Raw genomic sequence first — 72,089 nt, 5'->3', positions numbered from 1 at the left:
CCAAGGATTTTTGCCTATTTTTCCAGAGGTAGTCTATGCTTATAGAAGTGCATAAATAAAAGGTCTCTCTTCCCCTACCTCCTTTCCTCTCTATTGTCTCAGTATGGTTGCATTTGTAGGAACCACATCCCAGTTAATCTGCAAATTTCACACACCCCATTCTGCCTTCCCTGGGACTGGATCTACAGTCTAGGGGTCTCCCATGATGTGTGTGGGGAGGGGTCCAGACAGAGGCCCAGATTGTCACGGGTCCTCCTGGGTCACTGCTGAAACGTCCCTCACCTTGCCCCAATGGGACCTCATGGTCTGCCAGGCTCAGTGGCTCTTTCTGCTGCCCCTTAGCCATGTTGTGAGGCTGCCCAAGGCCCCAGCTGCCTGACCTTCCCGTGGGCCTTCCCCACTCCCACCTAAGCCCCCTGCCCACCCTGGGTTCTCTAGGAAGAGTGGAGAGCAGGAACCCTCTCGGTGGGATCCTCAGCACCCACATCCACCCCTTTCCTCACCTTCCTCTTCCTTCCTCAGCCCCCAGGGAACTCTTTCAAGTTTGATGGAAGGAGACCTTCTAAACATTTTTCCTGAATTGGGAGTCCCTTGCATTCCCCTAACACATTTTATTTATTTTATGTTATATTTTATTTTATTTTATTTTATTTTTTATATTTTATTTTATTTTATTTTATTTTTGAGACAGGGTCTTGCTCTGTCACCTAGGCTGGAGTGCAGTGGTGTGATCTCAGCTCACTGCAACCTCCAGCTCCTGGGCTCAAGTGATCCTCCCACCTGAGCCTCTGAAGTAGCTGGAACTACAAGCATGAGCCACAATGCCTGGTTTATTTTTGTATTTTTTGGTAGACAGGGTTTCACCATTTTGGCCAGGCTGGTCTCAAACTCCTGGACTCAAAGCCATCTGCCCACCTCGGCCTCCCAAAGTGCTGGGATTACAGGCGTGAGCCACTACACTAGGCACCCACTAACACTTTTTTTTATGAAAACCAAAGCCAGAGGAGCCTTGCAGTTCTTTTCTGCCTTGTCACAGTCCTCTAAGCAGGAGATCTACTCATTTTCTGAGAGGAGCAGGGGAACAGAGCATGTTACCCATTCACTCCCGACACAGCCCTCAGAGCCCTGCATCCTCCAGGTCCCACCAGCTCACAGCCTGCGCCGCAGCCACACTGCTCTTTCACAGGCCCTTGTACTCACCGGGCTCCTCGTGCCACAGGGCCTTTGCTCATGCTGTTCCCACCATCTGCAAGACTCTTCTCCTCTTGTCTAGGAATTAACCCCTTTCAACCCAAGTGTCACGTTCTCAGGAGCCTTTCTGGGCCTATTTGTTCCTTTTAAAAATATTATACGGCACAGCTACCCCTCCTAGTAGCCATGGTCCCAGCTGACACTATTCATGTGCTTGCCTCCATCTAGGCTGAAGCTCCATTAACACAGACTCTCTGGCTTTGGTATCATTCTTGCCTAGCTGAGTACCTGCACTCAAATGAATGCTGAGCTGAATGAATGAATAGATTTAGGCACTCAATAAATAAATGCTGAATGAATGAATGAACGAATGTGCTCCACTGCCTCCTTTCTCCTTAGCTCTCTGTTCTTCTCTCTGTGAGCCCATCTGATTTAGATTTTATATCTATCATCTATCAATGAAATATATGTTTTCTCTTGGGCATTAAAATAATCTTCCACATTACATCTCTTTAAACCTGCCATCTTAGCCACTCAGGGAAGTAGCTATTCAGGGACTTCTTGCTAAACTTTTGACTTGTTATTTGGTTCATTTGTGGTTAGTGTAATTAGTCCCTTTCAAATCATTTTCATCTTTTCTTTTTACTAAACTTTTGTTTTAAATATGAACCAGGCATTTCCACCAGATATTTTGAATACTTTTTGACCTTACGTTAGCCTGCAGTCTTATGGTCATGGGAATGAGAGAGCTGAATTGCACGCAGTTTGCAGCTAAAGGAAACCACCTTTTGAGTTGAGTCTGGCAGATCTCACAATTAAACACAATGAATAGCCTGCTTTGTTCAACGACGGGCAGGCTTGTGAGTCACACTAGAGTAATTAACTGGCGAACTCACCCAGTTGATGAGCACCTTGTCAATGTGGTATCCACTTGCCAGAAATTTCTTTAGTCCTCCAACCAGATGATCCATAAATGTCAACACTCTTCAGAAACCAAAATTATATCACTGAACTGGGGTTGAGGAGACCTTTGGCGAACTTCTAGAAGTCCTGTTAGGCAGGATGTTTAGAGATGGTGGCTCCATCTATGGCTGCTCCTATTTCTATAGGAGACAGTTAGGAGCAGCAATTGGTTGGAAGACAGGGCTTAAAGTTGCTTTGGAGCGGAAAATGTCAAAATGTAATCTCATATAATGGGAAAACCAATTGATAAAGATCATGGCTGAAGACTGAACGTTCCCATTCCCGACCTCTTGACACCAACAAGTATTTGAGTTCTTGTTATCATTATTTACACCTAAAAACAAACTGCTAATTTTTCCTATTTTATTTTTCCTCCTGGAATAATAGTAACTTTTAATAATGGTGTTGCTACTTTAAGCCTTTGGAATTAAAACAATCTGCTTAACTCACTTTGCACCATGTCTAGTAGGAAAAAAAGGCTACTTAATAAATACATCTTGATCATGAGAATATACAGCGCTTGATAGATGGGATAGCCATATATAATGCCTTCATATATTTGGAACAAAACATCTTACTCTTGTGCTATTTAAGATTTAGTGCTTTCAAAAATAGTTGGTTTTGCTTTTGTTGTTGTTGTTGTTTTACTGTTTGTATTTTATTAATTTTTCTCTTTCTTCCCCTCCTCTCTCCTCACCTTCTCTCTCTTCCTCTCTTTGTCTCTTTCTTTCTCTCTCTCTCTCTCTGGTTGTCTTGGTCTAACAAAATATGCCTGGAAAAAACATTTAAAAGATCCTTTCCTCTTTAGAAATCAACTCATTAAAACCACCTGAGCCAAAAGGTAATATTTTTCAGTTTCAAAAAACAGCAGACAAAATGTACTAAGAAGTTTCCAGGGCTCCAAAGTACAAAAGATGTCCCATTCAACAGTTAGGCTGTCATTCTCTGAGACGTCTAGTAACATTTCAAGATACGTTTAGATTTGCAAATTCGTTTTCCAAGAGGATTCACCCAAGAACTGACCTTGCAACTCAGATAAATGGCCACAAGGTGGGGTGAGAGGTACAAGCAGGACCAACTGAAGCTGCTGCAAAGTTTCCATGAAATGTTGAAGTAATACATTTTATTTTTCCATGACACAGTTACCTATTAGACAATAGATCCTACATGGTCCTATTAGATTCTGTCTAAACAACCACACTGTATTCTGAAGATTTGCATAAAGGAAAATTAACATGAACCGTAGAAGTATGGCTATTTGTGCACCTACCTTCCCTGCCAGATGGGGAAATCCCTGGGGCAGGACTATCTCTTCTCATCCTTGTGTTCCTGATGGATTGATGGCACTATAGGAATGGAACCTACCTGCCCTAAAAGGTGCTTGGCAAATGCTCGTGGAATTGAGGTCTTGGTCACCAAGAGGAACCACAGTGTAGCCATCAAATCCTGACGTGATCACACTTTCCCCTCTAATTTCTCTCCTGGGTTCTTCTCTTTGGGGCCGTGTCTTTCCCGACTGACTAGTCAGGTGCTACCCCAGGCCTTGGCTGTGGGATCCCTGGTCGCCAGGAAGAGTGAAAACAATATGAACGTGGCAGTCAGAAGACCTGGAGTAGAGGCCTGCCTGGCGGGACTTTGGTTAAGTGGGTGCAGCTCAAGGACAGCGACTGTGCTGTGCCCCTTTGGCTTTCAATGTGAAAATCCCCCTACAATCAGACACACAGAAAAAAAATCACCATAATAAATACAAGAAGGCCATAGACTGAGACTGGCTGAATTACTATGACTGGTAAAGTGAGGGCATTGATTAAGACAGAATAGAATCCTGTCTGTTGGGACAGGGATGTGTGGGAAGACCCTGATGAAGCTGGGGACACTGAGCCCCTAAATTCTGATGAGTCTTTTCTGCCGGTGAAAGAGACCTCCCAACCATCAGCAAAAGTGGCCTCTGCAAGCCCCAGCATAAGCGCTGTCCCCAACCCGGGAGATGTGGCCTCCCTACCCAGCAGTGATAACAGCCTTTCTATATCCCTGTGAGGGGTTTCACCTTGCATGGCCGGAGGAAACGTGAATGGCCTCCCCTGAGGCAGTTGTCATGCAAGACAATGCTGATTCTCCTCAGAACCCGCCCCCATCACCCCTGTTTGCTTCTAGACCTATGACCAGACTCAAGTTCCAGCAGGTTCCTAAAGGTGAGAGTCGAAATGTGGCCTGTGAGGAGTGCACTACACTGCAAAGAACTACTTTATGTTTCCAATTTATACAGACAGAAACCCAGGGAGTGTGTGCAGGGAGGGATATCAAGGGTATGGGATAATGGCAGAAGGAACATCAAGTTGGATCCCGCCAACTCTATTGGTGTGGACCCACCAAACACAGATTCTGCGTGCAGTGTTGCACACAGGGAGAGAGAAAGGGCTCTAACAGTTTGCTTGGTTGATTGACTGAAATGTGGGTCAAAAAATGGCCCACCATGAGCAAACTGAAAATGCCCCATCTCCCTTGATTTAAGGTAGGGGAAGGGATTCATGGGTTTAGAAAGATTGGAATGTCGCAGTGGATTTTCCATTAAAGACCTGCTCACCTCCACTGGGAGGAGCCAGAAGACATACCTGTGGCAAATGCTTTGAAAAATAAACCGGTGACGACAGTCCTTGGAGTGTCCCTGAAGAGTGCTGGGACTGCTCTTCTCTGTAGATCAGAACTTACAGTGGCACCCCAGTCACACAATTTGAAGACCTCAAGGCAATGAGAGTAATTGGATCTCAGGATGGCAGAAGCCAAATGGCAACACTCAATCACCAAAGGCAAGGTGGACGTGGCCACCGCAACAGGCAGTGCCAGCAAAGCCGTAGAGTAGCCTGACTCATGCACATTATCAACTCGCACACACTATCAACTCGTGCACATTATCAACTCGCACATACTATCAACTTGTGCACACTATCAACTCGTGTGCACTATCAACTCATGCACAATATCAACTCGTGTACACTATCAACTTGCACACTATCAGCTCACACAATCAACTCGCACACTAGCAACTCATGCACACACTATCAACTCGCACACTATCAACTCGCACACTGTCAACTCGTGCACACACTATCAACGTGCACACTATCAACTAGCGCACACTATCAACTCGTGCACACTATCAACTCACAACCATCTCGTGCACACTATCAACTCACCCACTATCAACTGGCACACACTATCAACTCACACACACTATCAACTCACACACTATCAACTTGCACACACTATCAACTCACACACACTATCAACTCACACACACTATCAATGCACACACTATCAACTCGCACACACTATCAACTTGCACACTATCAACTCGCACACACTATCAATACGTACACTATCAACTCGTGCCCACTATCAACTCACACACACTATCAACTCACACACACTATCAATGCGCACACTATGAACTCGCACACACTATCAACTTGCACACTATCAACTCACACACACTATCAATATGTACACTATCAACTCGTGCCCACTATCAACTCGCACACACTATCAACTCGCACACACTATCAACTCGTACACACTATCAACTTATGCACACTATCGACTCACGCACACAATTGACTAGTGCATGCTATCAACTGGCACACTATTGACTCACACACACTATCAACTGTTACACATTCAACTCATGCACACTATCGACTCATGCACACTATCAACTCACGCACACTGTCTACTGGTGAACGCTATCACCTCGTGCACACTATCAACTTGCACACTGTCAACTGGCACACTATTGACTCATGCACACTATCGACTCATGCACACTAGCACACTATTGGCACTGGCTAGTTGTGGTGCTCCTAGAATTAAAATAGATAGGATGCCTACTAAATTCTGACTTGATATGCATAGGCAGAAAAGCTTCAGGTAAAGTGAACAAAAGTCTAACTTGAATTATAAAAAGAATCATAGCCCCTCAGTCAATTCCCAGATTTCAGCCAGTTTACAGACCCAGAACCTCTTGAATGAAAGGCAGGGTCCCCTCAAGGAACGACCCTGGTATACACCCAAAATGTCACTGTGGTTTCCCCACTCAGAGTATGGGCTCATGGAATTCAGGGCATCAGTGGAGTCTTAGCTTAGGTTCATCTCATAGTGGGGCCAGTGGTTCTTTGAACCTATGCTGTGCTTATTTCCCCACTTCCAGATACATCACTGGACCAGGCAGCAGCTGGCAGAATCACTACACTGGTTCCCTGACCTGTGGAATGAGGGCTTTTTTTTTGAGATGCCCAGGCTGGAGTGCAGTAGCGTGATCTCAGCTCACTGTAACCTCCACCTCCAGGGTTCAAGTGACTCTCCTGCCTCAGCCTCCCAAATAGCTGGGATTACAGGCACTCCCCACCATGCCCAGCTAAGTTTTTTATTTTTAGTAGAGATGGGGTTTCACCATGTTGGCCAGGCTGATCTTGAACTCCTGATCTCAGGTGATCCACCTGCCTCAGCCTCCCAAAATGTTGGAATTACAGGCGTGAGCCACTGCACATGGCCAGAATGAGGGCTTTTATGGTAATAAAGGCAAATAGAAGCCATTACAACTGTCCCTACCTAGGAAAATGGTAAACCAAAAGCAATACTACAATTATTGTCACCGTCAATTACTTGAAAGATGCAAATGTAGTGATTCCCACCATGTCTCCATTTAACTGCTCTAATTGGCCTGTGTAGAAGACAGATGGATCTTCTAGAATAACAGCAGGTTATCATAAGAACCAATGGTGGCTTCAATTGCAGCCACTGTACCACATGTGGTTTTACGGCTTGAGCAAATTAACGTATCCCTGGTGCATTGTATGCAGCTACTGATTTGGCAAATGCCCTTTCTTCCATCCCTGTCCATAAGGCCCACCAGTATCAGTTCGCTTTCAGCTGGCAAGGCCAGCAATGCACCCTTACTCTCCTACTTCAGGACATATCAACTCTCCAGCCCTATTTTATCATTTAGTTCACAGGAATCTTGATTACCTTTCCCTTCAACAAGATATCACGCTGGTCCATTACATGATGACATCATGCTGATTGAACCTAGTGAGTGAGAAGTAGCAACTACTCTAGACTTACTGGTAAGACATTTGCATGTCAGAGGGTAGGAAATAAATCTGACTAAAATCCAGGGGCCTTCTTTCTCAATGAAATTGCTAGGGGCGCAGTGATGTGGGACGTATCCCCTCTAAGGTGAAGGATAAGTTGTTGTATCGGGTCCCTCCTACAACCAAGAAAAAGGCACAATGCCTGGTAGGCAAATTTGGATTTTAGAGCCAACATATTCCACATTTGGGTGTGTTACTCCAACCCATTAACAAGTGACCCTAAAAGCTGCTGGTTTTGAGTGGGGTCCAGAACAAGAGAAGGCCCTGCAACAGGTCCAGGCTGCCATGAAAGCTGCTCTGCCACTTGTGCCATATGATCCAGCAGATAAAATGATGCTTGAAGTGTCGATGGCACACAGAGATGCTGTTTGGAGTCTTTGGCAGGCGCCTGTAAATGAATCTTATGGAAGCCTTTAGGATTTTGGAGCAAGGCCTTGACATCCATGGATAATTACCCTACTTTTGGGAAACAGCTCTTGGCCTGCTACTGGGCCTTAGTAAAAACCGAACACTTGACCATGAGCCACCAAGTTCCCATGCAATCTGGGCTCTCCATCATGAACTGGCTGATATTGGACCCAACAAGCCATAAAGTTAGGCATGCACAGCAGCACTCCACCATCAAATGGAAGGGGTATATACATGCCAGGGCCTGAGCAGCCCCTACAGACACAAGTAAGTCCATCACAGGGAAGAGACTTGCACCTGGTTTGCAGGTGGTTTTGCACAATACGCAGGCACCACCTGAAAGTGGGCAGTAATAGCAGCATGACAGCCCCTTTCTGGAACATTGCTGAAGTACAATAGTGAGGGCAATCTTCCCCATGGGCAGAAGTCTGGACAGTGCATATGGTTGTGCACTTTGGTTGGAAGGAGAAATAGCCAGACATGTGATTATATACTGATTCATGGGCTATAGCCAATGGTTTGGCTGGATGGTCAGGGAATTGGAAGGTACATGACTGGAAAATTGGTAACCAAGGCATCTGAGAAAGAGATGTGTAGACAGACCTCTCTTAATGGGCAAAAAAAAAAAAAAAAAAAAAATGTGAAAACACTTGTGCCTCATGTAGATGTTCACCAAAGCACCAAAGGGTGACCAAAGACTTTAATAATCAGGTGGATAAGATAACCCATTCTATGAATACAAGTCAGCCTCATTCCCCAGCCACTCCATCATCACCCAATGGGCTCATGAACAAAGGGACCATGGTGGCAGGGATGGAGGTTATGCATGGGCTTAGCAACATGGACTTCCACTCACCAGGGCTAACCTGGCTATGGTCACCTCTGAGTGCCCAGTCTGCCAGCAGTGGAGATCAGCATCAAGCTCCCAGTATGGCATGATTCCCTGGGGCTGATCAGCCAGCTGCCTGGTGGCACGTTGGTTACATTGGACCATTTTCATCATGGAAGGGCAGCATTTTGTTCTCACTGAAATTGACACTCTAGATATGGATTTTCCTTCCCTGCACATAATGCTTCTGCCACAGCTACCATCCATGAACTTTCAGAATGCTTTATCCACTGTCATGGTATTCTACACAACATTTCTTCTATTCAAGGAACTCACCACACATCGAAAGAGATAGAACAAAGGGCCCATGCCCCAAGAATTCACTGTCTGACCATGTTCCCCACCAACCTGAAGCAGCTGGCTTAATAGAACAGTGGAATGGCCTTTTATAGACTCAGTTACTGGTAGGCGTTTTGAACCTATTCTGGTTCAGGAGTACGACTGGATAAAAAATAACAACAATAATAATTTTTTTAAAAAAAGACTCGGTTATAGCACCAGGTAGGAGGTAATACCTTGCAGAGCCTGGGCAAGGTTCTCCAGATGGCTGTATATGCATGGAACCAGCATCTAATATATGGTTCTATTTCTCCCACAGCCAGGATTCACAGGTCTAGGAATGAAGGGGTGGACATGATAGTGGCACCACTGACCATTAACCCTAGTGACCCACTAGCAAAGATTTTTGCTTCTCGTTCCCAAGGTTTATGCTCGCTGCTTGCCTAGAGGTCTTAGTTCCAGAAGGAGAAATGTTTCCACCAGCAGACACAAGTTCATTAAACTGGAAATTAAGACTGCCATTCAGCCACTTTGGACTCCTCGTGCCTCTGGGTCAGCAGGCTAAGAGAGGAGTAATGATGCTGGCTGGGGTGATTGATGTGAACAGCCAAGAGGAAATCAGACTGCTACTTCAACATGCACATAAGAAAGAGTATGTCTAGAATGCAAAAGGTCCCTTAGTGTGTCTCTTAGTATTAAGGTCAATGGAAATTACAGCAACCCAATTCAGGCAGGGCTATAAATGACCCAGATCCTTCACGAATGAATATTTGGGTCACTCCACCAGGTGAAGAATCATTACCAGGTGAAGTATTTGATGAAGGTTTAGGGAACACAAAATGGGCAGTAAAAGAAAGTAGTTATAAACACCAGCTATGACCACGTGACCAGTTACAGAAAGGACTATCATTTTCATGAGTATTCCTCCTTATCTTGTTCCCAATATGTTTGTGTGTATATATATATACACCTATATGAAGTAAATATCTTTATTTTCTTTCCTCTTATTCCCTTATCATGTAATGTCAGATGTATTGACTTTATATCAGTATTGAAGTATTGTTAATTTTACATCATATTATTGAAGTTACAGGATATCCAAAGAGTAAAGTTTACGCAAGAACTTTACCTCCTCTTATAGGGAAGGGATTAGTGAGTTTCAGTTGCAGGCAGGATAGTTATATCATTGTGGGATAAATTATGACCTTGTTATTGTCTTTATTTGGAGATTAGTTATGTTTTAAGGAACATATGGGTGTCAGGTTGATAAGAGGTGGATTTGTACTGGTTAATTTTATTTGTCAACTTGATTGTGTTAAGGAATGTCCAGAAAACTGATAAAGCCTTATTTCTGGGTGTGTCTGTGTTTTCAAAGCAGATGAGCATTTGAATCAGTGGACTGAGTGAAGAAGATCCGCCCTCACCAATGTCCAATTAATTGAGGGCCTGAATAGAAGAAAAAAGCCAGAGAAAGGCACATTTTCATTCTCTCCCCTTAAGCTGGGACGTCAGTGTTCTCCTGCCTTCTTCCTAACTGAAGCCTTTGGACTCAGTCTGAATTACTCCACTGACCTTCCTGGGTCTCTAATTTGCAGATTATATGTCATGGCAATTCTTAGCCTCCACAACTGCATGAGCCAATTCTCATAATAAACCTCATCTTATTGTTTTTGTTTCTCTGGAAAACCCTGACAAATATACATATATTTCTGTTATGAGTCTACAACTCTCTTGTTCTCCCCCTGAGTCTCCACCACTACCTAATAGAAGAAATTGTTAACATTCCAGTCCAGTTCAAGGGTGATTTGATCCAATAACAAAGAATCTTGCTATTCAAAGTGTGGCCTGAACCCAGCGGCACCAGCCTCAGCTGGGGGCTGGCCAATCTCAGGCCCCACTGCAGACCTACTGAATCCAAATCTGCATTTTGTAAGATCTCCGGATGGCCTTCATGCAACTGGAACTTTGAGAGGAACTGAGCCAGGCCCTCCAGGGCAGGGTTCATTCTCTGATAAAAATGCTAGGTCTCTCAGGCAGGGTCCTCCTCCTCTGCCTCTCCCTTTCATCCTGGGCCTCTCTGGCCGGTGGGGCTTCAGGGCTGAAGACTATCACTTACTTAGTGCGGTAGACCTACCAGAGGCCTGGCAAAACTCCCACTTAGCCTAGTTTGTGGTCCCTTGGCACAGGCTTTATGCTGCCCAGAAATAGAGCCTTCCTCTGGCAGGGCCCTCAGCCTGAGTTCCAGCTACTTTTGGGCCCTGCACAAGCCACGTCAGGACCTCAGGCATCCTGGTAAAATGATTCCTGAGAGCCTGCATCTGACTACTGGGGTTCTGACTGACTCATCTGTGACATCCCTTTGCCTGGTGTGGCACTGGCTTGGATATCAGCCTCTCCAGGCCCCTAAATTAGTCAGAGGGCAAGATCAACTACTTTTAAGTAGCCCTTAACTTATCCAAAATATCTTCTCCATGGCCAAAACCCAGAGAGGGGAAGTCAAGAGGCACACAGCAGAAAGCTTCCTCCTTGCTTTCCTGCTGTCCGTTTCAAACCCTCTCTATTAGTCTACTCTCAAGCTGCTAATAAAGACATACATGAGACTGGGTAATTTACAAAGAAAAGAAGTTGAATGGACTCACAGTTCTACCTGGCTGGGGAGCCTTCACAATCATGGCAGAAGGTGAATGAGGAGCAAAGTCACATCTTGCATGGCAGTAAGCAAGAGAGAGAGAGAGCTTATGCAGGGAAACTCCTCTTTATAAAACCATCAGATCTCACGAGACTTATTCACTATCACGAGAATAGCACAGGAAAGACCCACCCCCAGGATTCAATTACCTCCCACCTGGTCCCAAAGAAACGCAGCAGGCAGCACCCACACTCATGCTGACTCCGATTGTCATTGAATCGTCTTCTCTCCAATTGCTAGTGGAGCAAAAGAGAAATTTCCAAAAAGCTATAGTGAGGAAAACAGGCATAGAAAAATGGGTAAGCTTTGCACAGTGACGGTATCGGAGCCAATGAGGTTTATCCGAGGGGCGATTATTGCTAATTGAAAACTTTTCCCAATACCCTGCTGTGATGACTTGAAATATAGTTGGCATTGGCAATTTTTGACAGTCTCTATGGAGACTGAAGTTTGTTGGAATAAAAAAGAAAAATGGATAAAAGGTTTTTAAAACAGAAAGGGGAAAAAACAGGCCTAAGAGAGGGGTCTCCCCCAGATCTCAGGTTCTGTGAATTTTTACTCCAGTACTTTCTTTCTGCCATCTTATTTTTTATTTTTTATTTTTTATTTTTTATTTTTTAGAGACGGTCTCACCCTGTTGCCCAGGCTGGAGTACAGTGGTGCGCTCATAGCTCACTGCAGCTTTGAACTCTTGAGCTCAAATGGTCCTCCTGACTTAGCCTCCTGAATAGCTGGGACTACAGGCATGTGCCACCACACGCGCCTAATTTTTAATTTAATTTTTTTTTTTTTTTTTTGGTAGAACTTGGTCTCATTAAGTTGTCCAGTCTGATCTCAAGCTCCTGGCCTCAAGCGATCCTCCCGCCTCGGCTTCCCAAAGTGCTGGGATTACAGGTGTGAGTCACTACACCAGGCCCCTAGTCACATTTTAAATTGGGAGCAAGTAATTATATGGCCAATGGCTTTAACTGCCATTAAACAGTGGCTATTCTTGGTTCCTACCCCAAATTCCAGACTTATTTAGGCAGGGTCTGCTCAACACTGAAGTCCTGTTGTTGTTTTTCCCCAAACCTGCTCTTTCTGTGGTTTTCACCATCCCAGAAAAATAGTTTCTCCCTCTCTCTTTCAGCTTTCTTAAAATCACATCTGCTAACCCACTTCTCACCACCTCTCCTGCACCATCCTTGGTCCAAGCCAGCATCCTCAGGCACTAGCCTCCTAACTCTTCTCTGTTCTTCTGTTATTGCCCCTCCTGTTCTATTCTCAGGACACCAGCCAGTGTGATTCTTTTAAACATCATTTAGATGACGACACTCTCAAAACAGCTGGCTGGCTTTCCGTCTTACCCATCGTAAAAGCCAAAATCCTACAAGTTCCTGCATATTTCATCTCCAGTTCACCTTTGGAGCCTCATCCTCTCCTTGTGTGTCCTCACTCCTCCTGCTCCAGACACCTGGGCCTCCTTGGCTTTTTCCTGAAAAGGCTGGGCCCCCTCCTACCTCAGGGCCTTTGCACTTGCTGTCTCCTGTGACTGTAGGTTGACATCTTTCTGCCCCTATATCTGCAGGCTCACTCCCTTCCCTTCTTCAAGTCCCTGCCCGATGGCACCTGTTCACTATTTAAAACTGCAACCTGAAACCCTTCCAGATGTTTTACCTCTTTCCCAGCTTCCGTTTTGCTTTGTAACACGCATCACCATTTGACAGTGAATATTTATTGTTGGTCTCTCTCACTAGGATAGACACTCTCTGAGAGCAGGAAATGCTTTTCCATTTTGTAGGTCTTTTTTGTTCCCGGCACTTGGAAGGGATCCAGATCACTTGGAACCTGAGGGAGCAAATGGGGAAAGGTAACTACATGTTTGAGATTAGAAGAAGTCACAGAACACCAGCACCCACATGGCTCTTTTCCCTGCCTTCCTGCTGAGCTGCCAGTGTGCCCTCCCACCCAGTGCCTCCAGCCTGCAGTAGGCAGCAGGGAGGAGAGAGAAATGGGGGCTATGGCTTTGTCTTCCTCTGGACTCTTCAAATGTGCAAAGAAATAACTTAGCAAAGAGGATGTCAGGGAACAGAGGCTGGGAAGTTCAGGGTGTTTCTATTTTTGCAATCTCAGAGAGAAGCTGATGAATGAAATGGAGTGAATTCTCCTGGGAATACCTGAGGTTGGCCATCACCCAGCTGTCCTCCCAGCACAGGAAACAGGCCCTCAGCAGCCATGTGGCCCCAAGGGAAGCTGGGCCTACAGTGGGGGGTTAGGGGGTCTGACGGCTCTGGGGAGGCCTCCTGGCCTGCCAAAACCTCTTTTTTCTCCCCAAGCTCCCTTCTCATTCTGCTCCACTCCCCACCAGCTGCTGGGCCTGTCCTCAGTCTGCTTCTGGCCTGTTTTGTTTTGTTTTCTCAGCTATATGGTATAGACCGCTTTACAATAGGAACCTGACTCACATACTGCTAAGAACACCAGGAGTAGCTTTATTCAGCCTTTACATTCAAAGGGCCCCAAGATGCAGAGAAGATCCATCTACTCTTTATTATTTCAATAACTTTGGGGGTACAGGTGCTTTTTGGATGCGTGGACAAGTTCTTTAGTGGTGATTTCTGTGGTGGTTTCAGTTCACCTGTCCCCTGAGCAGTATACACTGTGCCCAATATGTAGTCTTTTCTCTCTCACTTCCCTCCCACCCTTCCTCCCAAGTATAATGGACTTTGGGGATCCATCCACTCTGGCTGTCACTCACTCATTCACTCAAGGTTGACTGTGGAGGTGAGTGCATTCCTCTTGGGTCACACAGTGCAGTTGTGGATATGCAGAAGCTGCTGCCAGGAGACCACAGGGGAGCAGCTGGGCTTTGGAGATGATCCAGCTGAGTGATCTTACCCAAGATGGGAGATGCCAATAACCAGGCAGACACAGAACCCCTGGGAAGGAAAGGCTCATTTGGCTGTGGAGAGGCTTTGGTTACAGAAGTCTGGGGAGGTCGTCTGCCCCATCGCGCTGTGATTTTTGCTCTTTTTAGGCTTTGAGGTGATCAAAGAAGCATCACATATGGTCTTAGCATTTCTTTGACTTTTTTTTTTTTGAGACGGAGTCTCACTCTGTTGCCCAGGCCGAAGTGCAATGGTGCTATCTGGGCTCACTGCAACCTCTGCCTCCCAGGTTCAAATAATTCTCCTGCCTCAGCCTCCCGAATAGCTGGGATTACAGGCGTACACCACCACACCCAGCTAATTTTTGTATTTTTAGTAGAGACAGGGTTTTGCCATGTTGGCCAGGCTGATCTTGAACTCCTGACCTCCAGTCATCCACCCGCCTTGGCCTCCCAAAATGCTGGAATTACAAGCATGATCCACCACGCCCCGCCATGGTCTTAGCATTTCTTTGTCTCTACTTTATGTTTTGTTCACATTTGAGGTCAGTCAATAAGTTGTATAATAACTAGTGTAGCTGACATTTCCAAAGAGATTTACGGTGCCAGATCCTGGGCTTTGTGCTGCACACGTGTAGTCCAAATCACTTGTGAGGCAGGCACTCGAATTGCCCCCATTTAGCAGGTGAAGAAACTGATTGTCAGAACAGTCAAGAAACAGGCCCGCGGGCACGTGGGGCAGATGCAGCCCCTGAAGTCCCTGCCCTGCCGCCTCCGCACTCTCATTTCTTCCTGGGCACCAGGCGTCTTCTAATCCTCCTGAAACACTCCAAGGAAGATAAACATACACTCCAGCCCTGAGCAGCCCCTGGGTCTATCTGCAATGCACAATGACCTGAAATAGAGAAAGCGAGGCATTTCCAGCCCCAGAGTGCATCTGCTTCCAGTAACGAGATTTTTATCTTCAGTAGAATCACTGGGTGAGGCGAGAGCAATAGAAATGTCTGCAAGGAACGTAAGCTCTTTATCAATAGTTTTCTTTCAGAATAAAGGGAGAACAAATGGCTTGTATTTGTCGAATTTTTTAATTCCAATGAAGAAAACAAGGGAAAAATCAGCAAAGTATGAAGTATACTTTAATAAACCTAAGGATAACCCTGGCCACCTCCCTCATCAGGCGGCACTCAGTCACGGGGAGAGGATGGTGAATATGGAGACCGCAAGTGGGGGCCTCTGCCAGGGTCTCCTCTGACTGCAGTTGGCTGTGCCCAGGCCATGCCAAGGGCCTGCCTGAATTTCCTGTCCTTGTGACTACATCTGGATTTTAGTCAAGGAGACAGCAGGTGCAAGAGGAAAACCCAACACAGGGGGACTAAGGAGATTCGGGAGAGGAATTGCTCATTGCCCCCTGGTGACACCAGCTGCTGCTGCTTGCAGGGTGAGGAGAGGGGAAAGTCGGGCCTCCTGGGACAGTTTGTTCCACAGCTTGGTAGTAGGAGAGTCTTAATTGCCAGCTTTGATTTTAGCTCAAAGAACAATTCAAGGAAGCTGACTCTCAGAGCTCACAACTGTCCCTTTTCCTTTCCCAGCTGGCTTTGCTGGGATGAAAATCTATGAGTCTTGGTTGCATAACACACATAACTGACAGCAGGACGGCAGCCTTCATGGGTTCCTGGGCTTGCCTGTCCACTTCTCTGCCCTCCCTGTGGGGCCTAGAAGTTCCAAAATGGCCTGAACCTCCATGCCCTTCATCTTCTAATCTCCAGGGTCTAAGCCCAGCCCAGAGGTGTCCCAATGAGTGGGTGTTTAATGAAGTAATGGATTAACACTGAAGTCCAGATTGTAACACAAGGAAACGTGGAACACATGAAGAGAGGCTGTCCCTGCCTGCCAGCTTCAGAGAGAGATGGAGCTGGAGAAAGAGCTGTGGATGGCCCTGAATGGAGGGAACCTTAGGGAGAAATGGAACGGCAAGTGTCTTCTACCTCTCAGTCTTGTCCAGGGCAGGTCCTACAAAGGAGGGTGTCCACCTACAGGGCATGACGTGATCAAGGACCCTTCACAGAATAGCCTGTGTTTCCAACGGCCTGTGTCACCTCAGCAGACTCCCATGGTTCAAAGTATAAAAAGAAAGCTCCCCGTTCCAACGACGAAGGCCCCATTGTCATCAGGGGTCCAGAGCTAGCTTCAGGAGCTTATTTGGGCTTCACAGGAAAAAGAGTTTCTGGGGCAGCTACATTTAAAGAAAAACTAACCTCCATACTTAAAAATGATAGGACTGCATCCTAAGGGCTTGCGATGGAGAGAAAAAGTTTTGAAAGGACCTAATAAATACAGGATATCACATGTTGATGGCCAGGTGGCATGGAATCTTCAGCATCCTTGCTTAACCAAGGGGCGCTCTGCAGCCATGCATTCAGGACAAATCTTAAAAGTTGTCATCAGTCATGAAGTCCCCCTGCATGGGAGGGGCTGAGAAAGCTGAGGCAAATACAGGCAGCACAAGCTATTGGGTAAGCATACACTTTTATCATCAGTGCAACATCACATTATTTGGGACATGTAGTATATATAGAGAGATGGGTTTGAATCCTTCTTAAGGATACAAAACAGAACACAGAAAAAGAAAGATAACTATCTTAACATTTACCCAAAAAGCGATTTTTCTTTTGGCAACTCCCTGTGAACCATAATGATTTCAAGATAAAAAGTTTAAAATTAAAAAAAAAAAAATTCTGTCTCAGTATGGAGAATGGATGGGAGGCTTTTGCAATAGTCGAGGCAAGAAATGGCTTGTAACAGAAGTTTTACAGCGGGAGATGGATTTGAAATGCATTTCAAAAATAGAACAGGACCTCCTGACACATTAGATGTTGATGAGGAGGGGGAGGAGGAGGAATCAAGGCTAACTCAGAAAGTGATAGTTTATCAATGGTGGTGATATATTTTTTTCCCCTGAAAAAAAAAAATCCTTGGGAAAAAAGGTTCCAATTGGCTGTCACTTCAAAATAACAAACCTGAATAGATATCTTGGAAACAATGTATCATTAGTAACATTCGAAACCAAAAAAAAAAAGAAAAGAAATGAAAAAGAGTAGTTTTAGTCCAGGAATTGAACTGAAGTTAGAAAATCTGCGTTCTTTTTGTTTTTTGTTTTTTAGCATCAAAATGTGAGACGAGAAGATCTGGGTTCTAATCAAGGTTTTACTACAAATTGTGTGACCACGTTAGACTCACTCAATTCCCACAGAGCCTCGGTTTCCTCATCTGCAAAGAATGAACTAAATTGAAGAGCTCTGAAATTTTGTAAAACATGTGCTGTTAATTCTGAAGTTGGTTGACTCCTTTTTACATCCTTACTGACTTTAGTCACGGTAAGTAGCACAATGGCTTGCATTTTCTCCAGACACGAATTCTCAGAAAATAAGTTGTTTTTAATTTTGTATCTATGCCATCTTTGCACTTCAGGAAGAGCCCCCATGTGGTTCCCAGTCCTAGAAAATCAGCACCTTTGCAAGGTATCCCAACCAGTGCACGGGCAGCAATAAAATACACCACGCTCCAGAGTGTATTTTATCTTGCATAAGCCTTCCAAGCTCCACATGCTCCGTGCCAGAATTAGCTGAGAGGACACGGGGAAGCCACTGCTGACCAGGCTGAAACTATATCTGGGCTTGGGCTCAGCTGATGGATACAGTGAGCTCCTTTTAGTGTGTGGCCTGGCCCACTGCCTGGACACACAGCTACATTCAGCCTTGTCTGCTGCTGTAACTAAACCTTGTACCTCACTTCCTCAACTATAGGCAGGGTCGTTTAGATCGAAGGCTGTATTCTGAGTCTGAGTTGATTGACACACTAAATTTACTAAACAGTAGATTTTGTCTATCCATGTCACTATCTCTTATGAAGTGCAAGGAAGGCTCTGTTTTGAGAAGGCATGGCCTCCAGAAAGACACTAGCAAGGACCTCACATGCATAGAAAGGTCTTGAAGAAATCAAAACTCCATCCAAGTTCAAAATAGGCCCACCCCTTCTCCCCCTTTACTCAACAGACATTTGGTGATGTCCTTGCTGGACCTACTGTGTGACGAGCATGTGCCAGGTGGACAGGGAGCAGTGGCCACTTGCAGGGGTCTTGGTAATGCCACTTGTCCTAGAGAGGGACATCCAGAAACTCAGTCCTGGGAGCCCTTTCCTCAATGAGCACAGCAAATCACTTTTCAGGTCATATGTAATCAGATTTTGCAGGCGGTGGTCTCTGGATGACAATAACAGTCAAAGCACAACCAATCTGTGGAAGAGATGTTGCTCTTGCTTCTAGTGAGTAGTGTGAAAGGAAAATACATCTCAGGACCCCAAAATCACTAAACCAAAGAGAAAAGTCAAGCTGGAAACTGCATCAGGCAAATCTCCCTCCCATTTTATTCCTAAATAAGATAGCTACAAAGATTTTTTTTTTTAAAGCTTCCTACATCCCTCACCACTTGCCCACCAGGAAATTCCTTATGGGCCCCAAGATCTTTATCCTAAAACAATTCTGTTGAATTTCACCCTAACAATGTAAATTGGTAGCTTATCTTCACAGGTGCAGGACAAAGGACAGAACTCAAAGCCATCCCTCTGCTCACCTGAGACAAATACATATCTGATTGCTTTCTCTGATGCAAAAATGCAGATTCGGGGAGCTAGATGAAGGCATAGGTGAGTTTTCCTCTAAGCCCCTCTTTACCTGTAAATTGTGTATTTGGTGAAAAGATGATCAAGGACTCAAAAGAATGCAATCGTTTGTCTCTTATCTACCCATACCTTTAAAAAATGCCTTCCTCTTTTCCCAATGTCCACCCTTTCCCCTTTAAATATTGAAGCCTTCAGAATCATCTTTGAAGAAGGCACGGACCTGCCTCCTGGGCACGTGTTCTTAACCTTGGCAAAGTAAACTTTCTAAATTGATTGAGACCTGTCTCAGATACCTTTTGGTTCATAGTATAAAATCACAATATTTGAAAAGAACTAGACCTGAATTTTTATAGTCCAAACAGTCCTACCGAAAAGTTCCTACTCATTTGCCTCCAGTGTTTTGTTTGTTTGTTTGTTTGTTTGTGATGGAGTCTCACTCTGTTGCCCAGTCTGGAGTGCAGTGGCATGATGTCGGCTCACTGCAACCTCTGCTTCCTGGGTTCAAGTGATTCTCATGCCTCAGCCTCTGGAGTAGCTGGGACTACAGGCATGCACTACCATGCCCAGCTAATTTTTGTATTTTTAGTAGATATGGGGTTTCGCCATGTTGGCCAGGCTGGTCTCGAACTCCTGAACTCAAATGCCTCCAGTGTTTTTAAGCTATTTTCCATATTAAATGCTTGCTTTGTGTCAGGCACTGTCTGAAAATCCTCATGTTTGAGAAATTCAGCCTGCACGACAGTCCTATGAAATAGGCAATATTATTGTCCCCAGGAGAAAACCGAGGCACAGAGAATTGAAGTAACTTACCCACAGCTAGAAGGTCGTCGAATGCGCACCTCCTGCAGTGTCTATGTGCATAACCATTAGAAAGTCCTGCCACTAGGCCACAGAGCCCTGTGAGCTGTGGAGGTGAGCCCAGCAATTGGCCCCCCAACCGCTGACTCTAGCTTGTGTGGTTTCCTAAGCCTGGAGGTAGATGGAAAGAAAAGTGGAGGGCCAGCTCAGTTGTGCTCTGGAGCTGAGATGCAGAAATGGTCTTCCACTGGGGAGGCCACCAGGTGTGTCACATCCTTTTCTACATGCTCAGCTTTGTTGGGGATCTGTAGTCAGCAATCTATCAGGAGCACCAACCACGCTTGCCTCCAGTCCCTCATGTCTAGCCCTAAGGCAGAGTCCAGACTGCCACACCGAGGTGCCAGCTGACTCCAGAGCGGCCCCCGCCCTGAGAGCTCAGAAGTATCAACACACAGCTGGGCGCGGTGGCTCACGCCTGTAATCTCAGCACTTTGGGAGGCCGAGGCGGGTGGATCACGAGGTCAAGAGATCGAGATCTTCCTGGCCAACATGGTGAAACCCTGTCTCTACTAAAAATACAAAAATTAGCCGGGCGTGGTGGTGGGCGCCTGTAGTCCTAGCTACTCTGGAGGCTGAGGCAGGAGAATCGCTTGAACCCAGAAGGCAGAGGCTGCAGTGAGCCGAGATTGCACCACCACACTCCAGCCTGGCAACAGAGTGAGACACCATCTCAAAAAAAAAAAAAAAAGTATCAACACTCAGATGGTCACTGCCAGACCCTGCTGTTTTCTGCTCATTGCATCATCTCCCACCAGAGATGACAGGGAAGATGTTTGGGTGAGAAGATTTGTAAACTCCTGCATTCTGCAGCAAGAAGATTTGAGTTGAACAGCCAGAGACTTCGGAAGGGTCCTCAAAAGGGAGACACCATCGAGCACCAGGTGGAGTACTGCCCACACGGAAGCAGCAGCAGCTGACACACAGGCCACTTTTTTCCAGCCCAAAAAAGTGAAGTTTCTAGGGATCGAGTTTCTCGACTGCAGCAACAGTCTATACGGAACATGAGGTCACTGAGGAGAGGCCTGTCATGGTGAAAACCCCCCACCCCCTGGAGCAACTGTTCTGCCCTCCCTCTGCCAGGCAGTGATGGACCATTCAAGAGTGAATGATACCTGAATGTCCCCTGACATAAGCCAACTCTGCTCCACACCCCTATCAAGGGAGGTGGCCCACATCAGGAAATATAAAAGTAATCATGGGTCAAGTCAGAAGAGTTTTTAAAAATCAAACATCTGTGACACTCAAATCTTTAATTGACCTAAGCTACGGGGTCATTTCTTTCTTAGTGGTTTTATTCCAAAAGCAACTTGAACAGCCAATGGTTTGGTTTCCCAGAACTAGTGTGGGCAGCCTGAGTCAGTTTCACTGGTGTTCGTGAGCCTGAGCGCAGGGGCTCTGAAGGGCCCCAAGTACCCACTCAGCGGGAGCCCCCACCAGCTGCCTCATGCCTGCCACATGTCCCGGGTAAATCCCAGGACACCTTGGGGGGAAAATGGCCAACAGTAGGCCTCAGCAACATGTCACAAGTTTGTCCAGGTCACCTGTGAGGGTGGAGAGGGCAGGTCCCAGTGGAGTCAGGGAGATCTTCTGGGATCTGCTTCTGAATCCAGACCTGAAAGGCAGGCGTGGTCCATCTGAATTGCCAAGGTGCTGAGACACTGGGCATGGATGGGTGGTTACTTCAAAATGGTGAGAGCTCTCTGGGCACCCCCTTTCTTCTGCATTTTGTTCCCTGATTGGATACTCTAAAAGCTAACACTCCTCCAGTCAGCGCCCTGATTTTTAAAGCAAAAAAGGAGAAAAGGAGACAAGTCTCAGGAGTAACTTCCTGCAATTCTCTTATGAAATCATCTGAGTTTCTATTTATAACCAGACCATTGCTCAAATGCCAGCTACCTAAAATTGCAAACATATACACATATTCTCCCTCCCCATCATCAACATTTTACTCTTCTTCTGGGCATTAGCATCACCTAATATACCTTATTATTTATGCAATAAACAATAAGAATTAGAAATGTTGCCAGCACATCACAGGGGCTCAATAATCCTTGTTGAATGATGAATAAATGCATTAATAGATCAACAAAGATCAGGTCACCTGCAAATCCATTCAGAACACACCTTGGGCTGGGCATTGAAGAGTCCCTTTTCTCCTTGGCTCCCTCCTCATTTTTCTCCTCCAGGGTCCCTCAGCCTTGCTGGTTTAGCCCCTGGCCCCCGGGGTTCCTGCACAGCTCTTAGTTACTTGGTTTCAACCTGAGAAGCTAAGGGGGCTGTCTGGCCTGAGCTCTGCAGGTGGAAGCCTGAGCTCTTTAAAGTGAAATATCCATCAAGTCTCAGTGTAACTTTAATGCATTATTCATCCCACAGAGTCTTTTTTTTTTTTTTTTAAAGACAGAGTCTCGCTCTGTCGCCCAGGCTTGGAGTGCAGTGGTGCGATCTCGGCTCCTGACCTCAAGTGATCTGCCCACCTCAGCCTCCCAAACTGCTGGGATTACAGGCGTGAGCTACCATGCCCAGCCCTGTCCCACAGAGTCTTGATATCTTCTCCTAAAACAAACAAAAAAATCATAGTAAATGGTAATATTTTGGTGTAGAGGTGAGATGACAGACTGCCCCACCAGGAGTCAGGATTCAGACTCACTCTCCATTCAAGGAGCAAGGACTTCATCTTTTTTTTTTTTTCAGTAGTGTGATCACAACACACTACAGCCTCCATCTCCCGGGCTCAAACAATCCTCCCACCTCAGTCTCCCAAGTATCTGGGACCTAAAGGCACACACCACCATGCGCAGATTGTTTGTTTGTGTTTCAGTAGAGATGGGGTCTTGCTATGTTGCCTAGGCTGGTCTCAAACTCCTGAGCTCAAGTGATCTTCCCACCTTGGCCTTCTAAAGTGCTAGGATTACAGGCATGAGCTACTGCACCTGGCCTCAGGACTTTACCTGAAGGATATGTGTGGGAGTGAGGAAAACAGAACCCTTGTCTGAACCTCATGGAAATTGGGAAAAGCTGGACCATCAGGCTCCTGGGCCCAGGGATGAGCAGCAGCCACTGGGCGTTGGCCTCACGTACTGCAGAACCCACAGGGTGCAGGAGGTGGCAGTAGTTTCCGATTCGAAGCCACTCTAGTGACCTGGTGGCCGGAGCGTAGGAATCCCTCTTATGGAGCCAGCCCTTCACGTCCTCCCCTTGTGCCCTTGGCGCCAGCAAAGAGTCCCTCCCTTGCCCACTGAGTGTGTCTCTCTCAGCCTCACCACTTGCTTCAGCCCCCTCCTGGACCTCCTGTGCAATCTACAGGTCCTTTCAGGCAATCCAGCATTAGCGATGACCCCATTTCTCCAACACAGATTCCAGAGGGAGAGGTTCTGGTTTTAATCACTTTGCCCCACTTGGGTGAGGCTTCAATTCCCAGCCATATCTCAAGTCGGCAGCACAGACTGGATGCCCTAGAGGCAGGCATCCTCCCCATGTCGTCATCTCAGGGATGAGGGGGGATTGAGGGTGCAGTGGGGGGGGGGGTTCTTGGAGGGTCCTGCAGCTGTTTCCTTGGAAGGAAGCTGAAGGTGACCACATGATGAGGCCAGGCCTGTCTGGTGCAGAGGAAGTGTCCGGGTGGTCACCTGGAAAGGCATTGCTGACCAGAGGGGCCAGCAGCATGTCCTAAGGACAGGCCACCTATCTGAGTTCCTTTTGGGCTTGATCTCCATGACATGGAAATGCACCTAGGTTTCTTGGAGGAGGTAGACAAGAAACTAGGAAGCATGTCTTCCCTTTACCACTCTTCAGACATTCTCTATAGGAATGTGAAATGTGAAATACTCATAAGTATCAATAAGCAGGCTTTTTGTTCTGATTCTGAAGATACCAACTTAAAAAAATAGCAAAAGTCTGAAGGTCAGTGTGCAAAAGAGATGTGGCCCAGGAATTCCAATAGCTGCATCTCCATCCCTCTCCCAGCAAATGCTACAGCAGGCCAGTCCATGACTGCTGCAGCTAAGAGGAAACCTGAACCCTCTCCGGGGACACAAACACTTCCACCTCCTCTTCCTGCCAGCATCAGAGACAATGGGGCTGATCTGACTTGAAGCCACTTCAAACTCTAAAAATGGCTGTTTCAAAAAATAATATCATGGAAATCATCCAGGCTGGGCTTCATACCTGTCACTTGCAAAAGGAAAACCAGGTCATTCTCCTTTCCTCCTCCTTCCCTCTTCCTCCTCTCTTTCTCCTCCTCCTCCTCCCTCTCCTCCTCCTGTTCTCCCTCCTTTTCCCTGTTCCTCCTCCTGTTCCTCCTCCTCCTCCTCCTCAACCTCCTCCTCCTCCTTCTTCTCTTCTTCCTCCTCCTCTTCCCCCTCTCCTCCCCGCCCCCCCACCCCGCCTTCTGCAGGTGCTCTAAAATATGAGGCAAAATCCCCAACTAGCACAGGGCACTAAGGGCATTACCCACTCCATTAATGGATCAAGCACCCAGGGACAGCCAGGGATTTAAAACTCTCTGTGTGTGTTCTCTTCCTGAGCCAGTAAGTCCCCATTTGTCAGCAGTTTGCTGAGGTTTAGTCTTGTCATTAGCATTCATGTCCATTTGAAACATTTTAAGATGTTATATTTAACAAAAGCAACTTGTCCTTCATCACGAAAGAAGAAGGCAGCTGGCTTTTCTCCAGCCATTTCTTAAAAAAAATTAAATGGGTAAATATCTTCTCAAGACTTCCCAGAAATGAGCTCTTAAAATCCCTGCTGTTAAACAAAATTGCTATCCCCGGCAGAGAGAGATGCAGAAGCAGCCAGTTGACTGGGGTGAGATTCTCCTGCCATTCACTGGCACTCACCATGTGCCTGCCACTAGCTAGGGGTGCAGAGGGCATCACACATGGCTGGTGGTCTCAAGGGGCATCACAATACCATGGGTAACAGCCAGCTCTTACCAAGCGCCTACCTGTGCTGGTGCCTTATAGACATTGCCCCTGAGCCTGCAAACAATCTTTGAAAGCAGATGATACACAATTTAATTAAGGAACAGGCCAAACACATAAATAATGAACAACAATATAAAGAATTATATCTAAAGTTCCAAACACATGGCAAAGAAAACAATGTTACTAGAATTGCACAGAAGGAGAGGTCAACTAGGGAGGCCCTGCCAGGTTTCCAAAAAGTATCACTGCAGGAGAGGAAAGGAAAGGCCATCCAGGCAGGGAAGGGTGGCCCAGGCCAGGATTCAGAGGCAAGATTTGTGCACAGGACCTGGAGGAAGAATTTAGGGGAGTGGAGGAGGGAGGCAGTGTCGGGGAGATGTCTCTGGTGGCTGGGGGCAGGGAGGGAGCCCTTTCACTGGGTGGATGAGCTCTCCCCCCTTTTCTACCCCCTTGCCTCTGTGCTAAAGGGCTCCCCAAATACACTGAAGTCAGCTCAGAACCCCCTGGGCCACCTTTTCCAGGCTGAGCTTCTCCCTCTTCCCAGGAAGCCTCCTGCAGCTGCTTTAACTCAGGGAATCTCTCACCCTCTGACTGCCTACAGCATTTACAGCATGGGGAGCCCAAATGACCGTGTGTCCTTTTTATAGCCATGCATCACTCATCTTTCATGATGCGTGTGTTCAGTGTCTCCAACAAGACGGCATCTCCTAGGGGTTGGGAGCGGTGCTTCACGTTTTCCACCCTCTGCTCCCACCTCTGGCTTTGCACGGGGCTCAACCTTTGGTCCTCTGATCCTCTCCACATGGAGTAGTCCAGTTACTGGTTGAAGGTGTCCAGGTTCTTGGTGTTTTGAGCAAAGAATTCGACAAAATGCACAAATAAAGCAAGGAAATAATGAAGTAACAAAAGCAGAGCTGTACTGAAAACGAAAGCACACTCCACAGGGTGGGAGTGGGCCTGAGCAAGGGGTTCAAGGGCCCTGGTTACAGAATTTTCTGGGGTCTCAATACCCTCTAGAGGTTGCCCATTGGTTACTTGGTGTATGCCATATGTAAAGAAAGAGGATGAAGTCAAGTTACAAAGTCATTTACTCGGTATGCATCCTATGTAAACAGAGAGGATGTTACTGCCTGTGTAAATGGGGAGGATGAAGTGACGTTACAAAGCCAGTCACACTCCTGTCATTGCTGAAGTGTTTCCATTTGATTTAGTTCCAGGAAGTCCTTACGTTCCCCCCCTCCAGGCCCTATTCTCCTGCCTCAGCCCCTTCATGTGCTTTTTTTTTTTTTTTTTTTTTAAATAAATCCACCACTGATTTGCAGATAACTCCTACGCCTTCACTCTGATCTCAGTCCTTCTCTGTCACTCAGGTTCTACTCCTGAATCTCCCATTTTCCAAGAGACAATTCCATGGCCATGTATTGTCATCACCTCAAATGTAATATGTATGAAATAGAATAATCTATATTCACTGCAAACCAGCTCCTATAATTAACGTCCTCGTCTTTGTCAAATATTTCACAATTCATTTCCATTATACACTCCTTTGACAGAAATACAAATTATAAATGAAATGTTTATTTAATTGAATTCCTGTATACTGCATCTGACTCCCAGTGGTCAATCTCCACCAAGCGCGGTAAGAGTTCCAATAGTGTCACTGTGCGACATCTCTCCTGCTCAGCCATCACTCACGGGACAGTCTCCATAGCCTGGAATGCACTGAGAGTCCAGAAATCAGCGCCAAGCATTCAGGACATCTTTACTCTTATTAAGTAAAATGAGTAGCCAAAGTGATCCCAAAAGGTTAATACCCAACGTTTATAACTTTGCTGCAGGAGAGCCTTCTTAAGGTCTCGCTCAGCACCTGTTTATTCTTATTTTACATTCAGTCCTAATGAAACTGGCTATTTGGCTTACAACTCTATGGTAGAAGCACAAAAGTATAAGAGAGACAGGAACCACAGAGGTTAGCAGTAGAAGCAAGACCACACTCAGGGAGGGAGGAGATGATTTGAAAGCTGTGAGAGAGGCTTAAAAGAATGGTGTCCCAAGACCATCTTTGATGAAGGCAGAAAGCCATAGCTTATCTTGAGAGGTGAAGCCAGCTGGGCTTCTGGGTCGGGTGGGGACTTGGAGAACTTTTCTGTCTAGTTAAAGGATAGTAAACACACCAAACAGCACTCTGTAAAAATGCACCAATGAGCGCTCTGTGTCTAGCTAAAGGTTTGTAAACACACCAATCAGCACTCTGTAAAATGGACCAATCAGCACTCTGTAAAATGGACCAATCAGCAGGACATGGGCAAGGCCAAAAAAGGAATAAAAGCTGGCCACCCAAGCCAGAAGCGGCAACCCACTGGGGTCCCCTTCCACACTGTGGAGGCTGTGTTCTTTCACTCTTCATAATAAATCTTGCTACTGGTCACTCTTTGGGTCTGCACTACCTTTATGAGCCGTAACACTCACTGCGAAGGCCTGTGGCTTCACTCCTGAAGTCAGCGAGACCACAAACCCACCAGGAGGAACAAACAACTCCAGACGCGCCACCTTTAAGAGCTATAACACTCACTGCGAAGACCTGCAGCTTCATTCCTGAAGTCAGCAAGACCACGAACCCAGTGGAAGGAAGAAACTCTGGACACATCTGAACATCTGAAGGAACAAACTCCGGACACACCATCTTTAAGAACTGTAACACTCACCGCAGGGTCCATGGCTTCATTCTTGAAGTCAGCGAGACCAAGAACCCACCGGAAGGAACCAATTCCGGACACAATCTGATGGCAGCCTGATCTTAGATTACAGCATAGGAATTATATAGAATAATAGCAAGTATTTGCCTAATGCTTTATATTTTGCAAAATGTTTAAAAATTATTTTGTCTGCTTCCCTCAGGCGTCTTTTGAAAGAAATAAGGCAAGTATTATTCTGATTCTTCACAAAAGGAGACAGAGAGAGAGAGATGGAGTGACTCACCCAAGGCCAAGGAGGAAGTTAGCAGAGCTGCTGGGAGCTCAATCCCTCTGTCTTACACCCTCCACATTGGGGTCAGATATGAGGAGAGGAAGCTGGTTAATTTTTCCTTGTGGTTCTCCTCTTTGTCCTCTCCCTTCCACTCTGGACAGCTCTGGAGGCCCTGCCCTTCTCCACAGCCCATGCCCGCCTCACCTGGACTTCTGTGAACTTCCCCCCTGGTTGCTTCTCTTGACCCCAGTGGGCACCCCCTCCACCAAACCCACGCTGCCAAATCAATGTTCCCCAAATGCCACCTTTTCTCAAAAGCCTACAGTGGCCTCCTTCCTCCTGAAGCTGAATTCCTGAGCACCTGGCTGCTGAGACCCTCCAGGATCTACCCCCACCAACCCCCACACCCCCACTCACAGCCCCCACCAGCTTTGTGTCCCTCTGCTCTACCCACCGTGCCCCCAGTGGGTGGGACTCATTGCCTCTGGCTCCCCTTACTCATAGTCTCTGGGCCTTTTTGTAAATGTATCATCTACATCAGCAGGCCCCAACCTTTTCGGCACCTGGGATGGGTTTCATGGAAGACAATTTTTCCACGGACTGGGAGTTGGGGGGCAGTAGGGGGAGGTGGAGGTGGGATGGGAAGGTGGTGGGTGGGGGCGGGTGGAGGTGGGGTTGGGATAAAACTGATTAGATTCTCGTAAGGAGCTTGGAACCTAGACCCTCACACTCGCAGTTCACAATACGGTTCGTGCTCCTATGAGAATCTACTGCCACAACTGATCTGACAGAAGGTGGAGCTCAGGCGATCCTGCTCGCTGGCCCCCGCCCCCCACCTCCTGCTGTGTGGTCCAGTTCTTAACAGCCCATGGACTGGTACTGGTCTGTCACCTGGGGGCTGGGGACCCCTGATCTAAATCACAGCCATGCTCTCAGACCCAGTCAAATTGCCACCTTTTCCCAGGAACCTTCCTTGATTACCCCCAAAGTCATGAATTTCTCTCTTTTCAGTTACAGAACACTTTTTCTTTTCTCAGTACTTTTCAATCTTGCATTTCAGTATATGTGGTTTTGTTTTCAAGCTGCTTAATATATGTTTTTGTTGTCTGTTTTATGAGATGGAAAGTGTGCTAATGACAGAGACTATGCTCCTCCTCTCGTGGCCCCTCCACAGCTCCTAGCACAGGCCTGGACACTGTATGTTAACCGAAGGATTCGCATCAGGTTCCCAAGGAACACGCAGTTATTGTTTGAGACCGGGGCTTCAGGGACTGGATATATAAATCTGTCTCAAGTCAGTCTGAGTTGCTGTCACAAGTTTAGAAAAAGTTTCCAGGTTTGCACAGCTGCAGGATGATCACTATGGGCTTTGACATGCTTAGGTGGGAAACTCGCGGACTGTCCCAATCCTGCCTGCCTTCCCTCCTTCCTTCTGTCTTTCCTTCACTCTTTTCCTTCCTTCCTTCCATCCTTCCCTCCTTCCTTCATTCCTTTCCATCCTTCCTTCCCTCCTTCCTTCCTTTTTTCCTTCCTTCCTTCCTCCCTCCCTACCTCCCTCCCTCCCTTCCTTCCCTCCCTCCTCCTTCCTTTCTTCCCTGCCTTCCTTCCCTCTTTCTCTCCTCCTTTCTTTCCTTCCTTCCTCCTTCCCTTCTTTCCTTCCTTCATTTCTTCCTTCTTTCCTTTCCTCCCTGCCTCCTCTTCCCTTCTTTCCTGCCTTCCTTCCCTCTTTGTCTCCCCCTTTCTTTCTTTCCTTCCTTCCTCTTTTCTTCCCTCCCTCCCTATTCCTTCCCTTCCTTCCTGTCTTCCTTTTTTCTTTCTTTCCTTCCTTCTTTCCTCCCTTCCTTTTTTCCTCCCTCCCTCACTTCCTCCCTTCCCTCCCTCCCTCCCTCCCTTCCTGTCTCCCTTCCTCCTTCCTTCCTTCCTTCCTTCTTTCCTTCCTCTCCTCATGTTCTACACTGTTGTTTTTAGGCTGAGACCACTACCCACACCCAGCTGGCCTGGAATGAGCAGAAATCAGTTCCTGAAAATGCACAACTCATTCTCCCAGTGAAGGCCATTCTGCAAAAGTTCTCTAAAATTTATGAGCTAAGGCACTTTACAGAAGAATCCAACCTAATAAACTATTTACTTTACCGCAAACACTCTTTCAATATTTAAAAGTGAACACATGTTTTGTGGAGCTGTAATCAGTGTGTTTATGCTATTTTAAGTTCTGGGTTTGTTTTTTAACTTAGATTATTTCAAATAGAGCATCCATATTAATCAACATTTTCACATAGCATCTCATTAGCTATCTCATATTCCATTATGTTTGGTGACCATAGTTTGCTAAGTCAAGGAAATATCCTTTAAATTATATTTTCAGGATGAAGGGGGTTGGGGGATGCCATATGCCCTGACCCAACACGGCCCCACCAGGCAGGAGACCCTGACATTTCATTTCTCTTTCACAGTCACTGCCACAAATCTTTTTACAGTAGCTGCCTCCAGCTAAATACCAGATTGCTGTTGGAGAATGAGGGCGAAAGCTCATTTCCACTCCTGCCTTTCACCTGTCTCTTTCTGATAGAGGCTCAACCCAGGCAATTTTATCGCTGAGCAAAGGAAGTTAAGCTGCTTGTTTTTGTTTTTAAATTTTTATACCCACCCGTGTCCCTTTGTCTTAAATGTCATATCCAAAGCCTGACTCATGGGTCATTTTCTTCATTAGCTCCTCTGATGCTGGAACACACTAACATTGCTGTGGGGTAAAAGGATGGGGTGCCCAGGCTCTCAGTGTGGCCAGGGGAGTGACAGCTCCAAAGACCTCCCCACCATTTGCCCTTGTTCCACTTCTGATGCCCTAACATCTGGCTGGGGATTCACTCCTCCACCTCCATCCCCCACCCCATTCTCAGCCATGCAGGTGGGTGGGGATGACTCTACCCCCCAGCTCCCAGGAGGCAGGGCAGCCTGAGTAGTTCATGCTAATTAGCATATCTCATCTTCTTGGCCTCAGCCATTGGTTCAGGGATAGACACGTGACCCGAACCCAACAGTCACTACCTCTGGAGGAAATTTGCAGAGGCTTCTGGGAAGGAAAAATGTCTTCCTTCTATTAGAACCATCAGAAGAAGCCCTCTCATTCCCTTTGGATGTGACTGAGAATGGATGTAATTGCAGGAGCTTATGGCTGCCATTTCACGTCCACCTGGGAATGGGACTGCAACAGGGAAGCAGAGGCACAGGAAGGAGAGAAATTGAAGCCTGTTACATTACGTGAGCCCGAATGTAGCCAGACCCGAGGCCAGGCCATGGCTAGACCTTTCGGTTGCATGAACCAAAAAATTACCTTTATTTTTTAAGCCTGCTTGATTTGTATTTCCTCTTACTTACAACATAATAATATAATCTGATTGTTGTTTGGTTGGGAAAACTGGCAGGCAAGCATCTCGCTCTAATATGATGTGATAGGTGCCATGACCCACAGAGGTAAAAAAAAACCAAGAGGAGGAAAAGATTCACTCTGGCTCAGAGGGGAGGGGTTATTCTATGCCGGAGGACAGAATGAGGAGTTACCAAGGCAAAATATCCCATCTCAGATGCATTCATAGGCTTCTTAGAGCCCCTAGAGCTGCAATTTTGCAGATGAGACAGCCTGGGGCTGCAGAGGGGTGACTTGGCCAAAGTCACAGTTATATGATAAGATTGGAACTGGAAGGGAGATTTCAATTTTTAAATGATTTTCTTAATTTTAATCCAACAAGGCTTTTAACATTTTTATTTGTAAATTCCCAAAGAATAATTTATTATTTAAAAATTATTATTATTCCCTTCTTTGATGAGTCATAAATCAAGCTTTCTCTTTACTTGGACTGATCTTTCTTGGGAATCCACAGATGAGGGGACTTACAGGCATTTTGTATAATGTAAAAACACTGTCATAAGAGCAGAGCTCCAAATTGCACTGAATCCAATCTTATACAAAATGATGCTGCTTTTAGGTGCTCCTTTATGTTTGAAAAAGCAAGGGAGAAAGTCGGGTGATTTCAAGTCTCTATATCCCAGGGTAGCAGGGATGGAGGGTCTTGCAGAGTCGTGAGGCTATAAACAGAAACTGGTTCAAGTCTTGTAATTCAACTTGGAAAAGGCAGCACATATTACAGGGAAAAGGGTGGGAACTGTTATAAAGGAGTGAATCTGAGGCAGTGGAAAATTCTATATTCCTGGATAAGGTGGGTGGAGGAAGAGTCATGGGGAAGGAGAGGATAGAGTGGGAGAGGATTACCAGAAGAATGGATCAATCATCAGTGCCCAGTAAACATTAATTATGTTCCCAGAGAGTATAACTTTGCAAAAAGGAAAGTGAGGGAGGGGGAGGGGGAGGGGGAGGGGGAGGGGGAGGGGGAGGGGGAGGGGGAGGGGGAGGGGGAGGGGGAGGGGGAGGGGGAGGGGGAGGGGGAGGGGGAGGGGGAGGGGGAGGGGGAGAAAAACCCTGGAAATAGTATTTTGTACATCACAGGAGGCAGGAAGAAAATGATAAATGCAATTGAGAAAAGTAGTTTTTTTAAAGACGGGGGAAAAATCCAAGTTAGGATTAAAGAAAATAAGAATGTGGTGTATGGCCATGCACATCGAGGAAGTGGATTAGGGCTGGGAGAAACACACATATAGCCTTTCTCCCAATAAAAAAAAAGTTCACACCTCTTGGCTTTAATCTTTTCTTTAAGAAAATGCTTTAATTTAACAAGTGAAAAGTCAAGAGGGTTTAGAAGAAAATTCATGGTCTATAGGACACACGTGGGTAGGAAAATTAGAGCTCAGCAAGGCCCAGTGGCCCAGCCCTACCGGCAACTCCTCTGAAAACATCTGAAGGTAGGGGTAGAGGGTCCTCAAAACCTTCTTGGGCTCTATGATCTCAGAATTAAATGTATGAGACACAAAACATCTGAGATCTCTTCAGAGGCTACATTCTGAGCTGGTGATAGATTCTGAATCGGATACCTTGAATGATATCTGCAGGATGAGTCCCCAGTGATCTATAGAGTTGCCTAAAAATAAAATAAAACTGTAACTTTATTCATGCATTCCACGCAGAAATAGCCAAGCCTTTGGGAGGAGAGTTATATTTTCTAATGTTCTATGTCACTTTGCATTTAAAGAAGATGCTAATGGTGTTACATATATGCAAATAATGAAGGCTGCATGGTGCCTCAGTTTCCCCCTCCTCTAGCTTTATTGGGCCAATACTACCACTTCAAGAGCCTTTGTTTCTGGTTCCGTTTTCTCAGGCATTGGCTTCTGTGATGAAGCAAATTAAAGCTGTCCAAGTGTCTTTTTTTTTTTTTTTTTTTTTGAGACAGAGTCTCGCTCTGTCACCCAGGCTGGAGTGCAGTGGCGTGATCTCGGCTTACTGCAAGCTCCGCCTCCCGGGTTCACACCATTCTCCCTGCCTCAGCCTCCCAAGTGGCTGGAACTACAGGCACCCGCCACCACACCCAGCTAATTTTTTGTGTTTTTAGTAGAGACGGGGTTTCACCTTGTTAGCCAAGATGGTCTCCATCTCCTGACCTCGTGATCTGCCCGCCGTGGCCTCCCAACCAAGTGTCTTTTGATGGCAGCTGGCTACAGAACTTTAAACATCATTTCCATTAGGCACAGAATTGGGGAGTTTTATAACTCACACTTCCAGCAGGTTCTAAATAAGGAATTAAACCCCTTCTGTGCTAAACTGTGTAAACAAGCAGATGGGAGGGAGATGCAATTATTATTTTTAAAAACCCTTTTAAAAATCAACATTATTTTCTTCCCTGCAAATACAAAGCAAGTAAACCCTTGTGATGGCAGGTAAGGGCTCAAATTTTCTAGAAAAGGTTAACTGTACCTTCATCCTTGGAGATCAGAAGGCAAATAAAATTGTCAAAAATTGTAGCATAGATGACTTCTAAGGGCATTCCAGGGCATTCCAGAACTCTCTCTATGGCTTCCCTGGTAACTGAGGAGAGTCTACTGATGGGCTTTCTCCAAAGGTGGGCTCCCTCCCTGTAGTGGGCATCACCACTGCCCTTTGGCATGTTTCATATTTGTTTGGTGCTTATTCTCTAAAATATTGTTTTACCATTCTTCTGAGCACACAGTCGCCACATTAGCGTATCAGAGTCATCTTGAGAGTCTCGAATTGAAGGTTCACATGGTTTACCCAGCAGAATTGCTAGCAACTGACCATTGCTCAATGCTGTTGGCTTTTGCTCGTCAAAAGTTGTTTGTTTAAAAAAATTGATGATGGCGATTCCGAGATCCCGACAAACAAATTCTGTTTTTATTGGCCTAGGGTGGATCCAGGAAACTGCATCTTTAACAAGCACTCCAGGTAGTTGTACACAGGTAGCTCAGGGACCACACTTTGGGGAACACTCACTCAGAGCAAAAAGCCCTGGGAGAAAATGTTAGCAAGTCAGATGTGCCTGCCTGGCTGCGCAGAAAACATCAGGAGTGGCTGGACCCCTTGTCCTCCTGGAGTTCACAGTCTACTAGTTACTAATGATTGGTAAAGGAAGATCACTCTGATTACCTAAGACAATATATTTTGTTTCCTTCACTGTTTTAGAGTAATGGTTCCCCCATCTTTTCATTATGAAACATCACTTTTATTATTTTCTTCCAGACAATGTATTAATGTGAGTAATAGTCAACAGAATAATTGAATGTCAGTAGTAACAGTGCTTCTCATCAGCAGGACACAACCTGTGCTTGAGAGTGACCTGAGAGAATTCAAGCCTAAAGCAAAGAATCTTGATGTCAGTGCTGGGTTGCAAACTTATATGCCAACTGGCAGGTAATATATAATAAAGCCCCCACAGGTGTGGACCCAGTAGGGCAAGAATCATGACCAATGGTGTCTGACACTGTCTTAGTGATGGGGAAACAGTAAGATGTGGTGGGGATTGCGGTAAAGTGGAACAGGAGATGTCCCCTCTAAAGAAGGCTGCTATTGCTGGTCTCTGGCCATAGTTGCATGCAGGGATGTGGGCCAAGAGTAGCCCCAAATCAGACATTTTATGCGAAAACTCCTTATTTTAAAATGTTGCTAATTTTTATAAAACACAACACTGCTTCCCAAAGAATACATGTGTACAGCCTGGATTTGACTGGGCCACCAGTTTGATATCCCTTGTTGTAGTTATTCTCTGTGGCCATTTCACACACAAATCCAGTTAGATTTTGGAATTACTGAAAAGACCTGACCCAGGGACCATTGCTCTAGAGCAGAGGTCAGAAAACTTTCTTCAAGGGCCATATAGGAAATGTTTTAGGCTCTTGGAGACCATTTGGTCTCTGTCGCAACTACTCGATCCTTCTATTGTATCCTAAAAGCAGCCATATATGATTGATAAAATAAAGAGTGTGTTTCAATAAAACTTTATTTGTAAAAACAGGCTGCCAGCCTGGAACCACTGTTTGCCAACCCCTTCTCCAGCGTGTCTTATTCTGGAAATCTTTGACATTTATCTAATCAGTCTGCTTTATCTAATTTTAGAAAGAGAAATCTGTTTTTAATTGTTTAAGCTGAAATTCATTGTAATATGAATCTTTCAGAAATAGCCTGGCTCCCTATGTGCCATGTTGTTGAGATACATCGCACAGGTGGTGCCATGAAAGGGAGAGCTGGCTCCCACAGGGCTCCAGCTGATCGGCCACTGTCAGTCCCGGCACTGACAGCTCGGAGACCTACTTATTAACAGCCCCCAGCTCTTCTTGTTCCCTGAGCCAAATAAGCTTCACAACTCCTGTTGTTTTCCAGCCTCCACACAAAGGCCATGTTGCCGGGAACTGTTCTTAGCATCCTGCTTCCGTGGGATACTGCTGGTCAACACTAATAAAGCCACATGCTAAATTTAGCACACCCCTGCCTGTGGGATCAGACAGAATTGACACCCAGTAATTGCAGTCTGCAACACTTCCTAACTGCTTGATTCCTGCTGATTTTTCCTGTGTCGGGGTGAAACTCAAACTCTCACTTGCAATAAATCTGTGGCAGCTGGCTTTTGATCTTTGTCCCCAGAGCCGTTGAAGTCACTGGTTTATGCCAACCAATCCCCCATTGCCTAGGAGCAGACCCCAACGTTTCAACTGCCACAGCTCTAGGCAGGAAGAGCAGCTTGAATTGCTGGGCCAAAGGGGCAATCAATACTCATAGCTATCCCTGTAGAGAGCTGGATAGAAGACTAAGTCAGGGCCACACCTTTAAAGGGAATCTCAGTTATTGTCTTGTAAGGGATATCGGCTTGAAGCTGAGAAATAATTTGTGGCCAGGATTTAGTGGCAAACACCAACATTTAAGCCATCATCAAACACCGTGTACATACACCTAAAGGGCCCAACAGCCTGGAGCAGCATATGTTGACTTTGAGGGCCCTGATGCATGAACATTACAGAAAAGCAAGTACTGTTTGTGAGTGACTCATATTTAAAGTGTAAATGATTCATAAACCAAGGTTCCCTGGAGCCACTGTTCTCCCAGCTCAGCCTTCACAAAGCAAGTCACTAATTCGTATTATTCACTGTCAAGACTGATTTGACATGAACACATCTTAATGTGATTCTGAAAAGCTGACACTAATACGTTCATGATGTCTGTCAACTCGCCCTCATCCGGGGATAACCTGGGGTCCCTGTTTCAGCCCACGTCAAGGCTTCAAAGACATGGAAAAGTAAAAATATGCATTATCCAGGCAGCAACAGGGTCAGCCTGGGTGGTCTGAGGTTGCCCACAGGCCCCCTGTGTCTGCAAGGATGGAAGAATGGACATGAGCTCTCACCTCCTGGAGTCACAGCAAGTCGAGCTTCCAGAAATCCAGGACAGCTGCACGAAGCCACCCGATGTCCTGAGCCAAAGGCTTTTTGCACAGACCTATTATTCCTTCAGAAGGGGTTGTCACTGTTAGCAGGCTTCTACTGCCTCCTATGTCACAATGCAAAGAAGGGCTTGCGGTGTCTCAAGGCGTATGTTCGGAGAATCCATTAGCGGCCAAAGCAATTCTTCTCCACCTCCTCGCCCTCAGGTCTGCTAATGAAAGGATGCTCCAACTTGTGTTGCAGGTTTAAGTGGGGATGTCCTGCACTTTTGCTGGGTATATTTTGATGAGACAGCTTATAAAGGACATAGAAAACCTTGTCTGAAGAGTATAATGGAAAGAGCTCTGGCCTAAGGGTCAGAAGACAGCCGTTCCAGTAGCCGATCTGCTCACTCTTAACTCAGTGACCTTGGGGACACCAGTTAACTTGCTAGAACCCTGGTTTCTTACTTATAAGATGGTGTTGTTAAATGAAAATGAGCCCTAAATTCCTTACTAGCAAAAACTCTGCTTATATGTCATATCTGGTGCATGTTAATACCACTGCAGAATACACAGGGGTATGTCTGGTCTGTAAAATCTAGAATACACTGGGATTCACAGGAAATGAAAAGGAATCCTTTAACACAGCTCCTCTGCTCATGAAGAGTTTTAACTGAATGGTATTTCTGACAGTGACTTACATGTGTTTCAGCCAACACTGTCCCATAATTAGCTGTAAGTGGAAGAACTAGGTCATTCTCAAGTTCTGATCGCTGATCTGAAGGCCTTTCATCGTACTCGACATCCTCTCCATCAAATTGCAAAATGTCCCACCCGGGTGTGAGCTCGTTCTTTTACATGAGACCTTTTTGTCCCCAGAAAGACGGTGGCTCAGTAACTTGATGCTCTTTGGGATTGTCTAACCTAAATTTGTCTCCTCTTCCCTCTCAGGGGCTGCCTAGATTTTCCCCTACTCACTCTGCAGGCCGGCTTCCCAGCCTAATTTCCTCTTTGCTAAGCCCACCATACTGAGACCTACTCTGACCCTTGACAAGAACTAATGTTTCTGCTTAGAAGGCTTTCTTTCAGTATCAAACCCCACTGTGGCTGCTGGTTCCCTGATTTCAGAAACATTGCCAGAAGCTCCTCTGGAGAACAGTCTAGGTTCTTTACTCCTTGTCCTATTATCTGATTTGAAATATTGTCTGAGCCGGGCACAGTGGCTCACGCCTATAATCCCAACACTTTGGGAGGCCAAGGCGGGTGGATCATTTGAGGTCAGGAGTTTGAGACGATCCTGGCCAACATGGTGAAAACCCGTCTCTACTAAGAAAAAAAAAAAAAAAATGCCAGGCATGGTGGCGGGTGCCTGTAATCTCAGCTACTCAGGAGGCTGAAGCAGGAGAATCCTTTGGACCCAGGAGGCAGAGGTTGCAGTGAGCTGAGATCGCACCTCTGCACTCCAGCCTAGGTGACAGAGCAAGACTCTTTCTAAAAATAAAAATAATAACAAATGAAATATTGTCTGACATCCTTCCTTCTCCTCTGCCCCAATATTACCTCTTAATTTCAGGAAAGAGCAGATAATTCAAATCCAAATCCAAAGGGTCTGGTGTCCAATGTGGGCCAGTAGTCCAGGGGTGCACACTAAGGGGGTGATGAGAGGGAGCAGTCCTTGGAGCTTCTCAGTAGCAGTCGTCCTTATCAGGCCATGGAGGCAGCGTTGCAGTTCAGGGAGCTCCATAGAGTTCGATGCAGGGCCCAGCCAAGGGCAGGCTCTGCTCCCAAAAAGAAGACCTTCCTAGGAACTGGGCAAAGTGGTCAAGATGCAGCACTTTAGGCGTGGCTGTCCCAGGTTCCCATGGGAGGAGGTGAGAATACCAGGGGCCAGGGCAGCATGCGGGTTAGTTGGAGAGACACCAGGGTTAGGCTGTAGCACAGGGCTTGCTTCAGTGTCAGGGAGCTACAACCAGCCCAGGCCCTTGAGACCTGGGTGACAGAAAACAGCTGCTCCTCCACCTGCTGCTGAATGTCATTTCCCAGGCTCAGTGAATGGGTAGAGCTTGGCCCATGGGTGGGTCACCTTTTATGCCAACTTTTTACTAAGCCTTTTATTATTTCTTATTTCCATGCTTTTTAAGCTCTTAGTTTATCTCTATCTTCTCTTTTAAAAAATATTGTCACTCTTAATTTATGTTTTACTCTTTTGTTTCTTAATTCTTTTTTAAAAAAATTCTAAATCTCTTTATTTGTTGTCTTTTAAGACACAAAGTCAAAGGGAAAATGGAAATTTTTTCAATCTCATTTTTCTCTCTTCCTTTTTACTTTCTTGGTTCTTTGCTTTTTATCTTTGTATTTACCTTCTACTTTTTTTTTTTTTTTTTTTGAGACAGTCTTGCTCTGTTGCCCAGGTTGGAGTACAGTGATGTGATCTCAGTTCATTGTAACCTCTGCCTCCCGGGTTCCAGCAAAACTCCCACCTCAGCCTCCCAAGTAGTTGGGACCATAGGTGCGCACCACCACACCTGGCTAATTTTTTTTTTTTTTAATAAGGAGTCTCACTCTGTCACCCAGGCTGGAGTGCAGTGGCGCAATCTCGGCTCACTGCAAGCTCTGCCTCCTGGATTCATGCCATTCTCCTGCCTCAGCCTCCAAAGTAGCTGGGACTACAGGCGCCCGCCACCACGCCTGGCTAATTTTTTTGTATTTTTAGTAGAGTCGGGGTTTCACCACGTTAGCCAGGATGGTCTTGATCTCCTGACCTTTTGGTCTCCCAAAGTGCTGGGATTACAGGCATGAGCCATGGTACCCAGCCCTAATTTTTGTATTTTTTGTAGAGACAGGGTTTCACCATGTTGCCCAGGCTGGTCTCAAACTCGCGGGCTCAAACGACCTGCCTACCTCCACCTCCTGATGTACTGGGAAGACAGGTGTGGGCCACCGTTCCTGGCCTTAGCTTTAAGTTTTAGTTCTGTCTTTTACATTTCTTGATGTTATTCTTTATTTTTCATTTTTAGCTTCATCTTTTTTCATACCTGGCATTTACTGCCATGTAGCTTCTTTGTATAATCTTGAGTGAATTGCTTGCCTTCTCTGAGTCTTGAGTTTCTCATCCTAATAAGGGGCTGTGTCTAATGGCCGACTCATTGTGCTGTTCAAACAGTTGAATGAGGACTTAACACAGTTTCTGCCACGCAGAACGTGCTCAGTAAATGCTTCAAGATTTTTTGTTTTGTTTTGTTTTGCTTTGCCATATTGAATAAAGCTTAGCAAATATCCTCATACACATATCCTGGAATGTTAAGTCATAGGGTATAATCTTTTTAAAAATATTTGCTAGGTTGCTAATAAGTTCACAAATGCTATAATTATTCATACTTTTCTCCTTGTTGATTTATAAAATCTCTTTGTATAAATGTAATATCTTTGTCCTCTGCATTATCATTTTCCCCCAAATGTCCTGCTTGATGACTTTATGTTGCATTTTGCCAAAAAATTTTGTATTTATTTTAAATGTTAGAAATAAGTCTACTTTTTTTCATTTTAGCTTCTGAATTTCCAGTCTTGGTTGGGAAGACATCCTTATCCCCTAGATCGCTCACATGTCTTGTGGGTTTTGCATAATTTGGTTTATGTGTCATGTGGCAAATTCTTGCTGCTGAGGTGCTGGATCTCCACCATCATCTATAGAAAAATTCTGACGCAGACATTGCAATTGACAAGAAAACTTGGTCTAAGGCAGCAGTCCCAGCCCTTCACAGTCCCTCTGAGGATCACAGGGATCTCTGCCCCACCTCTCTGTCTGCTGCCCCACTAAGCAAATCAAAATAAAAAGAAAAAAAAGCACAGTCATATCAACATATCAACACATGCCTCCTTGCAACAGTCAAGTGGATCGCACAGAAACAGCTCTCTTCAAGATCTTCATGAGAAAAAAAAAAAATTTTCTTCTTTCACACAATAACAAAGTGTGATTGTGTTGAACTGTCATAGAAGGGGCCAAGAGAGATGAGAGTGACAGCAAGAATAAGCATGAGTGAGGACTTTTTTCCAGGCATGGTATGTGGCATCCTGGATATGATGGCTGAAGAGTACAGTTTAGTTGTCCCTGTTAACCACTAGACCCTGGGCTCTGCTCCAAGAAGCACAGAGCATGTCATGTGGCCTCTTTGCTGCTATTGGCATCAAAAGAGCTGGAAAGAAAGATGTTTCCCTACAAACTGCATTTTCCAGTGTTCCCTGGGAACTGCAAAAATAGAGAGAGAGACAGAGAGAGAGAGAATGTAAAGAGAGAGAGAGAATATAGATACCCATGGATCCTTTTTGTGAGACAGTAGTATTGCAGTAGAGAGTTTAATTATCTCAAGGCTAGCCAAGCAGTATGTGAGAGTTTATTACTCAAATCAGTCTCCCAAGAACTCAGAGGCTAGGCTTTTATGGACAGTCTCAGGGGCAGGGGACTAGGGAATGGGTGCTGCTGATTGGACAGAGATTAAATCATAAGGGTGTGGAAAAGGGTCCTTGTGCAATGAGTCCACTTCTGGGTGGGGCCACAGAACTGACTGAGTCATGAGTCATGGGTCTGGGTGGAGTCCGTTGATCACCAGAATGCAAAAGTCTGAAAAACATTTCAAAAGACCGATCTTAGGCTCCACAATCGTGATATTACTAGGGAGCTACTGGGGGAAGTCACTAGTCTTGTGATCTCTGGCCACATGACTCTTGAGCAGCTAGGAATTATAGCTAACATTTTATCAGAATTCAGCCCCTCCCATAATCCTAATTTCATGGGCTTTCATTAGTTTTACAAAGGCAGTGTCAGTCTGTGAGCCAGGAGGGGATCCGTTTTAGGAAGGAACTATTATCATTCTTGCTTCAAAGCTAAATTGTAAACTAAATTCATCCCGTGGTTAGCTTGGCCTATGCCCAGGAACGAGCAAGGACAGCTAGCCTGGGAGGCTAGAAGCAAGATGGAGTCAGCCACCTAGACTTTTCTTACTGTCATAATCTTTGCAAAGGTGGTTTCAAGACCAGCTAAATAACTAACAACCTTAAGTCTCATCTCAAATCACTTTAAATTGCCCAGCAGGGTGGAAGGATGAAAGTACAAATAACTTGGGGGTCTGGTGGGTGCCTGGGTGGTCTATATCATATACATATGCCCTTTCTGGCTCGAGTCCCAGACTAGCTTACAAAGGCCCTGCCAACGGTGTCTATAAACAGATTTGCCCTCTCACCAAATGTGGGTAATAAAAAGTAATAAAAACCTGGAAAGTCAAACCGAATATTTAAGAGAACAATCAGTTGGCCAATCTTTCCCTTGAGTTTCTGTGCCGGGCTGCAGGAAGCATCTCTGTTTCAGGGTGAGCCCATCTCATAGGCTCCCCTTAGCAGCACAGGATTCCTGCAGGGCCCTCAGATGCCAAGGTCTGCCTCATGTCTACCTGCACCTGGGGTCCTCCACCATTGGGAGCATCCTCCTGCTTCTGGTACACTTGTCAGCGTCTGCTCCTTCTGCAGGTCTCAGCTTCTATGTGGTGGCCTCTGTCAGTCCTTCCTGTCCCCACAGGCCCCCTCCACGCTCCCCTGCTCTGCACACTTGCCCCACACAAGCCTCTGACAAAGTAACTGCTGTGCTCTCTGTCACTGTTGGCTCACACATCTGTCTCCTGCAGGTTAAGGACTGTTCTTTAAGTTCCTTGAGGGAGGATTTTCTGGTCTGGGCCAGCTGTGTAGTGCTGGATGGTCTCTGTGGCCTCCCTTGGGCTTCTGGGGCCTCAGCGGGCATGGTGTGGATGGCTGGGATAATTAGGACCTCTCATCCTTCATGTGATCAACCCAGTCTTGTTCACATGGTGGCAGCAGTTTTCAGCAGCAAGACAGGGCAGGACTCAGTGTGCACGCACGTTTCAACCCTCTACTTGTGTTACATTTGCTAGTGTCCCATTGGCCAAACAGGTCACATGGCTAAGGCTAGAATCACTTAGAAGGGGACCAGCCAAGACTGTGAACCAACTGTGGGCAGCTGTTTACCCAAGCAGGGACCGTGCTTCTCATTTCCATATCTCAGATGGTCCTCAAGTATGTCCTTTAAATTTGTAAAATTATTTATGCATTTTTAAATGCATAAATATTTGGAGTCAGATCAGATATGCTATACAAGTGGCTCAGAGGAGGTGAACAAGCTGGATGGGCAGCAAAGATGTTGGGATGGTCCTGGAGGATGGTGTGGTTTCTAGAGGTTGAGCAGGAAGATGCCATACGGGTAGGGGCCTGCAGGCTGCCAAAGGGCAGATCGTTTGATTCTTTGCATACATGTGTGCCGTTAGTCTCCCTTCCCCCTCCAGGTCTTCTACCTGCAGTTCACATCCTTGTTCTGTGCCTGGGGAATTTACAGACTCTGGTGCATTTCAGCCAGTGGGAGGCACTGGCAGGATTCATGAGGGTGGAGGAGAAAGAGCCAGGGTATTTATACCCTCTTCCTCCATAGGAAGCCTCAGTTATAATGGTAGCTGCTGTATTGGGCCACAGACCCTGTTTTTTTTTGTTTGTTTTGTTTGTTTTTGTTTTTGTTTAGACAGAGTCTCGCTCTGTTGCCCAGGCTGGCGTGCAGCAGTGCCATCTCGGCTCACTGCAATCTCTATCTCCCAGGTTTGAGCGATTCTCCTGCCTCAGCCTCCCAAATAGCTGAGATTACAGGCATGCACCACAATACCTGGCTAATTTTTGTATTTTCAGTAGAGATGGGGTTTCACCATCTGGGCCAGTCTGGTCTCAAACTCCTGACCTTGGTGATCCTCCTGCCTCAGCCTCCCAAAGTGCTGGGATTACAGGCATGAGCCACTGCGCCTGGCCTCAGAAAACAGACCTTATTAAACAGCCCTTCCCATAGCTGGGCTCCCACCAATGTCATTCCTTCCTCCCTTTGTCCCTTCAGACTTGGAGGAGGTCGAAGCAGATGGGCTACATTATTTGCAGGGCCCAAGGCCAAAATGAAATGCAAAGACCCTTGTTCAAAAAGTATTCGAGATTTCAAGAATTTGACAGCAGAGTGTTAAACCAAGCATGGGGACTCTCTGAGCACTGACAGGTGACTGCACAGGCTGCACTCTCAGGCTTAGTGCTAGTGCTACTCCCCTCCCTGGGGCACCTCCACCCCCTGGGGACCCCCATAGCCCTGCCCAGACCTGTGTAGATCATCTCATCTTTAAACTTGGCCCAGTTGTCTTGTGGAAGGTGCCATCTTCCTGCTGGGACTCTGGCTGATATAAATATCTGTGAGCAAGAAGAAAAATTCTTTGAGATAAAACAGTCACAGCATAAAGAAAATCAAGTGGAAACACTGGGCCCCTTTGAAGCTACTATTATTAGTCATAATAATAACATCAGTAGAGTGATCTACCATCTACAATGGACTTTTACGCATGTTTGATCTTCATGGAAAATCTTATGGAGTAGGCAGGGTATTATGGGAAAAATAAAAAAAACACTAAATCTCCTTATGGGGTAGATAACGGGGGAAAAGACAGAGGAAACTGTGCAAGTCACACTCAGGCTGAGCTATGACCCTGTCTTGGATGGAGCATGTCCTCCATTTTGCATCTCTCTGGGGAGCCCTTTGGAAAGAAGAACGGGGTAGAGCAAATGCATCCCCAAGGATCCAGGCACAGGGCCTCTGTCCCACTCATGAGGGAAATAGACAGTGGTATGGACTGGGCAGGGCCCACTCCATGGGCTGCCAGAGAGCTAAGGTCCCTTAGCATGGGGCCTGTGGCCAAAGCAAGGCCTTCTCTGTCCCTGACACTTTGCCTCCCAGGTAATGGAGGTGAGGCTTTCTCACACCTCTGATGACACCACACTCTCCTTAACCAAATAGTGGACCCCAAAGCCTTTTGCAATAATTAAGGGAGATGAGTGCAAGAGGCACGGGGTTGCCTGGCACCTGTATAAGCAACATTTCCTGCCCGAGTGAGCATTGGTGAGTAATGAGACTGGAAAATCTATTTTCAGCATTGGAGGATAACTTCCACTGTGTGGGCTCACCAGGTCCCTTCCACCCACGATGCTAAGCATCCAGGGAGATGCTTAGACAGGATAAGGAGAAACAGAAGTGGCCACTCGGGGTTTCAGTAGCTCTTGTCTCTCCTTGTTTTGCATGAGCTTCCTTTTGCTCTGTTAAAAAAAAAAATACTGTTGGCTTTAGATTTTTTTCTATAGAACTAGGGTGTGATGCTTGGGATTCAGGGCTTTCTGTGATTTTTCAGAATTCTGTAACCAGTATTATCAAGCTCAACCCACTGTTACCACTGAGGACAGCTGACATAAGCCCTTCCAGAAAGAGAGTCAGATGGCACCAGGCATGGAAATGAGGCCTAAGGTTTCTGTCATCATAATATCAACCCAGCATGACTCAACATCACATCAACCTGCCCTGCTGACTTCCGAGCTGGAATTAGGAAGTAGTTGTAAAAATTGTTTCCTTCCCCAAAGAATACACTCCCCTTACCACCCCCACAGATATGAATAAACTCTATGTAAACGGCATCCACAAAGTCAGGAGGACTTGGGATACACTTAATGTTAATTACATTTTCAAATAATACACTGGATATATATTCATGGGAAGTACTATATATATATTCATCTGAAGTGCTCCACTGTATCTAATTGTTCATCTGAAATAGCACAATAAATACACTATGAAGTATCCAAAAAGTCTGGAAACAGGGAAATGAGCATATTAACAGTGTCAACCAACATACTGCTTAGGAATCAGCTGACCCCATTGTGTTAGGCCACTTTGCATTGCTATAAAGGAATACCCGAGACTGGGTAACTTATAAAGAAAAGAGGTTTATTTAGCTCATAGTTCTGCAGGCTGTACAGGAAGCCTGTGGAAGAGTTGCCCATTCTTTCCAGAGGACTCCATAGAGGGATGTGCAATGGATGACATTTCATAACCTGACAGGCTCCATCCAAGACAAAGTCACAGCAAAGCCTGAGTGCAGCTTGCACACATTCCTCCACTGTTCCCACCATTATCTCTCCCCTAAGGAAACCTTATTGCTGGCACCTGCTTCTGTTGAGAGCCTCCGAAGGCTTAAAATCATGGCAGAAAGTGAAGAGGAGCCAGTGTGTCACATGGCAGGAGAGGAAGCAAGAGAGAAGGGGGAGGTAGGTGCAGGCTCTTTTAAACAACCAGATCTTACATGGAGTGATAGAGAACTCACTCGTTATCGTGAGGACGGCCCCCAGACATTCATGAGGGATCTGCCCCCATGACCCAAACATCTCCCACTAGGCCCCACCTTCAACACTGGGGATCACATTTCAACATGAGATTTAGAGGGGATGAACAACCAAATTATAACCCCTGTGTTTCCTGATGGGGAAACACCTGGGATTTTTCCCCAGGGGGACACCTTGTAGATTGCACACAAACCATAAGATCCAGCGTTTCTCAAGGGCCCACTGTGTGTGAAATCCTATTAGTTGCTTTATGGATGTTACTCTGTCTTCACACAAGAAGCTGAGTCATGCACCTGTAGTGCCAGCTACTCAGGAGCTGACGCAGGAGGATCACTTGAGCCCAGGAGCCTGAGGCTACAATGAGCTGTGATAATGCTGCTGTACTCTAGCCTGGGCAACAGAGTGATACCTCATCTCTAAAAACCAAAAATAAAAAAAATAGAAGAACCTGTGAATTGAGGATAGTATGTGATATGGTTTGGCTGTATCCCAACCCAAATCTCACCTTGAATTGTAATAATCCCCATATGTCAAGTGTGGGACCAGGTGGAGATAATTGAATTATGGGTGTGGTTTCCCCACACTGTTCTTGTGTTAGTGAAAAAGTCTCATGATAACTGATGGTTTTATAAATGGAAGTTTACCTGCACAAGCTCTCTTGCCTGCTGCCATGTAAGATGTGACTTTGCTCCTCCTTTGCCTTCCACGATGATTGTGAGGCCTCTCCAGCCATGTAGAACTGTGAGTTCATTAAACTACTTTCCTTTTTAAATTACCCAGTCTTAAGTATGTCTTTATTAGCAGCATAAGAAGAAACAAATATGGTATGCCTATCTTGTGGATTAAGAAACTGAGGCTCAACAAAGTACAAGGTTGCAAACTTAAATGCCAGCAGAGACCGCATCATGATTAAAATAAAGGGTACTGCCCCATATAAAGAATGATCAAGGCAATTGTTTCTAGTCAGGAATTCAGGCCCAGTATTGCCAGATCTTTCCATTTTTCTAAAGAAGCCAGAAATCTGGATTCATGCTGAAAACTCTGATATTTAGATGTTAGTTACTGATTAAATTTTTATAAACCCTGTGTTGCCCAAGCCAAAAAAAATTATGCAAAGCAAATTCAGCAGCAGGCCTCTTGTTTGCAGACTCCGAATTAAAGTAAATTGCTCATGGGCTCACAGGTAGGAAACAGTAAGACAAATCAGAAGCCAGGTCCATCGACCTCAGCTGTGTCTTTTCTCTCAGGACACTATAGAAGTAGCTGCACTGAATTAAATGAAAATTTGTTTAAATAATTCAATTTCTTTTTTTTTTTTAATTTGAGGCAGAGTCTCACTCTGTCACCCAGGCTGCAGTGCAGTGGCATGATGTTGGCTCACTGCAACCTCCACCTCCTGGGTTCAAGCAATTCTCCTGCCTCAGCCTCCCAAGTAGCTGAAACTACAGGTGTGCACCACCACGCCTGGATAATTTTTATACTTTTAGTAGAGACGGGGTTTCACCATGTTGGCCAGGCTGGTCTCGAACTCCTGACCTCAGGTGATCCACCTGCCTCAGCCGCCCAAAGTGCTGGAATTGCAAGTGTGAGCCACTGCACCTGGCCTAAATAATTCAACTTCTAAAGCCATTGGTCTAAGCAGCGTGGATTCTTGCTGGAATGTTGAGCAGTGCCAAACAAGGGGCTGTGGCTGGGTTCTTGGCTCTATGTTGCAAATGCTATCTCTGTCCACCTCTGGATTAAAAACCAACAGAAAGAAAATCAAGAAGCTCCTTACCCCACCCGAAAGTGAATCTTACTTGAAGTCGTATCTAAAACTTCCAAATGCCTGAGACCTCCCACAAGTCTCTTTTTTAGAGTGTCCTTAACACACGCTCCTCAAGCAGCGTGTTTCAGGCAATACTAACAGAGGCTGAGGTTTTTGTTCAACCCGAAATCAGGATTACAGAGTCCCCCCAGACAAACATACAAAAACACCTGCAATCACAATACCACTAGTTTCAATAGACTGGAGTATTTAAAACGGGATGAACATTTTACTTGATTTTCCACTCCATGACTGTGTAAAAGGGTCTCCGGAGCCAGCTGAGTGGACCATCTTACTTTATGGAGAATTCAGGGGCAGCAGCACGCGTGCCTGCACACATAAGCAGCCATTTCTGCAAATGCCTGAGACAAAATTATCACTCAGCTGAACGGCCCAGAACGCTGGAAATCCTGCTCACGAGTCAGATCGGGGGAGCTCACAGAGGCACCTCCTCAGCTGCATGACTGGATAGCTCCCTGAAAGAGAACATGCCTTTGCCAGGGGATCAGTGGGTGTAGACATGAACAACTGAGCTCTGGGAACAGGAACGTGGCTGACACAGCCAGCAGTGGTTGCTGAGTAAACCTGGGTGTGTGTACCTCGACTTCACCCCCAGAGCCACAGCAAAGGTCACATCCCCCAGTGCAGGCACAGGGCTCTCAGCAATCTTACACCCAGAAACTTTAAAATGTGTGGTTTTATGACAACCTGACAACTGTTAGATGATGACCCCAAACAGAACCTGATTTTGCATCACCTGTGGAGGAAATTCAGTTTCATTCTGGTGCCAGGAGCCACCTCCACAAGAACCAGTTTCCAAAGGAAATAAAATAGGAGAGGCAGTTACCTGGCCTTTCTTTATAAAAGCAAAGCAAAGCAAAACAAAACAAAATTCCAATGAAGTAGCCTTTTAAAATCACAGGTCCAGGGCCTCACCTAATAAAAATATCAAACGATTACACAAAAACTACAATACCTTTCCAAATAACTCCAACCCCACCCTCTTAAGCATGGTGTCACAGGACAGAGGGAAAAGGCACCATCGTGACAGGAGCCAGCCCAGGGCTACCTTATCAGATTGATGGCTACAAAGAAACCTTCCTAAAGATGAGTATGGCAGCGTGTCCAAATGAGGGTGCTTTCCACCTTTTCCTGTGCGTGTTAAACAGAACCAACAAAACCGGCTGATCATGGTCTCTGGACATCTCTGAAGTCTCCATTTGATATGATGGATGTCTTTCTAGCCACATTCCTTTGGTCCACCCTGTCTCTTGCCCTCCCTGGGAGCGACTCCTCCCCATTGCTTCAGGAACTACCCAACATTCACTCCCAGCCTTCACCTTCATGAAGAACCACACCACTGTGCTAGCTGCTCTACTTAGGGGTGGAGGCACCACCTTACGTGACACAGGGAAAGAATTCAGCTCTGCAATCTTGCTCATTAACAAGTCTAACTAGTCCTGTAGTCATGAAGTTAACCTGGCAATCACTACTTGATAATTTTTGAGGGAACTTTGATCAACGTCCTGATCACAACACAGTGAACCCCACTCTACCACACCACAGAGAACACTTCTCCAGGTCCTAGAATCTCTGTACCCCACCCCCCACTCTTCCCTCACCCTCAGCTTTCCAGTCCTGCTTCTCAGTGGTTTCTGCGGCTACCCAGAGGCTTCTGCCTTGATCTTTCCAGTTCCAAGACTCTGAACTCTCACTGTCTATATTTTGAGATGCCTCTTCTTGATGTGACAGAGGCAGATATTCTAGCTTCATCACAAAGCTATACCCAAGTTGGAGTAGAGGACGATGATGATTGGACTCACCAATCATTTGTGGATTAATAGATCTGATCTGGCTGGGTGTGGTGGCTCATGCCTGTAATCCCAGCACTTTGGGAGGCCAAGGTGGAACAATCCCTTGAGCTCAGGAGTTCCAGACCAGCCTGGGCTACATAGTGAGATCTTGTCTCTACAAAAAAATAAAAAGTAAAAAAATTAGCTGGTGATGGCGGTGCATGCCTATAGTCTCAGCTACTCAGGAGGCTAAGCTGGAAGGATCACTTGATCCCAGGCGTGCAAGGCTGCAGTGAGCCATGATGGTTCCACTGTGCTCCAGCCTGGGTGACAGAGCGAGACCCTGTCTAAAACAAAAAATAGGTCTGATCTTAGAGCCTGACCCATCTGACCTTATTTGAAAATTCACCTCATTTGTAGGAGGGCGCCATCTTTTCTCAACCTGCTACTGTCAGTTCAGCCTAGCAAGAATAAATTGAAAGGCACAGAGCATGGGTTTGCGAGTGTGGCCACCAACAGAGTCAAGTCCCAGCTCCACCATTTCCTAGCTCTGTGGCTTTGGGAAGTCACTTAGACATCCTGGGCTCTGGCTCTCTCCCACCCCTACCAACTGTGTGACAAAGCAGAGGCTGCTCCCTCCCTCAAAGGACTGTAACAGGGACAAAATATGACAGCATGTGCTGTTAAAGGATAAATGCTCCCTTTTAAAAAATGCCTCGGATCTGGCAAGAGAAAGCAATAATAACTTAAAACCAGGGAAAAGAAGACAAACTTTTAAAAGTTGCTGGTTCACACTACTAGGAACACAAAGTAGAAGGCTTGATGCAAGAGTTCCTCACCAACAGCATCGAGTCTTCCATGCAATTTTACAGACTTACTCAGCTCCAAGTTGGGTGCTTCTTATGGGGCCTCGTTCCCTTTATCAGTTTTCTTCTTAGCAGGAAATATCCAGCAGGTAGCATCAAAGCTTCCTCTGCCCAGTAAAATTCTGCCCTTCTCCCCAACTCAAAAGCTCAAAGCTTCAAGGAAAAGAAGAGCATCTCCTCTCCATAAAATAGTCCAGACCTGATCTGATCTGACACACAGTGAACTCCCTTTTCCATAATACTCAGAGCTGCCAGGAATATTGAATTCCATTTTGCATCTTCTGTGTTCTGCATAGCAAGAATGCACTGGATGCATATTAGGACCCATTGGTATACACAGCTGCATGTATGCTATGATCTCAATACTTACATTTCATAGAAAACCTTTTATAATGTAATCCAGATTTTGCTAGCAAGATGTCACTTTTCAAGCCTTTCTTCTGGGGTCACCCTTTCCCTTAGTAACCAAACAATGGTGCAATGGAATAGAAAGGCCAGGTACCATGCAGCCAGCAGAAATACAAGTGCTTCTTATTTGTCAACAAAATGAACAATATATGTACCTTATAGGCAAAAATAATGAATACCTAATATTTTTTTTAAAACTCATTGCTAGATGCCTGTAAGGTACATAGGAATGAAAAAGCAATGATCCCATCCTCAAGAGCCTTTATAATCTAGTAGTTTTCTTTCACCTTCTCACCAAATCTCCTAAGAGCACCACGCCGGGGGCAGGCAGAAGCTGATTTCTTGTAGAGGTCGAGAGTACAAGGCCTCAAGAGGCAAAGTGACTACAGACAGTCAGGAGTGAATCTCGGACTGCAAGCCAAAGCTTGCTTCTCCAAAACATCAGGACGGCCTGCAGTAGGAATAATCATACAAATTCATAAATCAGTTATCTGCCATTTCTTCAGGCATTCAGGACCATGTCACCTCCCTCCCCCTAGCTGTGAGCCTTCATCACATTTTGCCCACAGTAGGAGTCCGCAAAACTGTAGGTGCAACTGGACACCTCAGAGGCATGGCATTTATCTCTGCAGGGCTCAGTTTCCTGTGAGGAATGATCTGTCTCCAGTCAGCATCCTTATGAGACCTCAAACATATCTCACTGGGTTCCTAACAAATTCCGGGTGAAATTAGGTGAAAAATGAAGGTCCAGAAGAAAAAAGAAAGAGATATCTTATGCTCTTGACAGGGGTGAATGAAAAGACAGGAAGACTCTGCTGTTGCCAGGCAACCCCTGACTCTCTGAGCTTCCAGTAGGGGCCCTGACTATGGGAATGACTTCCTTTGTTTGTGCTTCCCTAGCTGCCAAGTGTCCTCTGGCAGCTGAGATCACCCCATGTGTGAGACTAGAATCTGTATCCTGATTTGTGTTACCGTAGAAATGGTCTATTTCTGAGCTTCTTTCTTTCTCAGGAACCCAAAGCCTTTCTCTGTATGTCATGGATGTTATATAATCTATATGCAGGCAGTCTACATGAACACATCATACATGCAGATTGAACCAGTTCCTCAGAAGTTCTCTGTTTCTCCCCTGCCAGCTGCCAATTTCAGCAAGCCAGCTGACACCCAGCCAGGCCATTTTATTCATCACTGTACAAAACCAGGGTTTGACCCCTCTCTTCCTAAGAATCACAGAGTACAAAAGCTGGGAAGAGCTGGGGGATCCCTCATTTCTATCTTGACAACCCTCGCTCTTTCCTGGGGTTTAAATTAAGCATTTGACCTTAGCTATTGTAAAGCTGTCTTCCTTTTGATGGAGTACTTGTGGCTTTATTCTTTGGGGAGCACTGAAACAGTGTCCAAAGACCAGCTGGATGTGCATGAAGGAAGGCAGTCTCAACCTCTGGGGGGAATGTCCATCAGGACCCAGGGTTTTCATGTGGCAGAAGGGTGTGTGGTATGACATGAACGCTTTCATTCATTTTGCAGAAAACTTATGATGTAATCCAATTATCTGCTATTGGGATGTCAATTCCCAAGTCTTTCTTCTGGGAATTACCCTTCCCTTGGATGTTATTTGAGAAAAATAACTTGAGCCCGTTCCACATTCTTTATGAAGCCCATTGTCCCATTTCTCCTGGGAGTTTCCAAGGGATTAGTTTCCTCTTGGTGCATGCTCTCTCTCCCCTCTCTCTCTCATCTTCCTTTTCCACTGAACTCTACATCCTCATGCCTTATCACTTCACCCTATGCTATCCCTCTTCTTTCTCTCCCAAAGCAGCACCAACACAAGATTAGTGTATCCGAAAGGCATTTTAGTAAAACTTGGGAGAATGGCTGGAGAATTATAGCACAATTCAGGCATCAAAGAGAGCATGTGTATAATAGGAAAAACCAAACTGTCTGTTTTCACCTACTACATTCTCAACACTCAACATGGATGTGTGTGTTTTTCCCCACACTGAACAATTCTTCAACAGTAACTGGGTGTCCTATAATTCAATTCAGTTCTGACACTGTTGACCTGGAGTCAGAGTGAGATCCCACAGGTTAAGGGCTCAGTTCCACAAGACCACCCCCACCCCACTTTGGATGCCAAATAAAAATCCAGGCCACCAGTACTTCTAACCAACTGGCTATAAATTGTGAGCCCTGCCTTGGGGTGGATTATTTGCTAGAGCAGCTCACAGAAATCAGGAAAGTGGTTTACTCACTACTACTTATTTATTATAAAAGGATGTCATTCAAGAACAGCCATATGGAAGAAATGCATAGGACAGGGTATGGGGGAAGGGGTGTGGAGCTTTCATGCCCTCTCAGGGCATGCCACCCTCCATGTGTTCAGCAGCCTGAAGTTCTCTGAACCCTGTCCTTTGAGTTTTTCTGAGGTTTCATTATACAGGCTTGATTGATTGAATCATTGGCTTTTAGTGATCAACTCAACCTTCCGCCCCCTCCCTTATTCAGAGGTGGGATGGGGGGTGGATGGGACTAAAGTCCCAACCCTCTAATTACAAGGTTGGCTCCTCCAGCAACCAGCCCCATCCTGAGGCTATCCAGGAGCCCTCACCCCACCAATTATGTCATCATTATACAAAAAAAAAAAAAACCTACTTTGGAGATTCCAAGGGTATTAGGAGCCTTATGCTGGGAAACAGGGACCAAATATACATTTCTTATTATAAATCACAATGTCACAGCATTGATACCATAGTCCTGGATTTCCCCAGCCACCAACACCCCCCGCCCTGCCCCGAGAGATTTTTTCTCACGGACATTCCTTCTTTTCAAATCTCCTGCCCACTGATATTCACAGGGATCCTGTGACCTTTCACTTGCCTGCAAGCTCCTACCAATTACCTCCTTTCTCAGGCTATGATGAGCCCCTAACCCAGAAATTCTGCTACTTGTACTACAGAGTTAATTCTTTTTCTAAGCCTCTTGCACCCAGGCAAGTGAAATATTTCCTTTTGAATTAAAAATAATCTAACCAATTATTTACCCAGTCTAAAAATGAGATGCATTCTCATTCCTACTTATTATATTAATTACTTAGAAAAGCCTCCTCAAGAAAATTACTGTACAATCACTTGCAAAGTGAGGAGGCCTCCCTTTTCTCAATTAAACTGTTCTGCAGTCCAGATGATAAATGACATCCCTCCCCTAGAATGGAGACTGTGGCAACCATTGTTTTTGTATTTGTTCTTGCTAACTTGTAACTTTCAACTACATTGTCATAACACTAATGGAATAAAAAAACCCCTCAAGAAAGACAGTCACTTTACTTCGCTCATGAAGTAGGGGTCCCCTCATCTGATGAATGAAGGCACGTGGACCAAATCATCTCTAAGTATCTTCTAGCAGATCCTCCATGGTTCTTTAAATGCATCTGCATCTTCCCTTGCTGCAGACTTGGAGGCTGGAATAGAAAGTGGCAGTGGATGGCAGGGAGTGAATCCAGTGTCTTCTGATGTCCCTGTTAGTGCCAATGCATGGGAATGACTCAAAGAATCAACTGGAGGGTTTGTTAATTTTAAAAATACAGGTTCCCAAGTCCCACCCCTGAAGATGCTAATTTAGGAAATCAGGCAAAAGTCCATTACCTATATTTTTAAAAAATTAAATAAACACCTCCACAGGAGATCTTGATGAGCAAGAAAGGTTAGAAACCACTGAATTTTTATGACAATCAACAATAATAATCAAAATGCAGGTTAAAATAATCCATTTGAATACCAAAGAGGAAAACATTATATTAATCTTCATTAATCAATCTTAGTAGATTTAGCTGATGTCTTGGGCACAGGACAGCACAAGATGGCTTTTTCCAAAGATGACATAAAAAACCAATAAGCTGCACTTTGGGGGGCTGAGGCGGGCTGATCACGAGGTCAGGAGATCAAGACCATCCTGGCTAACACGGTGAAACCCCATCTCTACTAAAAATACAAAAAATTAGCTGGGCGTGGTGGCGGGAACCTGTAGTCCCAGCTACTCGGGAGGCTGAGCAGGAGAATGGCGTGAACCCAGGAGGCGGGGCTTGCAATGAGCTGAGATTGCGCCACTGCACTCCAGCCTGGGCGACAGAGCAAGACTCCATCTCAAAAAAAAAAAAAAAACCAATAAGCTTTCCAAAGGGTGTGTTCACTAAACCTTTATTAAAATATAATTGTGTCAGCAAGCCCAAAGGAAAGACCTGCAGCACCTCCAGATACATAGCTTAGAATAGCAACCAGGGGTTAGCATGGTCTCTTCAATATTGATGAGTACCCTAACATATCTCTTTAGCTAGTTCTCCCAAACGAAGGCATTTTGGGGTAATTAAGGACATCTTTGAAAGTATTCTTTCTGGATTTAAACTAACCCAATCAACATTTTCCTATTCTTTTAAAAATAGTGATATATAACTTATTCCTACTTATATTACCTACTTATATAATTATCAGAAAAATCTCTTCGATGAAACTATAAAATTTGAAGCATGCACAAAGCATGACATATACAGCACAAAGTCACTTGCAAGTCTTTATATTAGACTGAGCAAATATTCATAGTTGCTTTAGATCTCAGTTGTTTGACCCTGAAAACAACAGAAATTCTCTCATTAATGTGGAAGAGATCATTTGAAAACAAGGAGATAAAAACTGATTTTGAAAAGACAAGTAAAAGTTTTTGTTTCAAAAAGTATTTTTCTAGCTTTTATATTAGTTGTCATTGCTATATAATAAATTATGGCAAAAATTGGTGACTTAAAATAATAAACATTTGTAATCTCGCAGTTTCTGTGAATCACAAATCTGGGAGCAGTTTAGCTGGGTGGTTTGGCTCAAAGTCTCTCATGAGGTTAAGGGCTGCAGTCATCTGAAGGCTTGACTAGGGCTGAAGGATCTGCTTTCAGGTTGATTCACTCACATGCCTGGCTAGTCAGTGCTGGCTGTTGGCAGAAGGTCATCACCCTGGCTACATGGACCTCTCCATGTGACTGCTTGAGTGTCCTCACAACATGGCAGCTGGCTTCTTCCAAAGTGAGTGATCCAAAAGTGAACAAGACAGAAGCAGCAAGGTCTTTTATGATGCAGCATTGGAAGTCACCTGGTCATTTCCACAATATCCTATTCATTGCACAGGTCAGTCTTATTCAGTGTGGGAGGAAACACACAAGGGTGTGAATATCAGAAGGCAGAAATCACTGGGGGCCACCTTGGAGACTGGCTACCACACTGCTTGAAACTAACATCAGACCTCAATAAATTATCATATTTTAATATAGGACCTAAAATACCATGAGCTGTAAGATAACTTTCTCTCTCTCCCTGTCTTTCTTTTAGACAGAGTCTTGCTCTGTCACCCAGGCTGGAGGGCAGGGGTGCAATCATAGTTTACTGTATCTTGAACTCCTGGGCTCCAGCAATCCTCCTGCCTCAGCCTCCTGAGTAGCTGGAATTATAGGCATGAACCACCATATAAGAAAGAAAAAATGGCCAGTATTAAAAGACTCTATAAATAAACTGGGCTATCAAAGGCTATACCTTCATTGTAGGAGTAAATGAGAAATCCACTCCACAAAAAAGAACAGCAGAAGACTTCCAAGTCTCACTGGCACTGGGTGAAGGTGGGAAAAACATATTCCCTGCAGAATTTGAACCCAAGTAGGCAAGACCACCAACTTGAGACAACTTTAAATAGAATTATCTGCAAATCCCCCTCTAGAGAAACTTGATTTCAATCCATGTTGAATAAAATTGTAAGACACATTCCAATTTTAGAGGATGCTAAAATTTGGGAAAATGTTCATCTTAAAATCAAGAAAGTAGTCAGTCATATCAGTGAAGACAGAAAAAATGTACAGAAATAGTTTAGAGTCAGCATTCCTTAGGGCAAGATTATAAAAATGGAGTCTTATTTATGAAAAAAAGAACAGAACCTCAGTCCATCTGTTGTGTTCTCTTGGCCAATACTGTGTCCTTTCTCACATTGGTTCCTTAGACTCAGCTAATTGCAGAAGCAGAAAATGAGAAAAAGCAGAAAGTTATGAAGGGAACCAGTGTAGAATCAGTAGAGATAGAATAATATTTTTTCTTTTTAGACAGATTCTCGCTCTGTCAACCAGGGTTGAGTACAGTGGCACAACCACTGCTCACTGCAGCCTCAATCTCCCAGCCCAACTGCCTCAGCCTCCAGAGTAGCTGGGACTACAGGCACATGCCACCATACCTGGTTAATTATTTTTATTTTTGTAGAGACAGGGTCTTGTCATGTTGCCCAAGCTGGTCTTGAGCTCTTGGGCTCAATCAATCCTCCTCCCTCAGCATCCCAAAGTGCTGAGATTACAGGTGTGAGCAACACACCTGACCTAGAAAGAATTTAGAATTAGACCCACTTAGGTCGAGATCTTTAATAGCTGTGTTATCTTGGGCAAGTTGCTTTACCTCTCTGGGCCTCTAGTCATATGACCTTCAGATAGGGTCAAGGCAACAATCTACCTTGCAGAATTGTAAGAATTAAATATCACATGTATGAAACACCTAACACAGAGCTTATACTATTTGCTTGTCTGAGTTCATTTAGTGTTGCTATAAAGGTATAATAAGCAGGGTAATTTATATATTAAAGTGGTTTATTCAGCTCTTGATTCTAATGGCTGGAAAGTTCAAAATTGGGCATCTGGTGAGGGCCTCAAGCTGCTTCCACTCACTGGTAGGTGAAGGGGAGCTGGCTGTACAGAGATCACATGGCAAGAAAGGAAGCAAGAAAAGCAGCAGGGAGGTACCAGGCTCTTTTTTTGAATTTTATTTTATTGAAAGTTCCAGGCTCTTTTTAACAACCAACTCTTTTGGGAAGTCACTTACCCCTAGGGGGAGAATTAATCTATTCATGAAGGATCCACCCCTTGACCCAAACACCTCCCACTGGGCCCCACCTCCAACACTGGGCATCAAATTTCAACATGAGGTTTGGAGGGGACAAATATCCAAACCATAGCATTGCTCAGCAATGATACTCAACAATGATAGCTATTTTTATGATTACTACCTGTTTCTAAGACTGCACTTCTTTTTAGAGATTTTTTTAATGACTTAATAGGAAACACAGTACCCAGGAGAGACTACCTTCCTCCTGCTGCTCCTTCAATAACAGCTATGAATATTGATGGGGTCATAGGTCTTCACTGAATGTGGGTCCTAGACTCAAGTGTTATTCCGACTGCACCAGCTAAGCAGCCCTGCCCCCTTCTTAATAAGCTGAAAAGAGAATAGAATGGTCCTTAGATGGGACTGCCTTCCTCAAACCATCACCAAGAGGAGTCCCAGTAAATCTCCATTCTGGAGGAGTCAGGCAACCCTCACTGATGGGAGATTTGGAAAGACTTGTTTTTCATTCTGCAAACATTTGCTAAGAATCTCCTAAATTCCAGACTCTGGGCCAGGTTTCAGGGACATAGAGATTACTAGAACATGGCTGGTGTCCCTGAGGGGCTGACCATCCAGTGGAGGAAAGAGCAGGAAGAAGGAATTATGGCAGCCAAGAGAAAAGTCCCACAAGAGAGGCAGGTGGGGGGTTGTGCGAGCACCTGGGAGAACACAATGACTCTGCCTGGGGAGATCAGGGAGGGCTTCAAAGAGGAAGTGATGCTTGAGTGAACCATAAAGATGTGAAGTATTTTGCCAGGGGGATAATACTGAGGTCTTAGGGCTTCAATACATAACATCCATTTATTTCTTCCCTTCTCAAATATGGACTCAATTGAGAAATAAGACACAAAGAACAAATGGAGGTCAAAATGTCAGCTTTATTGCTAAGAAAGACCACTGGAGAACATAACTTTTGATTTTTGGTCAAAAGGGCATGCCAAAAGAGGAGGAACTTTACAGTGGAGGACCCTGACAAACACCACCTCAGCCGGGTCATCAAGCTCAGTATCAACACCAATAAGTCACGTTGACAGCAAGTACGCTTGATATGATATGATGAGAAGGGCACTTAACCTCCAGGGTCTTCCTCCCCCAAATCCATAACCCCAGTCTCATCAGGAGAAAAACATCAGATTAATCCCAACAGAGGGACTTTCTGCAAAACCCCTGGGTCATCAAACACAAGGAAATCCTAAGAAACCACCACAGCCAAGACGAGGCTAAGGAGACATGAAAATGATGATGAAATGTCATATGGTATCCTGGATGGGATTCTGAAACAGAAAGAAGGGATTAGGTAAAATCTAAGGAGATCTAAATAAACTATGGACTTCCGTTTATAAGAATGTATTTATATTGGTTTATTAATTGTAAATAAAGGTATCATACTAATGTGAGATGTTAATGACAGGAAAAACTAGGTGTGGGGTAATGGGACCTCTCTGTACTAGCCTCTCAGTTTTTCTATAAACTTAAAACTTTTCTAAAAAAAGTAAAATCTGTTAAAAAGAAACACATGGAGGGGGCATGTCAACACACCCCAGCCCCACCCAGGTACAGAGTGTGGTTCAGCTGCATGGGGACAGCAGGGAAGACTTCCCAACCCAGGGTTGCTGTGCAGGACAGTAAGGAGAGGGGAGGAGAAGAAACCAAACCCCAGGACTCAAAGGCATGTAATTGGCACCATCCAACTATGAGCCCTGGGCTATGGACCCCCACTCCCTATCGGGTCACCAAGGCGGCCTCCATAGAGGGTCAGAGGAAGGTTGCAAGAAGCCAGGTGCTTTTCCAGAGCAGCCCTGTGGCAAAGCAGTCAGCGCCTGGGTACTGGACCTCATTTCTCTGAACCCCAAGCCTGGGTTTGCCACTTTCTATCTATACGAACTTGGCAGGTTGCTTAACCTCTCTGAGTCTCAGTTTTGTGAACTGTAAAATGGAGATTGTCATAAAACCTACTTCCACAGGCTGGGAGAAGATAAAATGAGATGCTATGTGTAAAGTGGCCATGGGGTACAGTAAGGATGTGGATGCCAGCTATTGTTATTACTCTTGTAGAAACATAAAGCCAGGGGAAAGGGTACCCCTGCCCCTGGGGGCAGTCAGTATGGGGGAGGACACTGGGGACCTGGAAGCAGCCCCCGGGAGGGTAAGGAGATGAGAGGAGCAGCCGTCTGGAATCTGCGGTCACGGCTGTGGCTGCTGCACAGGGCACACGTGAGGAAATCATGTGGAATCAGACTGCAGCAGAAGAGACGGGCTCAGGCGTGAAAGCCAATGAATGCCAGGGCACTGGACTTTTTTATAGTGAGATGGGAATTTTTCAAAGCTGTGATAGGCAGACTTTTCCCAGAAAGGGCCAGAGAGTAAATAGTTCAGGCTTTGTGGGCCGAGAGGCAAAAGGCTATTCTGTAGGTACTTTCACAACAAGAGAAAGCTGGGCAGACATTCTTGGGCATCAGATAGATATTTGAAAACAACTATTAGGTAAGCCTAACTCACTTTTGTAGCTTAAGCTTAATTCCATCCCATCTCAATTTTTACCCCCTATACACCTCAGTGTAAGAACGGGTTAAAAAAGTAAAGCAAAGAACCAAGGTAAATTGAGGAATTCTCACTGTGAAACCCCATCTCTACTAAAAATACAAAAAAATTAGCCAGCATGATGGCATGTGCCTGTAGTCCCAGCTACTCGGGAGGCTGAGGCAGAAGAATCGCTTGAACCCAGGAGGTGGAGGTTGCAGTGAGCCGAGACAGCACAACTGTACTCCAGCCTGGGTGACAGAGCGAGACTCCGTCTCAAAAAAAAAAAAAGAAAGAAAAAAGAAAAGAAAAAGGAAAAAACGAGGAATTCTGAGATCTACAGTCTTTAGCAAAATCTCCTCAGGAGTTGGAAGTGAATGCCTCAGACTCACTCACCACCTCTTCTTTTGTTCTCTATAGTTTAAAGTCTTTGGAAAAGCTGGTAATACAAAATAAAATGAAATGTTCTAGTACAGCACGGGGGATAGCACTCCAGAGGCTGTCAACTTACGGCAGCATCACTGCGATTTATTGTGTGCAGGCAGCAGAGAACAGCACTGAGTGTGCTCTTTCCCAACTACTCTGCAGTTACCTTGGAAAGCAGCTGTGAACAACATGTAAACAAATGGGCGTGATCTGTGTTCCACTAAATATTTATGGACATTGAAATTTGAATTTCATATCATTTTTACATGTCATAAAATATCATCCTTCTTTTGCTCTCCCCCCATAATCATTTAAAAAAAGAAAAATGATTCTTAGCTTCAGGACCCTACACAAACAGACAGTGGGCTGTATTAAAGGATGACTTTTTTTTTTTTTGACATGGAGTCTTGCTCTGTCACCCAGGCTGGAGTACAGTGGCACGATCTCAGCTCACTGCAGCCTCCGCTGCAGGGTCAAGCAATTCTCCTGCCTCAGCCTCCCAAATAGCTGGGATTACAGGCATGTACCACCACACCTGGCTAATTTTTTTTTTTTTTTTTTGTATTTTTAGTACAGACAGGGTTTCACCATGTTGGCCAGGCTAATCTCGAAGTCCTGACCTCAGGTGATCCACCCGCTTCGGCCTACCAAAGTGCTGGGATTACAGGTGTGAGCCACTGTGCCCGGCCCTAAGGATGATTTTAAATAAGCAGCTGTATCCAGACATTAGCAAATTGCATACCTAAAGCATCTCTATGTCTTGTAGAGCTCCTGGTGACATCATCTCTGCATAGAGCAGCAAGGGTTTAGGGAAGCCGTTCGGTCTCCTCTAATCTTCCCCTTTCCTGATGCAGTGGCAGCATTTCACCCCCGCCCTTCAATCTTGGCTGCTGCTTCAGACAGCAGTAGGGTGAAATTCAGAAATACTCTTAATCACTCTAAACTGAGGCAGTTCTGGGCTCCCGCCACCATTAAGACAAAGCTTCTTTTTAGCTTCCCTGCTGTTGCCAGAACTCGAAGAGCTCAATTCAGTTGCTATAATTCACTGCTCTGGCACCTTCCAACTATGCAGGTCTTTGCAGTAAAGGAATCTGTAAGCTCCCAGCCTCACGGAAGGGGACTTATTATACACTGTGCTTGAGGACAGTGGCATGTAAACAACTGAGAATAGAATACCATATAGTAATGGCATGCTCACAATTAAAATCAATTTTGATTTTGTAATTGGGTCACTTTGCATGTTAAAACAGGAGTTTTGAAATTAATAATAATAACCACAGGTGCTGCAGTTCACAAGCTGATGCAAAAATGAGGACTAGGTGCTGGAGGAAAAGAGGGAGAAAAAGGAGAAAGGAAACGGGAACCCACAACTCCTTCATTAGTACAGAGCCCCAGAAATGATCTGGAAGGTCAGTCCATTTTACAGAGCAGGAGACAAGACGAGGGAGGCCAGCAGTTGCCCAAAGTTCATAGCTAAGTAGCAGTAGAGCAAAGGCCGGCCCCTCATCCTCCCCTGAGCTGAGAATTACATGGCAAAAATATACATCTCTCCTCACCCCTCTTAACGAACTGGCCAGAGCCACAGGGTTTATCTTCATTTACACTGACAATTTCATGTTTCTTCTCTTAAGAAAGTGGGCGTTAGATTGAGTGCCCAGGACAGTCTGGTATACATTTTTGTTCAATTCATCTGCATCCTTTTCACTCTCAACATTATGTGGTTTGAATAATTATATGGTCATCCTAGGGTTTAGCCTGTCAAACAGGGTGAAGGAGTGAAAGTGCGGGGCAGGACTGCTAGCATCTGCCAGGCCTCAGGGACAAATACATGCTAAGGTGTTCTGGGATCTGCTTTAAGGCTGCAGGTCCACATTCAATGGCTTGAAACATGTGTTAATAATGCACTGGTTTGGCCAGGCTTGGTGGCTCATGCCTGTAATCCCAGCACTTTGGGAGGCCAAGGCGGGCGGATCACAAGGTCAGGTGATCGAGACCATCCTGGCTAACAGGGTGAAACCCCGTCTCTACTAAAATTACAAAAAATTAGCCAGGTGTGGTGGCGGTGCCTGTAGTCCCAGCTACTCAGGAGGCTGAGGCAGGAGAATGGCGTGAACCCAGGAGGCGGAGCTTGCAGTGAGCCGAGATCGTGCCACTGCACTTCCAGCCTGGGCAACAGTGCAAGACTCTGTCTCAAAAAAAAAAAAAAAAAAATGCACCGGTTTTATTCTCCAAGCCATTGCCATAGGTATCGATGAAGTTCAAAGGGTCTTTTGTCCTTTGAACTCCGCAGTGGTTTTCTCTGTGCACTCAAGGCTCAGTGCTGATTTCCAGTCCGAGCAGCTCAGCAGCAGCCTCAGGGCATGAGCTGGCACCTTCAGCACATCTGTACCCACCGCTCCAACAGCCTCAGGGCCCAGAGACAGTGATGCTGCACGGTCTAGAGAAAACCCTTGCCCCCTCAGAGGTATGGCTTTGAAATGGATTGTTCTGTGAGAAACAGAAAGGCTAGAAATGTTTACTTGGTGCTGAAAAACAAGGACCTAAGTCTCACGAGAAGACTCCACACACTCCTGAGTGTGACTCCAAGCATTTTAACATCTAGTTAATAAAAGCAGGGAGGAGAGGGAGGGACACGTTGTGAGCAGATTTCCAAAAGCCTGCCCTGGGGATGGGGTGGGGGCAGGGGCTGGCGAAATGCAGATTCCTGATCACCACCTGAGATCTCCTGGTCTTCGAGGCGGCATCCGTACAGAGAACCCCAGGTGATTCCAGCATACACCGAACATTTGGGAGACTGACTGAGGAATGTTTTTCAATATACTCTGACCATTCCGGTCTCTTCCTGACTTCTTTACTGCCTTGTGGTTGCTTAATGGGCTTTCTTCCCAGAGCTGAAGGTGAGATCCTTGAGGACAGATTTGATTAATGAAAGAAAGAAAGAATCAATCCACCAAAGAAGGGCAAAAAAGGAGCAAGGAAGGAAGGAATCAATTACGTGAACGTGGATCCCGAGAAGAATTTCAAGCTGCTCTCGCTCAACAGCTTCCCCACTTTCCTCCTTAGGTGGTGCAGGAAATTCACATGCATCCTGGGTTCACATGATCCGGAATCACGTGTCTCTACCCTACATCCTCCCAATAGGTTCCAAGTCGAATCTCTCCGTGGCCTCGCTGTCTACCTGCAGCCTTGTCCATGTAATTCCACAACACCTTCAGATGTCTTTTTCCACATGTGCCATGAAGTGGAAATTAGGAAACACCAAGATTATTCTGCCACAGACATATTTGCTAGCCTTCTCTTTAACTGGTTGACACGGGGGAAAGTGCTTTCAGTTAGCTTGCTATTGAGTGGGACAAGAAAGCCATGTAGTCACAAACATGTGCCTTTTAAAAATCAAATCCTACGATCAGTACGAGCTTAATGGATGCAACGTCAGCGACTGCTCAATGGCTTCTCTCTGGAAGGTGCTTTGTGTCCCCAAGCAGCTGAAGGTCATAGCATTAATCTGTTCTCCAAACCCTCAATTTTAGGCCCCTCTCCTCTCTTCCAGTTTCTTTCTTTCCCGGCTCTGTTTCCTGGATGCTCTGACTGTCAGCAATAACAAGGACAAAGGTAGAGCAGGGGACCCAACAGGACGAAGGAGTGTAGAGGAGGAGGAGAAGCGCTGGGGTGGCTGTTTCACCTTCAGCAGTCACTCCAGGCTGCTCTGATGGAAAGACCCAGGAAGGCCACTCATTGCAGATTTTTCTCACCCTGCCAAGCTGGACAGCTCGAGAACAGGCCATGGAAGTGGTTTCTCCCCTGAGACCATCATTTCAAGACCTATTTGCCCTTTGAGGCTACCCACGTGTGACCCTGGAAGATGTGTGTGGCTATATTTCACCTCAAACCCTAACCTCAGCAGCTGTGCTGTTTCGTTGCTCAGCCGAGGAGCAGCAGGCGGCCTTCTGCTGTTACCCATGAAGGGGTCAAGCTAGGCCGGGCCTGCTGGGAGCCCAGTGAAGATTTACTGGCAGTGATGCCTCCAACACTTCTTTTTCCAGAGCGAGAGCAACAGCAGGTGAGGAAGCCATGCCCAGCCTGTCACTTTCCTCGGGGAAAGAGAAAGGAAGCCATATGCTGACCTTTTGTGTGCAGAAGTAGCACAGTCAGAGCATATGTCCAGGAGCTGCAGAGACGCCGTACGCTTAGCACAGCCTTTGTCCAAACACTTTTCCAAGAACAAAAAGACTTCATTAATGCAATGCACTCCCTCACACCCCCCCAGACACCAGCTAGCCTCTTGATTATTTCACCAGCCAGTTTCTTTGTTGTCTGGAGAAGGTTATGGGCCCTTCTGTCTATCTTCCAGATAGTGGAGGCCAGATGGGCAATAGACGAAGAACAGGGGCTAGCACTGCAGCGGTTTTGTTAAGTTAGCTATACAAAATAGAACTTTCTGGCTGGACACAGTGGCTCACGCCTGTAATCCCAGCACTTTGGGAGGCCAAGGCGGGAGAATTGCTTGAGCTCAGGAGTTTAAGACCAGCCTGAGCAATAAAAGCGAGGCCTCCATCTTTACAAAAAAAGAAAAAGAAAAAAAAATTAGCTGGGCATGGTGGTGCATACTTGTGATCCCAGCTACTGAGGAGGCTGAGGCAGGAGGATCACTTGAGCCCAGGAGTTGGGATTGTAGTGAGCCATGATTGCACCACTGCACTCTAGCCTGTGAAACAGGGCGAGACCCTGTCTCAAAAGAATAAAAAATAAAAATTTGCTGATGGAGTAATGAATATTGCAGTGGAAAGCAATGATGTTGTCCAAGGTTGAGTCTCTGCAAGAGAATAGATCTGTATCTGCAAGATGAGGGCCTTCATCACATGTATGTAGATGGGGACAGACAGGCTGACTCATGCTCAGGTTGTTTTTAAACGCCTCTGGCTTTAGGGGGAAAAAGACAAAAAGAAGGAAAAGTGCCTAGATTTGACAGTGTGTGGTACAAGTTTAGGCGAGTTTTTTCTCTCTTCCTACAGGATAGATTTACCAATATTCCTATAGGATAGATTTTTCCAGTCTCCTATGGCAAGCGTTTGTTACCATCATAATCAGAAAGAAGATGACACAGTGTCCCAACACTGGATATACTATAGTCTACACCATGCAAATGAATTAACTCAGTGTCAGATGCCTCATCAAAGGTGGGGGAGAACAGGCATGGTGGAGTCATTCCCACAAATCAAGCAGTTGGAATCGATGAAGAAACTGTCTTCCACAGCATCAGAGCACCTTCCGCCAGGAACGTGCCTGAACCCGCCTGGCCCTGGAGGTAAAGTTTAGAAGCAGAGACTGGTTAGGAACCAACCAGCCACACTGAGACACCAGCTAAACGCGGGTTTCCAGAAACCTCTTTAGGAGCTTAGGAACTTCAATTTTATTGACCATCAACCATCCAGTCTTAGATAAAGGGTCAGGGAGCAACATTTGAAGAGGAAGAAAGGGAGATGAATGGGCTCCCTCTGGCCCATCTGATTCTGTGCCTCTGACCCAGAAAACTGGTCATTGTCAGCTCTTCTCTTGGGGCTTGCCCCAGCCTGGATTAGCAAATCATTTCTGCAAACTCTGAATGCCTTCAGTACAGATTTGCTGGGATGTGGAGTTTGGGGAGGAAGGTAGGGTAGAGGATGTGTGTTCAGACCTTTCTAGGTAAATATATTAAATCATGTCTACTTAAAATAGAAAGCTAGTGAGAATGTTCCCTCTTGCCAGCTTCCAGCATTGATCTTTAAGGTCATATACTAAACAACGAATATCTAGGTCTTCTTCAGGGCAGCCAGTATTGTTACCAGGGCAGCCCTGATGAAGTCACTGGGAAAGTTCCTTTTTCTGTTTTCTTTTAGTCCCTTTATCTACAGGCACAGCTGCTTAATGAAACCAGAAGGCCTGGGATGGCACCAGAGCTTACTGACCCCTGACCAAAGAGCAGAGGAAGATAAGACCCCACAAAACCAGCACAAACTGGAATAGATGACCCTTAGTTGCCTTCAGATCATTAATATATCATTATAATGCTAAAATTTCCTCTCCCAAAAGAAAATCTCCACCATTTTGTGTATAGGTGATATATGAAGATATATATTTATGAATTAGGCATATCTGGAGTCCCGCCCTGCACATGCAAACACGCTTCTCCCGCCCTGCACCTGGTCCTTAAAACCCCACACCTTCTATTGTTTGGGAAGAAGCTACCTTTCGAGTGAGAGCCACCTTCTCCATTCCTTGGCTAGTGAATAAAGCCTGATTGCTTTTTCCAGCTGGATGTTCTTTTTTTGTGACTGACACAAAGTGGTGAAAGAACCCAGTTTATCAGTGACAATATGGTAGCTCTTTATCTATCCCAACCTTCTGCTAAGGGCTTTCTTATATTGCAAACTAAATATCCCAGACTCTCTTGCAACTGAGGTTTCCTTGTGATTGTGAATGGCCACCCAAAGGCACTCATGCAGCCTTGAATTAGGAACTCATTTAAGTGGAAAGGGACGCAGGGCTCACAGGAGGCTTTGTAGCCAACAGGTTTGGTGTTAACTTTTGATCCCTGGATCACAGCTGGGTCAGTGTGTTCCTAGAACCAGCATTTACAATGGCTTATTCCTGGTCCTTGGAGTGTGGCTAAGGCGTAGGACCCTGGAGCCCTGCAATGGTGCAGTGGCTTGCTGATCCCCAGATTTCTGGAGTTCCTGGTCACTATACCACCGGGAAAACTAAACTGCCTCTCTTCCTCTAGAGAGCTCAGAAAAATAAAATAGTTCTCTTGGGAGCAAACTGGGGTTCGGAAGGCTTTGAGATATATATTTAATCCACTCAAGCTCTATGTTTCCTCATATAGAGTAGTGTATTTGACCAATGAAAAGGCCTTGTCAGCAGCTGATCTGAATATACTATGAACATGGATAAATATTAATACCAAACTAGTGCAGGGAGACACATGGCTCTTAAATGAATGGAGATTTTTCTAGTTGGAATTCAATGGGCCTTGCTTTCATAACAGACTCCTCTCTCATGCACCTGTGAGTCTCTCCCAGGGACTCTTCCTAGACGTCATTTATTCATCTGGATGCTCCCAAGACAGAAATGCCAGGCACATGGGGAAAGCATTTTTAGATCAAGTTTAGCCTAAAGCTGCCTCCTTACATTTTTAAGTTCAGCCAGGTTTCTCTGTACATGGTGAACTGTAATCTAGCTGGCTGTACACAACTATAACCTTTGTGCCAAGCACTGAGTTTCAGCCAATCACAGGTGGCCAAGTGTTTGAACCATGTTCAAATAAGGCAAATGCAGAGCTGTAACCCATCCTGCTGTTTCTGTACCTCACTTCCGTTTTCTGTTTGTCACTTTTCTTTCTCTGTTCATAAATCTTCTTTGACCATGTGGCTGGGTCAGAGCCTCTCTGAACCTATTCTCATTCAGGGGCTGCCTGATTTGTGGTTTGTTCTTTGCTCAGTGAAACTCTTTAAAACTTAATCTGTCTAACGTTTTTCTTTTAACGGCATCGCAACTCTCTGATGCCATCAGACAGTCAGTCATTCATCGCATTCTGCCGATTGTCAGCCTTCAGAGGAGAAGGATATCGTGGACTTGCTTGTGTGCCAAGGCTGAGGTGGGCCCCATGCCCCCTGCACCTTTAGATGTCCAGCATGCCTCCCCTTACACAGCACTCAACACACCCATGGGAGTCTCACAACCATCCCAGGCGCATCACTTCCCTCATTTTTCTAATGGAAAAAAGAAACGAACTAACCAAACAACAGCAAAACCCAAGTCCAGAGTTAAATACTTTGGCCAAGGTCACACGGCTAGGTAGATTCAGAATCTGTCAACTCTTTAGCAGCCCCCACTTCCTGCAGGATAAAGTCGAACCGCTTAACTTGTGAGCAAAGCACTTCATGATCCAACCATCTAGCTTCCCCTCCCCGTCACTGGCCCCCTCCCTGCAGGCTCCAGCCCTGCTGGAGTCACTGATGTCTGAGACTCACTGTGCCCATTCTCAGCCAGATGCTTGACTCATGCCATTACCTTTGCTACATCATCCTCCTCCCACCTCCAACTCCACCTACGCCTCCTCATGACTCATGCCACTCAGGCTTCGGGTCCCAGCACCTCATTACTTTCATTGATCAGTCCATCCACAGGCATTCTTCTAGGCTTATTCTGTGTGCACAGTACCAGGTGCGGGGAAGGCAGCAGTGAATGAGCAGACCTGCCCCTAACCACCAGAGCTTCCAGCTCAGTAGGAGATGCAGTTAAATGGGCAGTGCTGAGATGCTGTAACAGGCATTGTGACAGAATAAGAACAGGGTGTGTACAAGTCACGGCTCTCCAGGGAAACAACCAATTGGACGTGTGTGTGTGCAAATAAAGCCATTCATTGTAAGGAACTGGTTCACATAATTATAAAGGTGGTCAGGTCCCAAGATCTGCAGAGGGAGTCTGCAAGCTGGAGACCCAGGAAGAGCAGAGTGGATGCTTCAGTTCGAGTCCGAAGGCAGGAAAAAAAGCTGATGCCCCAGATTGAAAGCAGCCAGGCAGGAGGACTTTTACTCACAGGAGGTTCAGCCTTCTGTTCTCTTCAGGCCTTCAGCTGATTGGGCGAGGCCCACCTGTATTGGGGAGGGCAATCAGCTGTCCTCAGTCTCTTAATTTAGATGTTAAGCTTGTCCAAAATCATCCTCACAGAAATACCCAGAATAACATTGACCAAATGTCTGGGCATCCCATGGCCCAGTCAAGTTAACATAACATTAACCATCATCGGATGCTGCGGGGACACACAGCTAGAACTCCAGCTTTGGAAATGCTTTCATGACCTCCCTGCCCCCACAAGACTCCACCCAGTGTCTTTTCCCTGTTTCCATAGCCTCATCACAGGCCATATGATATTATTTCATTGTATCACATCACATCATCATACCATATCATACCATATATCATACCATACCACATCATCATATATCATATCATAATACCATACCATCATATATCATCATACCATATCATATCATATATCATACCATACCACATCATCATATATCATATATCATAATACCATACCATCATATATCATCATACCATATCATATAATGTATCATATATCATCATACATATCATATCATATATCACATGTCATCATATATATCATACCATATTATCATATCATATCATACCATGTTATCATATATCATACTATATCATACCATATGTCATACCATATCATATCATTATATATCTATTATACCATATCATATCATATATCATACCATACCACATCATCATATATCATATCATAGCGTATCATATATCATAATACCATACCATCATATATCATCATACCATATCTTATAATGTATCATATATCATCATACCATATCATATCATATATCATATGTCATCATATATCATCATACCATATTATCATATCATCATACCATGTTATCATATATCATACTATATCATACCATATGTCATACCATATCATATCATTATATATCTATTATACCATATCATATCATCATATACAATCATACCATGTCATATCATGTATATCATCATATATCATCATACCATACCATCATATCATATCATATATCATCATTCCGTACCATTTCATCATATATCATACTCTATCATACCACATCAGATCATCATATATCATACCATATTATATCATATACCATATCATATCATCATATATCATCATATGTCATTATACCATATCACATATCATATATCATCATTCCATACCATTTCATCATATATCATACTATATCATAACATATACTATACCATATCATATCATCATATATCTTATCATATCATATTATCATATCATCATACTATATCATATCATCATATATCATATCACATTATCATATCATACCATCATATCATGTCATATAATCCCAGCTGGCTTGTCTCTCTCTCCCACTGCACTGTGAACTCCTTGATGTCTTTGCAGACAGACCGACCTCGGAATCAGACCAACTCTGATTCCAAGACCTGAAGACCTTACTCTGGAATCAGACCAACTGGCTAACATCCTGGCTCTCCTGCTCTTAGCTGTATACTTAAGCAACTTCTTTATAACCTGGAGCCTCAGTTTCCTTCTCTGTGAAAAGGGACAGTAGCAGTACTAGTACCCACCAGCCTCACTGGAATGTTGTGGGAATTAAATGAAGTAATGTATATGAAGCACTTAGCGCTAGGCTAGCACATCATAGCTCCTCAGGAAATAGAAGCAACTGCTCTCATTCCCTGCTGTACTCCATCCTCAGCACACCTCCCTGCCTAACAGAATCTTGATTAAATGCCCACATCACTACTCTGTCCTGCCAGTAACTGGATGTGTCTGTACCTAATGGAGACTCAGCACTTCATGCTTCCAGAACTCTGCTGGCACTGCACAGTTCCCTGCAGACAGGCTCAGGGGAAGGGAATGTGTCTGATCATGTCTGCAGGAAGAGGGTGACAAGATGGTCAGACATTTGTGGAAAGCTGGCGGGGGACTTAGAGCAGCTGGCCCAAGAACTGTTCCCAGCAGGGGCAGAACCAGTCGTCTTTAGTGACCTGCGCCATCTGGCTTGATCTTTAGTTAACGGCAAGGCTGACTTCAATCAGGCAATTGATTTCTGGCCGATCTCTTTCAAAAGGAGGAGACCTCAGGACAACTCGTGGTCAGGCATTTGATCTCACTTCAAGGAGAAACATTGCAGAATGGATCCACAGTGGGTAACTCCATATTTTCCCATCATTAAGGATTGTGCTATCTTTCTGAGAACTTTGGAACCAGCTCCTTGAACACTCTGAACTCAGTGTTGTACACATGGAAGGGTTCTATTGTTCTCCCATGCTCTTCCACCGGAGGCTACGGCACAAACAGGCCCTGCCTCTTACTAGCCTCTAGGCTCTGTGTATCTCAGTAATTGCATCTACTTGATATAGTGACAGTTACCTCCCTATATATTTCAGGGTGATATCTCAGGAAATGATGTTTCATCCAACGGAGCCGCGTGTGAAGGTGTGTGGGCAGGCATGCAGCATTCCATAAGTGCTGAGCCGGAGTGTTGCACCAAGGGACTCAGCCCGAAATCCTTGTATAACCCAAAGTCAGTTTTACATGGAAATAAATGTAAAGAAGGGAAATAACTTCTCAGAGCGTGTACATCAACAACCATGTAATAATGCTTTGTAAAAATTATTTTGGCACTGTCTCTGATATTTCATGGAGCCTCCTCTCCTCTGAAAGTAATAGCATAGTATGTGTCGTGGTGTTGGCCTTCATCATGGTTTTTTTATTTCTAGTTTTATTTCCAACCCATATTTTCCCACTAGCATCACCAACTAAATGAGGGCTTATTGTAAGATATAAAAA

At 45.3% G+C, this 72,089-nt stretch overlaps 1 long non-coding RNA gene and 1 other non-coding gene across 3 annotated transcripts; one reads left to right on the top strand and one right to left on the bottom strand.

Annotated features, from left to right (window-relative positions):
* Nucleotides 1-11,868: 11,868 nt before the first annotated feature.
* Nucleotides 11,869-12,009, top strand: LOC112133938 (U4 spliceosomal RNA). The gene has a single exon (XR_002915538.1). It is a non-coding gene; the product is annotated as a U4 spliceosomal RNA (small nuclear RNA).
* Nucleotides 12,010-41,045: 29,036 nt separating this feature from the next.
* LOC129060102 (uncharacterized) lies at nucleotides 41,046-69,322 on the bottom strand. 2 transcript variants are annotated; one of them, XR_008526528.2, is made up of 5 exons: nucleotides 68,738-69,322; nucleotides 54,116-54,249; nucleotides 51,080-51,243; nucleotides 43,857-43,944; nucleotides 41,046-41,287 (listed from the first exon to the last, which is right to left on the bottom strand). It is a non-coding gene; the product is annotated as an uncharacterized LOC129060102 (long non-coding RNA). The 2 variants fall into 2 exon arrangements; XR_008526529.2 differs by having other exon boundaries at nucleotides 51,088-51,243.
* Nucleotides 69,323-72,089: the final 2,767 nt, after the last annotated feature.

The sequence above is a fragment of the Pongo abelii genome, chromosome 5 (assembly GCF_028885655.2).
Source record: "Pongo abelii isolate AG06213 chromosome 5, NHGRI_mPonAbe1-v2.0_pri, whole genome shotgun sequence".
NCBI classification, from domain to species: Eukaryota; Metazoa; Chordata; class Mammalia; order Primates; family Hominidae; genus Pongo; species Pongo abelii.
The sequence above is the reverse complement of the archived record's forward strand: the minus strand, read 5'-3'. Positions and strand labels throughout refer to the sequence as shown.